We start from the raw sequence: 72,089 nt of genomic DNA, 5'->3' as shown, positions 1-72,089 counted from the left end.
CTAGAACACTGTTCCTTGTGAGAATTGATTTAGTTCGTGAAACGAATATTTCCTGCAAATCATCCTTTTCAAGATGAAGAAAGGCTCATTTTGTTCCAAATAGGTCTATACAGGTGAGTTGAAGAAACACATGTACCTTTCCAAAGAAAACCATCTATGGTAGATCTACCACTTTATTTCCCTGTGTGAATTGACATAGATTTCAAAGGAACATTTAATGGAAATGGGAACTTAGAAGGCAGAGAAAGGATCATTTTGTTCCAAATGGGCCAAATCACATGAGATGTCAAAAACCGTTTGTGTTTAAAGGAAAACTGTGATAGAAACAGGAGTTTCCTGCACATTCTTTCCATGTGAAAATTGAGTTAATTTTTAAAAGCATACTTCCTACATCTTAAGTGTTTCAATGTGAAGATAGGTTCTGTTTACTCCAGGAAGGCGTATTCAGGTTGGTTTGAGAAACGCATGTATCTCCCAAAGAAAGAGATCTATGTTAAATGCTTCACAATCCCGCCTGTTGTTTGCCTGTGAGAATTGAATGAGTTTTTGAATGCAATACTTCTGGAAATCCTCATTTTCAAGAAGAAGAAAGGCTCATTTTGTCCCAAGTATGCGTATTTTGCTGAGGTGAAGAAACACATTTAGCTCTCCACAGAAAGCCATCTGTGTCAGAAGTCAAAACATTAACAACATTGCTTCATTCCGTAAATGAGTTACTTTTGGAAAGGAATATTTCCTGAAAATCAGAACTTTCAAGGTGGAGAGATGTTCATTTTCTTCCAAATAAGCCTATTGACCTGAAAGTGGGAACACATTTCTCTCTCGAAAGAAAATGGTCAGAGTTAGAAAGAGAGAAGTGTCTAGACCATTGTTTCCGTGTGAGAATTGACTTAGTTTTGAAAGGAATACTTACTGCAAATCCTAATTTTCAAGGTGGAGAAAGGGTGATTTTCCTCAAATGGGCCTCTTTATCTGAGGGGAAGAAACACATGTATCCCTCCAAAGAAAACCATTTGTGCTAGAAGCTGCAGCATCTGACACATTGTTACCTGTGAGAATTGAGTTCACTTTTGAAAGGAATATTTCCTGTATATCGTAGTTATCATGGTAGGGGAAGGCTCATTTTGGTACAAAAATGCCTAATCAGCTGATTTGAAGAAACACATTTATTTCTCCAAATAACACCATCTAAGCTTGAAGCTACAGTTGCTAGCACATTGTTTCCCTGTGACAATTGGCTTAGTTTTTGAAAGGAAGACTTCCTCACAATCTGAATTTTCAGGGTATTATTAGGCTGAGTGTGTCCAAGTAGGCCCATTCAGCTAAGTTGTATAGAAACATGTATCTCTCAAAAAAAAATCTTTGTTAGAACCAGGAGCATCTAGGGCATTGTTTCCCGGTGAGAACTGAGTTGGTTATTGAAAGGAATACTTCCTGTGACTTAAGATGTTTCAAAGTGGAGAAAGGCTCATTTTGTTCCAAATGGGGCTGTTCATCATTGGGGAAGGAACACAAGTATCCCTCCGAAGAAACCCATTTATGGTAGAAGCTGCAGCATCTACCATATTGTTTTCCTGAGAGAATTGAGTTCGTTTTGGGAAGAATACTTCCTGCAAATCAGAAATTCCAACGTGAACAAAGGTTCATTTTGTTTCCCAAAGGCCTATTCACCTAAGATGAAGAAAGGCCTGTATGTCCAAAGAGAACAAGCTGGGTCCGAAACTCAAGCACGTAGAACGTTGTTTACCAGTGATACTTGAATTACTTTTTGAATGGAATGCTCCTGCAAATCAGAATTGTCGGGGTGGATGAAGATCATTTTGTTCTGAATAGGCCTATTCGCCTGAGTTGAAAAAACACATGTACCTCTCAAAAGAAAACCAGCAGTGTTAGAAGCAGGAGCATCCAGCACATTGTTTTACTGTGAGAATTCTGTGAGTTTTTGAAAGAAAGACTGCTGCAAATCTGCGTTTTCGAGGTGTAGAAAGCTTCATTTTGTTCCAAATAGGACAGTTTAGAACAGTTGAAGAAACAAATGTAAATCTCAAAAGAAAACTATGTGTGTTAGAAACAAGAGCCTCTATCACATTGTTTGCTGTGAGAATAGTGTTAGTTTTTGAAAGGAATATACCTGCAACTTAGGGTATCAACATGGAGATAGCCTCTTTCTGTTCCAAATTGGCCTATTCAGCTAAGTTGAAGAAACACATGTACCTCTCAAAAAAACCCATCTCGGTATGATGCTGGAATATCTAGAACATTGTTTCCCTGTGAGAACTGAGTGTGGTTTTGAAATGACTACTACAGGAAACCTTAGAGTTTCAAAGGGGCGATAGGGTCTGTTTGCTCGAAATAGGTCTTTTCAGCTGAGTTGAAGACACATGCATCTTTCCCAAGAATACCATCTATGTTAGAAAGTGCAGCAGCTACCACATGGTTTCTCTGTCACAATTGAGAGAGCTTTTGAAAGGAGTACTTTCTGCAATTCAGAACTTGCAAGGTCAACAAAGGTTCATTCTGTGAAAAATAGGCGTTTTCAACTGACATGTTGAAACACATGTTTCTCTCACAAGAAACTCTCTGTGTTAGACGGTCCATCCCATAGAACATTGTTTACCTGTGAGATTTGAGTTAGTTTTCATTGGAGAACTTTTGCAAATCAGAATTTCAAGGTGGAAAAGGCTACTTTGTTCCTAATAGCCCTATTGAGCTGCATTGAAAAAACACATGGATCTCGCGAGAGAAAACCATCTGTGTTAGAAGCAGGATCATCCGGCACATTGTTTCCCTGTGAGAATCGAGTGAATATCTGAAAGGAGTACTTCCAGCCAATCACAGATTTCAAGGTGTACAACAGCTCACTTTACTCCAAATAGGACTATTTAGCTGAGTGGAAGACACAACATGTATATCTCGCAAGAGAACTATATGTGTAAGAAGCCTGAGCATCTAGAACATTGATTCCCTGTGAGAACCGAGTTACGTTTGAAAGGAATGACTCCTGCAAATGCTAGATTTGAAGGTGGAGAAAGGCTGCTTTTGTTCAAAATAGGCCTATTGATTTGAGGGGAAGTAACAAATGGATACTTCCAAAGAAAACCATTTCTGGTAGAAGCTGAAGCATGTACATATTGCTTCCCTGGGAGAATTCAGTTCGTTTGGAAAAGAATATTCCTGCAAATCAGAACTTCCAAGGTGCACCAAGCTTCATTTCATTCTAAATAGGCCTATTCCACTGAGATGTTGAAACACATGTTTCTCTGGAAAGAAAACAATCCATGTTACAATCTCCACTGCCTTTAACCTTGATTCTCTGTGAGATTAGAGGTAGTTTTTGAGTGGAATACTTTTGCAAAGGAGAATTTTCAGGCTGGAAAAGCCTACTTTTGTTGGACTAAGCCTATTCAGCTGAGTTGAAGAAGCACATTTTTCTCTCAAAAGAAAATCATCTGTGTTAGAAGAAGGAGAATCTAGCACATTGTTTCCTATGAGAAGTGAGTTAGTGTTTGAAAAGAACGCTGCCTGCAACCTAGGTGTTTCAAGGTGGAGATTGGCTCTATTTCCTCCAATAAGCCTATTCACATGAGTTTGAGAAACTCATGTATCTCTCCAAGGAAAATGATATACGTTAGCAGCATCAAATCTACCACATTGTTTCCTTCTGAGTATTGAGTTAGGTTTTGAAAGCAACACGTTTAGCAAATCAGAATTTTCAAGCTAGAGAAAGGCTCATTTTGTCCAAAGAGGACGATTGGGCTCAATTGAAGACAGACATGTATCTCTCCTCACAATACCATCTATGCTTCAACCTGCAGCAATTACCACATTGTTTCCCTGCAAGAATTGACTTAGTTTTTGAAAGGACTACTACTGGCAACTTTTGAGTTTCACTGTGGAGATAGTCTCTGTTTGCTTCAAACAGGCCTTTTTAGCTGAGATGAAGAAGCACATGTGTATCTTGAAAAAGTACCATCTACGTTGGAAGCTGTAATTTCTATCACACTGTTTCCCTCTGACAATTTAGTTTGTTTTCGAAAGGAGTATTTCCTGCAAATCAGAATTTCCAACATGGATTGAAGTTGGCTTGCTCCAAACATGCCTAGGTTGAAGAAACACACATATTTCTTGAAAGAAAACCATCTGTGTTAGAAGAAAGTGCATCTAGCACATTGTTTCCCTGTGAGAACTGAGTTAGTTTTTAAAGGAACTCGTCCTGCAAATTAGCACTTTGAAGGGGGACATATGTTTCTTTGTTTCAAATTGGCCTATTCACCTGAATTGTCTAAACACGTGTTCCTCTTGAAACATCACAATATATTTAAGAAAGAGGAACAACTAGCCTATTGCTTCCTTGTGAGAAGACTTAGTCTTGGAAAGGAATGTACCTGCAACTGAGAGATTTCAATGTGGAGATATGCCCTGATTGCTGCAAATAGGCCTATACAGCTGAGTTGAAGAAACACATGTCTAACTCTAATGACAACCATCTATGTTAGAAACTGTAGCATCAAGCACATTGTTCCCCTGTGAAATTTGAATTAGTTATGGAAATGAATAACTTCTGAATAACAGATTTTCAAAGTGTAGGAAAGCTCATTTTGTCCAAATAGGCCATTTCAGCTATGTTGAAGAAACACATGCATCTCTCCAACGAAATCATGTAGGTTAGAATCAGCATCATCTAGAACACTGTTCCTTGTGAGAATTGATTTAGTTCGTGAAACGAATATTTCCTGCAAATCATCCTTTTCAAGATGAAGAAAGGCTCATTTTGTTCCAAATAGGTCTATACAGGTGAGTTGAAGAAACACATGTACCTTTCCAAAGAAAACCATCTATGGTAGATCTACCACTTTATTTCCCTGTGTGAATTGACATAGATTTCAAAGGAACATTTAATGGAAATGAGAACTTAGAAGGCAGAGAAAGGATCATTTTGTTCCAAATGGGCCAAATCACATGAGATGTCAAAAACCGTTTGTGTTTAAAGGAAAACTGTGATAGAAACAGGAGTTTCCTGCACATTCTTTCCATGTGAAAATTGAGTTAATTTTTAAAAGCATACTTCCTACATCTTAAGTGTTTCAATGTGGAGATAGGTTCTGTTTACTCCAGGAAGGCGTATTCAGGTTGGTTTGAGAAACGCATGTATCTCCCAAAGAAAGAGATCTATGTTAAATGCTTCACAATCTCGCCTGTTGTTTGCCTGTGAGAATTGAATGAGTTTTTGAATGCAATACTTCTGGAAATCCTCATTTTCAAGAAGAAGAAAGGCTCATTTTGTCCCAAGTATGCGTATTTTGCTGAGGTGAAGAAACACATTTATCTCTCCACAGAAAGCCATCTGTGCCAGAAGTCAAAACATTAACAACATTGCTTCATTCTGTAAATGAGTTACTTTTGGAAAGGAATATTTCCTGAAAATCAGAACTTTCAAGGTGGAGAGATGTTCATTTTCTTCCAAATAAGCCTATTGACCTGAAAGTGGGAACACATTTCTCTCTCGAAAGAAAATGGTCAGAGTTAGAAAGAGAGAAGTGTCTAGACCATTGTTTCCGTGTGAGAATTGACTTAGTTTTGAAAGGAATACTTACTGCAAATCCTAATTTTCAAGGTGGAGAAAGGGTGATTTTCCTCAAATGGGCCTCTTTATCTGAGGGGAAGAAACACATGTATCCCTCCAAAGAAAACCATTTGTGCTAGAAGCTGCAGCATCTGACACATTGTTACCTGTGAGAATTGAGTTCACTTTTGAAAGGAATATTTCCTGTATATCGTAGTTATCATGGTAGGGGAAGGCTCATTTTGGTACAAAAATGCCTAATCAGCTGATTTGAAGAAACACATTTATTTCTCCAAATAACACCATCTAAGCTTGAAGCTACAGTTGCTAGCACATTGTTTCCCTGTGACAATTGGCTTAGTTTTTGAAAGGAAGACTTCCTCACAATCTGAATTTTCAGGGTATTATTAGGCTGAGTGTGTCCAAGTAGGCCCATTCAGCTAAGTTGTATAGAAACATGTATCTCTCAAAAAAAAATCTTTGTTAGAACCAGGAGCATCTAGGGCATTGTTTCCCGGTGAGAACTGAGTTGGTTATTGAAAGGAATACTTCCTGTGACTTAAGATGTTTCAAAGTGGAGAAAGGCTCATTTTGTTCCAAATGGGGCTGTTCATCATTGGGGAAGGAACACAAGTATCCCTCCGAAGAAACCCATTTATGGTAGAAGCTGCAGCATCTACCATATTGTTTTCCTGAGAGAATTGAGTTCGTTTTGGGAAGAATACTTCCTGCAAATCAGAAATTCCAACGTGAACAAAGGTTCATTTTGTTTCCCAAAGGCCTATTCACCTAAGATGAAGAAAGGCCTGTATGTCCAAAGAGAACAAGCTGGGTCCGAAACTCAAGCACGTAGAACGTTGTTTACCAGTGATACTTGAATTACTTTTTGAATGGAATGCTCCTGCAAATCAGAATTGTCGGGGTGGATGAAGATCATTTTGTTCTGAATAGGCCTATTCGCCTGAGTTGAAAAAACACATGTACCTCTCAAAAGAAAACCAGCAGTGTTTGAAGCAGGAGCATCTAGCACATTGGTTTACTGTGAGAATTCTGTGAGTTTTTGAAAGAAAGACTGCTGCAAATCTGCGTTTTCGAGCTGTAGTAAGCTTCATTTTGTTCCAAATAGGACAGTTTAGAACAGTTGAAGAAACAAATGTAAATCTCAAAAGAAAACTATGTGTGTTAGAAACAAGAGCATCTATGACATTGTTTGCTGTGAGAATAGTGTTAGTTTTTGAAAGGAATATACCTGCAACTTAGGGTATCAACGTGGAGATAGCCTCTTTCTGTTCCAAATTGGCCTATTCAGCTAAGTTGAAGAAACACATGTACCTCTCAAAAAAAACCATCTCGGTATGATGCTGGAATATCTAGAACATTGTTTCCCTGTGAGAACTGAGTGTGGTTTTGAAATGACTACTACAGGAAACCTTAGAGTTTCAAAGGGGCGATAAGCTCTGTTTGCTCGAAATAGGTCTTTTCAGCTGAGTTGAAGACACATGCATCTTTCCCAAGAATACCATCTATGTTAGAAAGTGCAGCAGCTACCACATGGTTTCTCTGTCACAATTGAGAGAGCTTTTGAAAGGAGTACTTTCTGCAATTCAGAACTTGCAAGGTCAACAAAGGTTCATTCTGTGCCAAATAGGCGTTTTCAATTGACATGTTGAAACACATGTTTCTCTCACAAGAAACTCTCTGTGTTAGACGGTCCATCGCATAGAACATTGTTTACCTGTGAGATTTGAGTTCGTTTTCATTGGAGAACTTTTGCAAATCAGAATTTCAGGGTGGAAAAGGCTACTTTGTTCCTAATAGCCCTATTGAGCTGCATTGAAAAAACACATGGATCTCGCGAGAGAAAACCATCTGTGTTAGAAGCAGGATCATCCGGCACATTGTTTCCCTGTGAGAATCGAGTGAATATCTGAAAGGAGTACTTCCAGCCAATCACAGATTTCAAGGTGTACAACAGCTCACTTTACTCCAAACAGGACTATTTAGCTGAGTGGAAGACACAACATGTATATCTCGCAAGAGAACTATATGTGTAAGAAGCCTGAGCATCTAGAACATTGATTCCCTGTGAGAACCGAGTTACGTTTGAAAGGAATAACTCCTGCAAATGCTAGATTTGAAGGTGGAGAAAGGCTGCTTTTGTTCAAAATAGGCCTATTGATTTGAGGGGAAGTAACAAATGGATACTTCCAAAGAAAACCATTTCTGGTAGAAGCTGAAGCATGTACATATTGCTTCCCTGGGAGAATTCAGTTCGTTTGGAAAAGAATATTCCTGCAAATCAGAACTTCCAAGGTGCACCAAGCTTCATTTCATTCTAAATAGGCCTATTCCACTGAGATGTTGAAACACATGTTTCTCTGGAAAGAAAACAATCCATGTTACAATCTCCACTGCCTTTAACCTTGATTCTCTGTGAGATTAGAGGTAGTTTTTGAGTGGAATACTTCTGCAAAGGAGAATTTTCAGGCTGGTAAAGCCTACTTTTGTTGGACTAAGCCTATTCAGCTGAGTTGAAGAAGCACATTTTTCTCTCAAAAGAAAATCATCTGTGTTAGAAGAAGGAGAATCTAGCACATTGTTTCCTATGAGAAGTGAGTTAGTGTTTGAAAAGAACGCTGCCTGCAACCTAGGTGTTTCAAGGTGGAGATTGGCTCTATTTCCTCCAATAAGCCTATTCAGATGAGTTTGAGAAACTCATGTATCTCTCCAAGGAAAATGATATACGTTAGCAGCATCAAATCTACCACATTGTTTCCTTCTGAGTATTGAGTTAGGTTTTGAAAGCAACACGTTTAGCAAATCAGAATTTTCAAGCTAGAGAAAGGCTCATTTTGTCCAAAGAGGACGATTGGGCTCAATTGAAGACAGACATGTATCTCTCCTCACAATACCATCTATGCTTCAACCTGCAGCAATTACCACATTGTTTCCCTGCAAGAATTGACTTAGTTTTTGAAAGGACTACTACTGGCAACTTTTGAGTTTCACTGTGGAGATAGTCTCTGTTTGCTTCAAACAGGCCTTTTTAGCTGAGATGAAGAAGCACATGTGTATCTTGAAAAAGTACCATCTACGTTGGAAGCTGTAATTTCTATCACACTGTTTCCCTCTGACAATTTAGTTTGTTTTCGAAAGGAGTATTTCCTGCAAATCAGAATTTCCAACATGGATTGAAGTTGGCTTGCTCCAAACATGCCTAGGTTGAAGAAACACACATATTTCTTGAAAGAAAACCATCTGTGTTAGAAGAAAGTGCATCTAGCACATTGTTTCCCTGTGAGAACTGAGTTAGTTTTTAAAGGAACTCGTCCTGCAAATTAGCACTTTGAAGGGGGACATATGTTTCTTTGTTTCAAATTGGCCTATTCACCTGAATTGTCTAAACACGTGTTCCTCTTGAAACATCACAATATATTTAAGAAAGAGGAACAACTAGCCTATTGCTTCCTTGTGAGAAGACTTAGTCTTGGAAAGGAATGTACCTGCAACTGAGAGATTTCAATGTGGAGATATGCCCTGATTGCTGCAAATAGGCCTATACAGCTGAGTTGAAGAAACACATGTCTAACTCTAATGACAACCATCTATGTTAGAAACTGTAGCATCAAGCACATTGTTCCCCTGTGAAATTTGAATTAGTTATGGAAATGAATAACTTCTGAATAACAGATTTTCAAAGTGTAGGAAAGCTCATTTTGTCCAAATAGGCCATTTCAGCTATGTTGAAGAAACACATGCATCTCTCCAACGAAATCATGTAGGTTAGAATCAGCATCATCTAGAACACTGTTCCTTGTGAGAATTGATTTAGTTCGTGAAACGAATATTTCCTGCAAATCATCCTTTTCAAGATGAAGAAAGGCTCATTTTGTTCCAAATAGGTCTATACAGGTGAGTTGAAGAAACACATGTACCTTTCCAAAGAAAACCATCTATGGTAGATCTACCACTTTATTTCCCTGTGTGAATTGACATAGATTTCAAAGGAACATTTAATGGAAATGAGAACTTAGAAGGCAGAGAAAGGATCATTTTGTTCCAAATGGGCCAAATCACATGAGATGTCAAAAACCGTTTGTGTTTAAAGGAAAACTGTGATAGAAACAGGAGTTTCCTGCACATTCTTTCCATGTGAAAATTGAGTTAATTTTTAAAAGCATACTTCCTACATCTTAAGTGTTTCAATGTGGAGATAGGTTCTGTTTACTCCAGGAAGGCGTATTCAGGTTGGTTTGAGAAACGCATGTATCTCCCAAAGAAAGAGATCTATGTTAAATGCTTCACAATCTCGCCTGTTGTTTGCCTGTGAGAATTGAATGAGTTTTTGAATGCAATACTTCTGGAAATCCTCATTTTCAAGAAGAAGAAAGGCTCATTTTGTCCCAAGTATGCGTATTTTGCTGAGGTGAAGAAACACATTTATCTCTCCACAGAAAGCCATCTGTGCCAGAAGTCAAAACATTAACAACATTGCTTCATTCTGTAAATGAGTTACTTTTGGAAAGGAATATTTCCTGAAAATCAGAACTTTCAAGGTGGAGAGATGTTCATTTTCTTCCAAATAAGCCTATTGACCTGAAAGTGGGAACACATTTCTCTCTCGAAAGAAAATGGTCAGAGTTAGAAAGAGAGAAGTGTCTAGACCATTGTTTCCGTGTGAGAATTGACTTAGTTTTGAAAGGAATACTTACTGCAAATCCTAATTTTCAAGGTGGAGAAAGGGTGATTTTCCTCAAATGGGCCTCTTTATCTGAGGGGAAGAAACACATGTATCCCTCCAAAGAAAACCATTTGTGCTAGAAGCTGCAGCATCTGACACATTGTTACCTGTGAGAATTGAGTTCACTTTTGAAAGGAATATTTCCTGTATATCGTAGTTATCATGGTAGGGGAAGGCTCATTTTGGTACAAAAATGCCTAATCAGCTGATTTGAAGAAACACATTTATTTCTCCAAATAACACCATCTAAGCTTGAAGCTACAGTTGCTAGCACATTGTTTCCCTGTGACAATTGGCTTAGTTTTTGAAAGGAAGACTTCCTCACAATCTGAATTTTCAGGGTATTATTAGGCTGAGTGTGTCCAAGTAGGCCCATTCAGCTAAGTTGTATAGAAACATGTATCTCTCAAAAAAAAATCTTTGTTAGAACCAGGAGCATCTAGGGCATTGTTTCCCGGTGAGAACTGAGTTGGTTATTGAAAGGAATACTTCCTGTGACTTAAGATGTTTCAAAGTGGAGAAAGGCTCATTTTGTTCCAAATGGGGCTGTTCATCATTGGGGAAGGAACACAAGTATCCCTCCGAAGAAACCCATTTATGGTAGAAGCTGCAGCATCTACCATATTGTTTTCCTGAGAGAATTGAGTTCGTTTTGGGAAGAATACTTCCTGCAAATCAGAAATTCCAACGTGAACAAAGGTTCATTTTGTTTCCCAAAGGCCTATTCACCTAAGATGAAGAAAGGCCTGTATGTCCAAAGAGAACAAGCTGGGTCCGAAACTCAAGCACGTAGAACGTTGTTTACCAGTGATACTTGAATTACTTTTTGAATGGAATGCTCCTGCAAATCAGAATTGTCGGGGTGGATGAAGATCATTTTGTTCTGAATAGGCCTATTCGCCTGAGTTGAAAAAACACATGTACCTCTCAAAAGAAAACCAGCAGTGTTTGAAGCAGGAGCATCTAGCACATTGGTTTACTGTGAGAATTCTGTGAGTTTTTGAAAGAAAGACTGCTGCAAATCTGCGTTTTCGAGCTGTAGTAAGCTTCATTTTGTTCCACATAGGACAGTTTAGAACAGTTGAAGAAACAAATGTAAATCTCAAAAGAAAACTATGTGTGTTAGAAACAAGAGCATCTATGACATTGTTTGCTGTGAGAATAGTGTTAGTTTTTGAAAGGAATATACCTGCAACTTAGGGTATCAACGTGGAGATAGCCTCTTTCTGTTCCAAATTGGCCTATTCAGCTAAGTTGAAGAAACACATGTACCTCTCATAAAAAACCATCTCGGTATGATGCTGGAATATCTAGAACATTGTTTCCCTGTGAGAACTGAGTGTGGTTTTGAAATGACTACTACAGGAAACCTTAGAGTTTCAAAGGGGCGATAGGGTCTGTTTGCTCGAAATAGGTCTTTTCAGCTGAGTTGAAGACACATGCATCTTTCCCAAGAATACCATCTATGTTAGAAAGTGCAGCAGCTACCACATGGTTTCTCTGTCACAATTGAGAGAGCTTTTGAAAGGAGTACTTTCTGCAATTCAGAACTTGCAAGGTCAACAAAGGTTCATTCTGTGAAAAATAGGCGTTTTCAACTGACATGTTGAAACACATGTTTCTCTCACAAGAAACTCTCTGTGTTAGACGGTCCATCGCATAGAACATTGTTTACCTGTGAGATTTGAGTTCGTTTTAATTGGAGAACTTTTGCAAATCAGAATTTCAGGGTGGAAAAGGCTACTTTGTTCCTAATAGCCCTATTGAGCTGCATTGAAAAAACACATGGATCTCGCGAGAGAAAACCATCTGTGTTAGAAGCAGGATCATCCGGCACATTGTTTCCCTGTGAGAATCGAGTGAATATCTGAAAGGAGTACTTCCAGCCAATCACAGATTTCAAGGTGTACAACAGCTCACTTTACTCCAAATAGGACTATTTAGCTGAGTGGAAGACACAACATGTATATCTCGCAAGAGAACTATATGTGTAAGAAGCCTGAGCATCTAGAACATTGATTCCCTGTGAGAACCGAGTTACGTTTGAAAGGAATGACTCCTGCAAATGCTAGATTTGAAGGTGGAGAAAGGCTGCTTTTGTTCAAAATAGGCCTATTGATTTGAGGGGAAGTAACAAATGGATACTTCCAAAGAAAACCATTTCTGGTAGAAGCTGAAGCATGTACATATTGCTTCCCTGGGAGAATTCAGTTCGTTTGGAAAAGAATATTCCTGCAAATCAGAACTTCCAAGGTGCACCAAGCTTCATTTCATTCTAAATAGGCCTATTCCACTGAGATGTTGAAACACATGTTTCTCTGGAAAGAAAACAATCCATGTTACAATCTCCACTGCCTTTAACCTTGATTCTCTGTGAGATTAGAGGTAGTTTTTGAGTGGAATACTTCTGCAAAGGAGAATTTTCAAGCTGGTAAAGCCTACTTTTGTTGGACTAAGCCTATTCAGCTGAGTTGAAGAAGCACATTTTTCTCTCCAAAGAAAATCATCTGTGTTAGAAGAAGGAGAATCTAGCACATTGTTTCCTATGAGAAGTGAGTTAGTGTTTGAAAAGAACGCTGCCTGCAACCTAGGTGTTTCAAGGTGGAGATTGGCTCTATTTCCTCCAATAAGCCTATTCAGATGAGTTTGAGAAACTCATGTATCTCTCCAAGGAAAATGATATACGTTAGCAGCATCAAATCTACCACATTGTTTCCTTCTGAGTATTGAGTTAATTTTTGAAAGCAACACGTTTAGCAAATCAGAATTTTCAAGCTAGAGAAAGGCTCATTTTGTCCAAAGAGGACGATTCGGCTCAATTGAAGACAGACATGTATCTCTCCTCACAATACCATCTATGCTTCAACCTGCAGCAATTACCACATTGTTTCCCTGCCAGAATTGACTTAGTTTTTGAAAGGACTACTACTGGCAACTTTTGAGTTACACTGTGGAGATAGTCTCTGTTTGCTTCAAACAGGCCTTTTTAGCTGAGATGAAGAAGCACATGTGTATCTTGAAAAAGTACCATCTACGTTGGAAGCTGTAATTTCTATCACACTGTTTCCCTCTGACAATTTAGTTTGTTTTAGAAAGGAGTATTTCCTGCAAATCAGAATTTCCAACATGGATTGAAGTTGGCTTGCTCCAAACATGCCTAGGTTGAAGAAACACACATATTTCTTGAAAGAAAACCATCTGTGTTAGAAGAAAGTGCATCTAGCACATTGTTTCCCTGTGAGAACTGAGTTAGTTTTTAAAGGAACTCGTCCTGCAAATTAGCACTTTGAAGGGGGACATTTGTTTCTTTGTTTCAAATTGGCCTATTCACCTGAATTGTCTAAACACGTGTTACTCTTGAAACATCACAATATGTTTAAGAAAGAGGAACAACTAGCCTATTGCTTCCTTGTGAGAAGACTTAGTCTTGGAAAGGAATGTACCTGCAACTGACAGATTTCAATGTGGAGATATGCCCTGATTGCTGCAAATAGGCCTATACAGCTGAGTTGAAGAAACACATGTCTAACTCTAATGACAACCATCTATGTTAGAAACTGTAGCATCAAGCACATTGTTCCCCTGTGAAATTTGAATTAGTTATGGAAATGAATAACTTCTGAATAACAGATTTTCAAAGTGTAGGAAAGCTCATTTTGTCCAAATAGGCCATTTCAGCTATGTTGAAGAAACACATGCATCTCTGCAACGAAATCATGTAGGTTAGAATCAGCATCATCTAGAACACTGTTCCTTGTGAGAATTGATTTAGTTCGTGAAACGAATATTTCCTGCAAATCATCCTTTTCAAGATGAAGAAAGGCTCATTTTGTTCCAAATAGGTCTATACAGGTGAGTTGAAGAAACACATGTACCTTTCCAAAGAAAACCATCTATGGTAGATCTACCACTTTATTTCCCTGTGTGAATTGACATAGATTTCAAAGGAACATTTAATGGAAATGAGAACTTAGAAGGCAGAGAAAGGATCATTTTGTTCCAAATGGGCCAAATCACATGAGATGTCAAAAACCGTTTGTGTTTAAAGGAAAACTGTGATAGAAACAGGAGTTTCCTGCACATTCTTTCCATGTGAAAATTGAGTTAATTTTTAAAAGCATACTTCCTACATCTTAAGTGTTTCAATGTGGAGATAGGTTCTGTTTACTCCAGGAAGGCGTATTCAGGTTGGTTTGAGAAACGCATGTATCTCCCAAAGAAAGAGATCTATGTTAAATGCTTCACAATCCCGCCTGTTGTTTGCCTGTGAGAATTGAATGAGTTTTTGAATGCAATACTTCTGGAAATCCTCATTTTCAAGAAGAAGAAAGGCTCATTTTGTCCCAAGTATGCGTATTTTGCTGAGGTGAAGAAACACATTTATCTCTCCACAGAAAGCCATCTGTGCCAGAAGTCAAAACATTAACAACATTGCTTCATTCTGTAAATGAGTTACTTTTGGAAAGGAATATTTCCTGAAAATCAGAACTTTCAAGGTGGAGAGATGTTCATTTTCTTCCAAATAAGCCTATTGACCTGAAAGTGGGAACACATTTCTCTCTCGAAAGAAAATGGTCAGAGTTAGAAAGAGAGAAGTGTCTAGACCATTGTTTCCATGTGAGAATTGACTTAGTTTTGAAAGGAATACTTACTGCAAATCCTAATTTTCAAGGTGGAGAAAGGGTGATTTTCCTCAAATGGGCCTCTTTATCTGAGGGGAAGAAACACATGTATCCCTCCAAAGAAAACCATTTGTGCTAGAAGCTGCAGCATCTGACACATTGTTACCTGTGAGAATTGAGTTCACTTTTGAAAGGAATATTTCCTGTATATCGTAGTTATCATGGTAGGGGAAGGCTCATTTTGGTACAAAAATGCCTAATCAGCTGATTTGAAGAAACACATTTATTTCTCCAAATAACACCATCTAAGCTTGAAGCTACAGTTGCTAGCACATTGTTTCCCTGTGACAATTGGCTTAGTTTTTGAAAGGAAGACTTCCTCACAATCTGAATTTTCAGGGTATTATTAGGCTGAGTGTGTCCATGTAGGCCCATTCAGCTAAGTTGTATAGAAACATGTATCTCTCAAAAAAAAATCTTTGTTAGAACCAGGAGCATCTAGGGCATTGTTTCCCGGTGAGAACTGAGTTGGTTATTGAAAGGAATACTTCCTGTGACTTAAGATGTTTCAAAGTGGAGAAAGGCTCATTTTGTTCCAAATGGGGCTGTTCATCATTGGGGAAGGAACACAAGTATCCCTCCGAAGAAACCCATTTATGGTAGAAGCTGCAGCATCTACCATATTGTTTTCCTGAGAGAATTGAGTTCGTTTTGGGAAGAATACTTCCTGCAAATCAGAAATTCCAACGTGAACAAAGGTTCATTTTGTTTCCCAAAGGCCTATTCACCTAAGATGAAGAAAGGCCTGTATGTCCAAAGAGAACAAGCTGGGTCCGAAACTCAAGCACGTAGAACGTTGTTTACCAGTGATACTTGAATTACTTTTTGAATGGAATGCTCCTGCAAATCAGAATTGTCGGGGTGGATGAAGATCATTTTGTTCTGAATAGGCCTATTCGCCTGAGTTGAAAAAACACATGTACCTCTCAAAAGAAAACCAGCAGTGTTAGAAGCAGGAGCATCTAGCACATTGTTTTACTGTGAGAATTCTGTGAGTTTTTGAAAGAAAGACTGCTGCAAATCTGCGTTTTCGAGGTGTAGAAAGCTTCATTTTGTTCCAAATAGGACAGTTTAGAACAGTTGAAGAAACAAATGTAAATCTCAAAAGAAAACTATGTGTGTTAGAAACAAGAGCATCTATGACATTGTTTGCTGTGAGAATAGTGTTAGTTTTTGAAAGGAATATACCTGCAACTTAGGGTATCAACGTGGAGATAGCCTCTTTCTGTTCCAAATTGGCCTATTCAGCTAAGTTGAAGAAACACATGTACCTCTCAAAAAAAACCATCTCGGTATGATGCTGGAATATCTAGAACATTGTTTCCCTGTGAGAACTGAGTGTGGTTTTGAAATGACTACTACAGGAAACCTTAGAGTTTCAAAGGGGCGATAGGGTCTGTTTGCTCGAAATAGGTCTTTTCAGCTGAGTTGAAGACACATGCATCTTTCCCAAGAATACCATCTATGTTAGAAAGTGCAGCAGCTACCACATGGTTTCTCTGTCACAATTGGGAGAGCTTTTGAAAGGAGTACTTTCTGCAATTCAGAACTTGCAAGGTCAACAAAGGTTCATTCTGTGAAAAATAGGCGTTTTCAACTGACATGTTGAAACACATGTTTCTTTCACAAGAAACTCTCTGTGTTAGACGGTCCATCCCATAGAACATTGTTTACCTGTGAGATTTGAGTTAGTTTTCATTGGAGAACTTTTGCAAATCAGAATTTCAGGGTGGAAAAGGCTACTTTGTTCCTAATAGCCCTATTGAGCTGCATTGAAAAAACACATGGATCTCGCGAGAGAAAACCATCTGTGTTAGAAGCAGGATCATCCGGCACATTGTTTCCCTGTGAAAATCGAGTGAATATCTGAAAGGAGTACTTCCAGCCAATCACAGATTTCAAGGTGTACAACAGCTCACTTTACTCCAAATAGGACTATTTAGCTGAGTGGAAGACACAACATGTATATCTCGCAAGAGAACTATATGTGTAAGAAGCCTGAGCATCTAGAACATTGATTCCCTGTGAGAACCGAGTTACGTTTGAAAGGAATGACTCCTGCAAATGCTAGATTTGAAGGTGGAGAAAGGCTGCTTTTGTTCAAAATAGGCCTATTGATTTGAGGGGAAGTAACAAATGGATACTTCCAAAGAAAACCATTTCTGGTAGAAGCTGAAGCATGTACATATTGCTTCCCTGGGAGAATTCAGTTCGTTTGGAAAAGAATATTCCTGGAAATCAGAACTTCCAAGGTGCACCAAGCTTCATTTCATTCTAAATAGGCCTATTCCACTGAGATGTTGAAACACATGTTTCTCTGGAAAGAAAACAATCCATGTTACAATCTCCACTGCCTTTAACCTTGATTCTCTGTGAGATTAGAGGTAGTTTTTGAGTGGAATACTTTTGCAAAGGAGAATTTTCAGGCTGGAAAAGCCTCCTTTTGTTGGACTAAGCCTATTCAGCTGAGTTGAAGAAGCACATTTTTCTCTCAAAATAAAATCATCTGTGTTAGAAGAAGGAGAATCTAGCACATTGTTTCCTATGAGAAGTGAGTTAGTGTTTGAAAAGAACGCTGCCTGCAACCTAGGTGTTTCAAGGTGGAGATTGGCTCTATTTCCTCCAATAAGCCTATTCAGATGAGTTTGAGAAACTCATGTATCTCTCCAAGGAAAATGATATACGTTAGCAGCATCAAATCTACCACATTGTTTCCTTCTGAGTATTGAGTTAGGTTTTGAAAGCAACACGTTTAGCAAATCAGAATTTTCAAGCTAGAGAAAGGCTCATTTTGTCCAAAGAGGACGATTCGGCTCAATTGAAGACAGACATGTATCTCTCCTCACAATACCATCTATGCTTCAACCTGCAGCAATTACCACATTGTTTCCCTGCAAGAATTGACTTAGTTTTTGAAAGGACTACTACTGGCAACTTTTGAGTTTCACTGTGGAGATAGTCTCTGTTTGCTTCAAACAGGCCTTTTTAGCTGAGATGAAGAAGCACATGTGTATCTTGAAAAAGTACCATCTACGTTGGAAGCTGTAATTTCTATCACACTGTTTCCCTCTGACAATTTAGTTTGTTTTCGAAAGGAGTATTTCCTGCAAATCAGAATTTCCAACATGGATTGAAGTTGGCTTGCTCCAAACATGCCTAGGTTGAAGAAACACACATATTTCTTGAAAGAAAACCATCTGTGTTAGAAGAAAGTGCATCTAGCACATTGTTTCCCTGTGAGAACTGAGTTAGTTTTTAAAGGAACTCGTCCTGCAAATTAGCACTTTGAAGGGGGACATATGTTTCTTTGTTTCAAATTGGCCTATTCACCTGAATTGTCTAAACACGTGTTACTCTTGAAACATCACAATATGTTTTAGAAAGAGGAACAACTAGCCTATTGCTTCCTTGTGAGAAGACTTAGTCTTGGAAAGGAATGTACCTGCAACTGAGAGATTTCAATGTGGAGATATGCCCTGATTGCTGCAAATAGGCCTATACAGCTGAGTTGAAGAAACACATGTCTAACTCTAATGACAACCATCTATGTTAGAAACTGTAGCATCAAGCACATTGTTCCCCTGTGAAATTTGAATTAGTTATGGAAATGAATAACTTCTGAATAACAGATTTTCAAAGTGTAGGAAAGCTCATTTTGTCCAAATAGGCCATTTCAGCTATGTTGAAGAAACACATGCATCTCTCCAACGAAATCATGTAGGTTAGAATCAGCATCATCTAGAACACTGTTCCTTGTGAGAATTGATTTAGTTCGTGAAACGAATATTTCCTGCAAATCATCCTTTTCAAGATGAAGAAAGGCTCATTTTGTTCCAAATAGGTCTATACAGGTGAGTTGAAGAAACACATGTACCTTTCCAAAGAAAACCATCTATGGTAGATCTACCACTTTATTTCCCTGTGTGAATTGACATAGATTTCAAAGGAACATTTAATGGAAATGAGAACTTAGAAGGCAGAGAAAGGATCATTTTGTTCCAAATGGGCCAAATCACATGAGATGTCAAAAACCGTTTGTGTTTAAAGGAAAACTGTGATAGAAACAGGAGTTTCCTGCACATTCTTTCCATGTGAAAATTGAGTTAATTTTTAAAAGCATACTTCCTACATCTTAAGTGTTTCAATGTGGAGATAGGTTCTGTTTACTCCAGGAAGGCGTATTCAGGTTGGTTTGAGAAACGCATGTATCTCCCAAAGAAAGAGATCTATGTTAAATGCTTCACAATCCCGCCTGTTGTTTGCCTGTGAGAATTGAATGAGTTTTTGAATGCAATACTTCTGGAAATCCTCATTTTCAAGAAGAAGAAAGGCTCATTTTGTCCCAAGTATGCGTATTTTGCTGAGGTGAAGAAACACATTTATCTCTCCACAGAAAGCCATCTGTGCCAGAAGTCAAAACATTAACAACATTGCTTCATTCTGTAAATGAGTTACTTTTGGAAAGGAATATTTCCTGAAAATCAGAACTTTCAAGGTGGAGAGATGTTCATTTTCTTCCAAATAAGCCTATTGACCTGAAAGTGGGAACACATTTCTCTCTCGAAAGAAAATGGTCAGAGTTAGAAAGAGAGAAGTGTCTAGACCATTGTTTCCGTGTGAGAATTGACTTAGTTTTGAAAGGAATACTTACTGCAAATCCTAATTTTCAAGGTGGAGAAAGGGTGATTTTCCTCAAATGGGCCTCTTTATCTGAGGGGAAGAAACACATGTATCCCTCCAAAGAAAACCATTTGTGCTAGAAGCTGCAGCATCTGACACATTGTTACCTGTGAGAATTGAGTTCACTTTTGAAAGGAATATTTCCTGTATATCGTAGTTATCATGGTAGGGGAAGGCTCATTTTGGTACAAAAATGCCTAATCAGCTGATTTGAAGAAACACATTTATTTCTCCAAATAACACCATCTAAGCTTGAAGCTACAGTTGCTAGCACATTGTTTCCCTGTGACAATTGGCTTAGTTTTTGAAAGGAAGACTTCCTCACAATCTGAATTTTCAGGGTATTATTAGGCTGAGTGTGTCCAAGTAGGCCCATTCAGCTAAGTTGTATAGAAACATGTATCTCTCAAAAAAAAATCTTTGTTAGAACCAGGAGCATCTAGGGCATTGTTTCCCGGTGAGAACTGAGTTGGTTATTGAAAGGAATACTTCCTGTGACTTAAGATGTTTCAAAGTGGAGAAAGGCTCATTTTGTTCCAAATGTGGCTGTTCATCATTGGGGAAGGAACACAAGTATCCCTCCGAAGAAACCCATTAATGGTAGAAGCTGCAGCATCTACCATATTGTTTTCCTGTGAGAATTGAGTTCGTTTTGGGAAGAATACTTCCTGCAAATCAGAAATTCCAACGTGAACAAAGGTTCATTTTGTTTCCCAAATGCCTATTCACCTAAGATGAAGAAAGGCCTGTATGTCCAAAGAGAACAAGCTGGGTCCGAAACTCAACCACGTAGAACGTTGTTTACCAGTGATACTTGAATTACTTTTTGAATGGAATGCTCCTGCAAATCAGAATTGTCGGGGTGGATGAAGATCATTTTGTTCTGAATAGGCCTATTCGCCTGAGTTGAAAAAACACATGTACCTCTCAAAAGAAAACCAGCAGTGTTAGAAGCAGGAGCATCTAGCACATTGTTTTACTGTGAGAATTCTGTGAGTTTTTGAAAGAAAGACTGCTGCAAATCAGCGTTTTCGAGGTGTAGAAAGCTTCATTTTGTTCCACATAGGACAGTTTAGAACAGTTGAAGAAACAAATGTAAATCTCAAAAGAAAGCTATGTGTGTTAGAAACAAGAGCATCTATCACATTGTTTGCTGTGAGAATAGTGTTACTTTTTGAAAGGAATATACCTGCAACTTAGGGGATCAACGTGGAGATAGCCTCTTTCTGTTCCAAATTGGCCTATTCAGCTAAGTTGAAGAAACACATGTACCTCTCAAAAAAAACCATCTCGGTATGAGCCTGGAATATCTAGAACATTGTTTCCCTGTGAGAACTGAGTGTGGTTTTGAAATGACTACTACAGGAAACCTTAGAGTTTCAAAGGGGCGATAAGCTCTGTTTGCTCGAAATAGGTCTTTTCAGCTGAGTTGAAGACACATGCATCTTTCCCAAGAAAACATCTATGTTAGAAAGTGCAGCAGCTACCACATGGTTTCTCTGTCACAATTGAGAGAGCTTTTGAAAGGAGTACTTCCTGCAATTCAGAACTTGCAAGGTCAACAAAGGTTCATTCTGTGCCAAATAGGCGTTTTCACCTGACATGTTGAAACACATGTTTCTCTCACAAGAAACTCTCTGTGTTAGACGGTCCATCGCATAGAACATTATTTACCTGTGAGATTTGAGTTAGTTTTCATTGGAGAACTTTTGCAAATCAGAATTTCAGGGTGGAAAAGGCTACTTTGTTCCTAATAGCCCTATTGAGCTGCATTGAAAAAACACATGGATCTCGCGAGAGAAAACCATCTGTGTTAGAAGCAGGATCATCCGGCACATTGTTTCCCTGTGAGAATCGAGTGAATATTTGAAAGGAGTACTTCCAGCCAATCATAGATTTGAGGTGTACAAAAGCTCACTTTACTCCATATAGGACTATTTAGCTGAGTGGAAGAAACAACATGTATATCTCGCAAGAGAACTATATGTGTAAGAAGCCTGAGCATCTAGAACATTGATTCCCTGTGAGAACCGAGTTACGTTTGAAAGGAATACCTCCTGCAAATCCTAGATTTGAAGGTGGAGAAAGGCTGCTTTTGTTCAAAATAGGCCTATTGATCTGAGGGGAAGTAACGAATGGATACTTCCAAAGAAAACCATTTCTGGTAGAAGCTGAAGCATGTACATATTGCTTCCCTGGGAGAAATCAGTTAGTTTGGAAAGGAATATTCCTGCAAATCAGAACTTCCAAGGTGCACCAAGCTTCATTTCATTCTAAATAGGCCTATTCCACTGAGATGTTGAAACACATGTTTCTCTGGAAAGAAAACAATCCGTGTTACAATCTCCCCTGCCTTTAACCTTGATTCCCTGTGAGATTAGAGGTAGTTTTTGAGTGGAATACGTCTGCGAAGGAGAATTTTCAGGCTGGAAAAGCCTCCTTTTGTTGGACTAAGCCTATTCAGCTGAGTTGAAGAAGCACATTTTTCTCTCAAAATAAAATCATCTGTGTTAGAAGAAGGAGAATCTAGCACATTGTTTCCTATGAGAAGTGAGTTAGTGTTTGAAAAGAACGCTGACTGCAACCTAGGTGTTTCAAGGTGGAGATTGGCTCTATTTCCTCCAATAAGCCTATTCAGATGAGTTTGAGAAACTCATGTATCTCTCCAAGGAAAATGATATACGTTAGCAGCATCAAATCTACCACATTGTTTCCTTCTGAGTATTGAGTTAGTTTTTGAAAGCAACACGTTTAGCAAATCAGAATTTTCAAGCTACAGAAAGGCTCATTTTGTCCAAAGAGGAGGATTCGGCTCAATTGAAGACAGACATGTATCTCTCCTCACAATACCATCTATGCTTCAAACTGCAGCAATTACCACATTGTTTCCCTGCAAGAATTGACTTAGTTTTTGAAAGGACTACTACTGGCAACTTTTGAGTTTCACTGTGGAGATAGTCTCTGTTTGCTTCAAACAGGCCTTTTTAGCTGAGATGAAGAAGCACATGTGTATCTTGAAAAAGTACCATCTACGTTGGAAGCTGTAATTTCTATCACACTGTTTCCCTCTGACAATTTAGTTTGTTTTCGAAAGGAGTATTTCCTGCAAATCAGAATTTCCAACATGGATTGAAGTTCACTTGCTCCAAACAAGCCTAGGTTGAAGAAACACACCTATTTCTTGAAAGAAAACCATCTGTGTTAGAAGAAAGTGCATCTAGCACATTGTTTCCCTGTGAGAACTGAGTTAGTTTTTAAATGAACTTGTCCTCCACATTAGCACTTTGAAGGGGGACATATGTTTCTTTGTTTCAAATTGGCCTATTCACCTGAATGGTCTAAACACGTGTTCCTCTTGAAACATCACAATATGTTTTAGAAAGAGGAACAACTAGCCTATTGCTTCCTTGTGAGAAGACTTAGTCTTGGAAAGGAATGTACCTGCAACTGAGAGATTTCAATGTGGAGATATGCCCTGATTGCTGAAAATAGGCCTATACAGCTGAGTTGAAGAAACACATGACTAACTCTAAGGACAACCATCTATGTTAGAAACTGTAGCATCAAGCACATTGATCCCCTGTGAAATTTGAATTAGTTATGGAAATGAATAACTTCTGAAGAACAGATTTTCAAAGTGTAGGAAGCCTCATTTTGTCCAAATAGGCCATTTCAGCTATGTTGAAGAAACACATGCATCTCTCCAACGAAATCATGTAGGTTAGAATCAGCATCATCTAGAACACTGTTCCTTGTGAGAATTGATTTAGCTCGTGAAAGGAGTATTTCCTGCAAAGCATCCTTTTCAAGATGAAGAAAGGCTCATTTTGTTCCAAATAGGTCTATACAGCTGAGTTGAAGAAACACATGTACCTTTCCAAAGAAAACCATCTATGGTAGATCTACCACTTTATTTCCCTGTGTGAATTGACATAGATTTCAAAGGAAAATTTAATGGAAATGAGAACTTAGAAGGCAGAGAAAGGATCATTTTGTTCCAAATGGGCCAAATCACATGAGATGTCAAAAACCGTTTGTGTGGAAAGGAAAACTGTGATAGAAACAGGTGTTTCCTGCACATTCTTTCCCTGTGAAAATTGAGTTAATTTTTAGAAGCATACTTCCTACATCTTAAGTGTTTCAATGCGGAGATAGTTTCTGTTTACTCCAGGGAGGCGTATTCAGCGTGGTTTGAGAAACGCATGTATCTCCCAAAGAAAGAGATCTATGTTAAATGCTTCACAATCCCGCCTGTTGTTTGCCTGTGAGAATTGAATGAATTTTTGAATGCAATACTTCTGGAAATCCTCATTTTCAAGAAGAAGAAAGGCTCATTTTGTCCCAAGTATGCGTATTTTGCTGAGGTGAAGAAACACATTTATCTCTCCACAGAAAGCCATCTGTGTCAGAAGTCAAAACATTAACAACATTGCTTCATTCTGTAAATGAGTTACTTTTGGAAAGGAATATTTCCTGAAAATCAGAACTTTCAAGGTGGAGAGATGTTCACTTTCTTCCAAATAAGCCTATTGACCTGAAAGTGGGAACACATTTGTCTCTCGAAAGAAAATGGTCAGTGTAGAAAGAGAGAAGTGTCTAGACCATTGTTTCCGTGTGAGAATTGACTTAGTTTTGAAAGGAATACTTACTGCAAATCCTAATTTTCAAGGTGGAGAAAGGGTGATTTTCCTCAAATGGGCCTCTTTATCTGAGGGGAAGAAACACATGTATCCCTCCAAAGAAAACCATTTGTGCTAGAAGCTGCAGCATCTGACACATTGTTACCTGTGAGAATTGAGTTCACTTTTGAAAGGAATATTTCCTGTATATCGTAGTTATCATGGTAGGGGAAGGCTCATTTTGGTACAAAAATGCCTAATCAGCTGATTTGAAGAAACACATTTATTTCTCCAAATAACACCATCTAAGCTTGAAGCTACAGTTGCTAGCACATTGTTTCCCTGTGACAATTGGCTTAGTTTTTGAAAGGAAGACTTCCTCACAATCTGAGTTTTCAGGGTATTATTAGGCTGAGTGTGTCCAAGTAGGCCCATTCAGCTAAGTTCTATAGAAACATGTGTCTCTCAAAAAAAAATCTTTGTTAGAACCAGGAGCATCTAGGGCATTGTTTCCCGGTGAGAACTGAGTTAGTTATTGAAAGGAATACTTCCTGCGACTTAAGATGTTTCAAAGTGGAGAAAGGCTCATTTTGTTCCAAATGGGGCCGTTCATCATTGGGGAAGAAACACAAGTATCCCTCCGAAGAAACCCATTTATGGTAGAAGCTGCAGCATCTACCATATTGTTTTCCTGTGAGAATTGAGTTCGTTTTGGGAAGAATACTTCCTGCAAATCAGAAATTCCAATGTGAACAAAGGTTCATTTTGTTTCCCAAAGGCCTATTCACCTAAGATGAAGAAAGGCCTGTATGTCCAAAAGAGAACAAGCTGGGTCCAAAGCTCAAGCATGTAGAACGTTGTTTACCAGTGATACTTGAATTACTTTTTGAATGGAATGCTCCTGCAAATCAGAATTGTCGGGGTGGATGAAGATCATTTTGTTCTGAATAGGCCTATTCGCCTGAGTTGAAAAAACACATGTACCTCTCAAAGGAAAACCAGCAGTGTTAGAAGCAGGAGCATCAAGCACATTGTTTTACTGTGAGAATTCAGTGAGTTTTTGAAAGGAAGACTGCTGCAAATCAGCGTTGTTGAGGTGTAGAAAGCTTCATTTTGTTCCACATAGGACAGTTTAGAACAGTTGAAGAAACAAATGTAAATCTCAAAAGAAAGCTATGTGTGTTAGAAACAAGAGCATCTATCACATTGTTTGCTGTGAGAATAGTGTTACTTTTTGAAAGGAATATACCTGCAACTTAGGGGATCAACGTGGAGATAGCCTCTTTCTGTTCCAAATTGGCCTATTCAGCTAAGTTGAAGAAACACATGTACCTCTCAAAAAAAACCATCTCGGTATGAGGCTGGAATATCTAGAACATTGTTTCCCTGTGAGAACTGAGTGTGGTTTTGAAATGACTACTACAGGAAACCTTAGAGTTTCAAAGGGGCGATAAGCTCTGTTTGCTCGAAATAGGTCTTTTCAGCTGAGTTGAAGACACATGCATCTTTCCCAAGAAAACATCTATGTTAGAAAGTGCAGCAGCTACCACATGGTTTCTCTGTCACAATTGAGAGAGCTTTTGAAAGGAGTACTTCCTGCAATTCAGAACTTGCAAGGTCAACAAAGGTTCATTCTGTGCCAAATAGGCGTTTTCACCTGACATGTTGAAACACATGTTTCTCTCACAAGAAACTCTCTGTGTTAGACGGTCCATCGCATAGAACATTATTTACCTGTGAGATTTGAGTTAGTTTTCATTGGAGAACTTTTGCAAATCAGAATTTCAGGGTGGAAAAGGCTACTTTGTTCCTAATAGCCCTATTGAGCTGCATTGAAAAAACACATGGATCTCGCGAGAGAAAACCATCTGTGTTAGAAGCAGGATCATCCGGCACATTGTTTCCCTGTGAGAATCGAGTGAATATTTGAAAGGAGTACTTCCAGCCAATCATAGATTTGAGGTGTACAAAAGCTCACTTTACTCCATATAGGACTATTTAGCTGAGTGGAAGAAACAACATGTATATCTCGCAAGAGAACTATATGTGTAAGAAGCCTGAGCATCTAGAACATGGATTCCCTGTGAGAACCGAGTTACGTTTGAAAGGAATACCTCCTGCAAATCCTAGATTTGAAGGTGGAGAAAGGCTGCTTTTGTTCAAAATAGGCCTATTGATCTGAGGGGAAGTAACGAATGGATACTTCCAAAGAAAACCATTTCTGGTAGAAGCTGAAGCATGTACATATTGCTTCCCTGGGAGAAATCAGTTAGTTTGGAAAGGAATATTCCTGCAAATCAGAACTTCCAAGGTGCACCAAGCTTCATTTCATTCTAAATAGGCCTATTCCACTGAGATGTTGAAACACATGTTTCTCTGGAAAGAAAACAATCCGTGTTACAATCTCCCCTGCCTTTAAGCTTGATTCCCTGTGAGATTAGAGGTAGTTTTTGAGTGGAATACGTCTGCAAAGGAGAATTTTCAGGCTGGAAAAGCCTCCTTTTGTTGGACTAAGCCTATTCAGCTGAGTTGAAGAAGCACATTTTTCTCTCTAAAGAAAATCATCTGTGTTAGAAGAAGGAGAATCTAGCACATTGTTTCCTATGAGAAGTGAGTTAGTGTTTGAAAAGAACGCTGACTGCAACCTAGGTGTTTCAAGGTGGAGATTGGCTCTATTTCCTCCAATAAGCCTATTCAGATGAGTTTGAGAAACTCATGTATCTCTCCAAGGAAAATGATATACGTTAGCAGCATCAAATCTACCACATTGTTTCCTTCTGAGTATTGAGTTAGTTTTTGAAAGCAACACGTTTAGCAAATCAGAATTTTCAAGCTACAGAAAGGCTCATTTTGTCCAAAGAGGAGGATTCGGCTCAATTGAAGACAGACATGTATCTCTCCTCACAATACCATCTATGCTTCAAACTGCAGCAATTACCACATTGTTTCCCTGCAAGAATTGACTTAGTTTTTGAAAGGACTACTACTGGCAACTTTTGAGTTTCACTGTGGAGATAGTCTCTGTTTGCTTCAAACAGGCCTTTTTAGCTGAGATGAAGAAGCACATGTGTATCTTGAAAAAGTACCATCTACGTTGGAAGCTGTAATTTCTATCACACTGTTTCCCTCTGACAATTTAGTTTGTTTTCGAAAGGAGTATTTCCTGCAAATCAGAATTTCCAACATGGATTGAAGTTCACTTGCTCCAAACAAGCCTAGGTTGAAGAAACACACCTATTTCTTGAAAGAAAACCATCTGTGTTAGAAGAAAGTGCATCTAGCACATTGTTTCCCTGTGAGAACTGAGTTAGTTTTTAAAGGAACTTGTCCTCCACATTAGCACTTTGAATTGGGACATATGTTTCTTTGTTTCAAATTGGCCTATTCACCTGAATGGTCTAAACACGTGTTCCTCTTGAAACATCACAATATGTTTTAGAAAGAGGAACAACTAGCCTATTGCTTCCTTGTGAGAAGACTTAGTCTTGGAAAGGAATGTACCTGCAACTGAGAGATTTCAATGTGGAGATATGCCCTGATTGCTGAAAATAGGCCTATACAGCTGAGTTGAAGAAACACATGACTAACTCTAAGGACAACCATCTATGTTAGAAACTGTAGCATCAAGCACATTGATCCCCTGTGAAATTTGAATTAGTTATGGAAATGAATAACTTCTGAAGAACAGATTTTCAAAGTGTAGGAAGCCTCATTTTGTCCAAATAGGCCATTTCAGCTATGTTGAAGAAACACATGCATCTCTCCAACGAAATCATGTAGGTTAGAATCAGCATCATCTAGAACACTGTTCCTTGTGAGAATTGATTTAGCTCGTGAAAGGAGTATTTCCTGCAAAGCATCCTTTTCAAGATGAAGAAAGGCTCATTTTGTTCCAAATAGGTCTATACAGCTGAGTTGAAGAAACACATGTACCTTTCCAAAGAAAACCATCTATGGTAGATCTACCACTTTATTTCCCTGTGTGAATTGACATAGATTTCAAAGGAAAATTTAATGGAAATGAGAACTTAGAAGGCAGAGAAAGGATCATTTTGTTCCAAATGGGCCAAATCACATGAGATGTCAAAAACCGTTTGTGTGGAAAGGAAAACTGTGATAGAAACAGGTGTTTCCTGCACATTCTTTCCCTGTGAAAATTGAGTTAATTTTTAGAAGCATACTTCCTACATCTTAAGTGTTTCAATGCGGAGATAGTTTCTGTTTACTCCAGGGAGGCGTATTCAGCGTGGTTTGAGAAACGCATGTATCTCCCAAAGAAAGAGATCTATGTTAAATGCTTCACAATCCCGCCTGTTGTTTGCCTGTGAGAATTGAATGAATTTTTGAATGCAATACTTCTGGAAATCCTCATTTTCAAGAAGAAGAAAGGCTCATTTTGTCCCAAGTATGCGTATTTTGCTGAGGTGAAGAAACACATTTATCTCTCCACAGAAAGCCATCTGTGTCAGAAGTCAAAACATTAACAACATTGCTTCATTCTGTAAATGAGTTACTTTTGGAAAGGAATATTTCCTGAAAATCAGAACTTTCAAGGTGGAGAGATGTTCACTTTCTTCCAAATAAGCCTATTGACCTGAAAGTGGGAACACATTTGTCTCTCGAAAGAAAATGGTCAGTGTAGAAAGAGAGAAGTGTCTAGACCATTGTTTCCGTGTGAGAATTGACTTAGTTTTGAAAGGAATACTTACTGCAAATCCTAATTTTCAAGGTGGAGAAAGGGTGATTTTCCTCAAATGGGCCTCTTTATCTGAGGGGAAGAAACACATGTATCCCTCCAAAGAAAACCATTTGTGCTAGAAGCTGCAGCATCTGACACATTGTTACCTGTGAGAATTGAGTTCACTTTTGAAAGGAATATTTCCTGTATATCGTAGTTATCATGGTAGGGGAAGGCTCATTTTGGTACAAAAATGCCTAATCAGCTGATTTGAAGAAACACATTTATTTCTCCAAATAACACCATCTAAGCTTGAAGCTACAGTTGCTAGCACATTGTTTCCCTGTGACAATTGGCTTAGTTTTTGAAAGGAAGACTTCCTCACAATCTGAGTTTTCAGGGTATTATTAGGCTGAGTGTGTCCAAGTAGGCCCATTCAGCTAAGTTCTATAGAAACATGTGTCTCTCAAAAAAAAATCTTTCTTAGAACCAGGAGCATCTAGGGCATTGTTTCCCTGTGAGAACTGAGTTAGTTATTGAAAGGAATACTTCCTGCGACTTAAGATGTTTCAAAGTGGAGAAAGGCTCATTTTGTTCCAAATGGGGCCGTTCATCATTGGGGAAGAAACACAAGTATCCCTCCGAAGAAACCCATTTATGGTAGAAGCTGCAGCATCTACCATATTGTTTTCCTGTGAGAATTGAGTTCGTTTTGGGAAGAATACTTCCTGCAAATCAGAAATTCCAATGTGAACAAAGGTTCATTTTGTTTCCCAAAGGCCTATTCACCTAAGATGAAGAAAGGCCTGTATGTCCAAAAGAGAACAAGCTGGGTCCAAAGCTCAAGCATGTAGAACGTTGTTTACCAGTGATACTTGAATTACTTTTTGAATGGAATGCTCCTGCAAATCAGAATTGTCGGGGTGGATGAAGATCATTTTGTTCTGAATAGGCCTATTCGCCTGAGTTGAAAAAACACATGTACCTCTCAAAAGAAAACCAGCAGTGTTAGAAGCAGGAGCATCAAGCACATTGTTTTACTGTGAGAATTCAGTGAGTTTTTGAAAGGAAGACTGCTGCAAATCAGTGTTGTTGAGGTGTAGAAAGCTTCATTTTGTTCCACATAGGACAGTTTAGAACAGTTGAAGAAACAAATGTAAATCTCAAAAGAAAGCTATGTGTGTTAGAAACAAGAGCATCTATCACATTGTTTGCTGTGAGAATAGTGTTACTTTTTGAAAGGAATATACCTGCAACTTAGGGGATCAACGTGGAGATAGCCTCTTTCTGTTCCAAATTGGCCTATTCAGCTAAGTTGAAGAAACACATGTACCTCTCAAAAAAAACCATCTCGGTATGAGCCTGGAATATCTAGAACATTGTTTCCCTGTGAGAACTGAGTGTGGTTTTGAAATGACTACTACAGGAAACCTTAGAGTTTCAAAGGGGCGATAAGCTCTGTTTGCTCGAAATAGGTCTTTTCAGCTGAGTTGAAGACACATGCATCTTTCCCAAGAAAACATCTATGTTAGAAAGTGCAGCAGCTACCACATGGTTTCTCTGTCACAATTGAGAGAGCTTTTGAAAGGAGTACTTCCTGCAATTCAGAACTTGCAAGGTCAACAAAGGTTCATTCTGTGCCAAATAGGCGTTTTCACCTGACATGTTGAAACACATGTTTCTCTCACAAGAAACTCTCTGTGTTAGACGGTCCATCGCATAGAACATTATTTACCTGTGAGATTTGAGTTAGTTTTCATTGGAGAACTTTTGCAAATCAGAATTTCAGGGTGGAAAAGGCTACTTTGTTCCTAATAGCCCTATTGAGCTGCATTGAAAAAACACATGGATCTCGCGAGAGAAAACCATCTGTGTTAGAAGCAGGATCATCCGGCACATTGTTTCCCTGTGAGAATCGAGTGAATATTTGAAAGGAGTACTTCCAGCCAATCATAGATTTGAGGTGTACAAAAGCTCACTTTAGTCCATATAGGACTGTTTAGCTGAGTGGAAGAAACAACATGTATATCTCGCAAGAGAACTATATGTGTAAGAAGCCTGAGCATCTAGAACATTGATTCCCTGTGAGAACCGAGTTACGTTTGAAAGGAATACCTCCTGCAAATCCTAGATTTGAAGGTGGAGAAAGGCTGCTTTTGTTCAAAATAGGCCTATTGATCTGAGGGGAAGTAACGAATGGATACTTCCAAAGAAAACCATTTCTGGTAGAAGCTGAAGCATGTACATATTGCTTCCCTGGGAGAAATCAGTTAGTTTGGAAAGGAATATTCCTGCAAATCAGAACTTCCAAGGTGCACCAAGCTTCATTTCATTCTAAATAGGCCTATTCCACTGAGATGTTGAAACACATGTTTCTCTGGAAAGAAAACAATCCGTGTTACAATCTCCCCTGCCTTTAACCTTGATTCCCTGTGAGATTAGAGGTAGTTTTTGAGTGGAATACGTCTGCGAAGGAGAATTTTCAGGCTGGAAAAGCCTCCTTTTGTTGGACTAAGCCTATTCAGCTGAGTTGAAGAAGCACATTTTTCTCTCAAAAGAAAATCATCTGTGTTAGAAGAAGGAGAATCTAGCACATTGTTTCCTATGAGAAGTGAGTTAGTGTTTGAAATGAACGCTGACTGCAACCTAGGTGTTTCAAGGTGGAGATTGGCTCTATTTCCTCCAATAAGCCTATTCAGATGAGTTTGAGAAACTCATGTATCTCTCCAAGGAAAATGATATACGTTAGCAGCATCAAATCTACCACATTGTTTCCTTCTGAGTATTGAGTTAGTTTTTGAAAGCAACACGTTTAGCAAATCAGAATTTTCAAGCTACAGAAAGGCTCATTTTGTCCAAAGAGGAGGATTCGGCTCAATTGAAGACAGACATGTATCTCTCCTCACAATACCATCTATGCTTCAACCTGCAGCAATTACCACATTGTTTCCCTGCAGAATTGACTTAGTTTTTGAAAGGACTACTACTGGCAACTTTTGAGTTTCACTGTGGAGATAGTCTCTGTTTGCTTCAAACAGGCCTTTTTAGCTGAGATGAAGAAGCACATGTGTATCTTGAAAAAGTACCATCTACGTTGGAAGCTGTAATTTCTATCACACTGTTTCCCTCTGACAATTTAGTTTGTTTTCGAAAGGAGTATTTCCTGCAAATCAGAATTTCCAACATGGATTGAAGTTCACTTGCTCCAAACAAGCCTAATTTGAAGAAACACACCTATTTCTTGAAAGAAAACCATCTGTGTTAGAAGAAAGTGCATCTAGCACATTGTTTCCCTGTGAGAACTGAGTTAGTTTTTAAAGGAACTTGTCCTCCACATTAGCAATTTGAATTGGGACATATGTTTCTTTGTTTCAAATTGGCCTATTCACCTGAATGGTCTAAACACGTGTTCCTCTTGAAACATCACAATATGTTTTAGAAAGAGGAACAACTAGCCTATTGCTTCCTTGTGAGAAGACTTAGTCTTGGAAAGGAATGTACCTGCAACTGAGAGATTTCAATGTGGAGATATGCCCTGATTGCTGAAAATAGGCCTATACAGCTGAGTTGAAGAAACACATGACTAACTCTAAGGACAACCATCTATGTTAGAAACTGTAGCATCAAGCACATTGATCCCCTGTGAAATTTGAATTAGTTATGGAAATGAATAACTTCTGAAGAACAGATTTTCAAAGTGTAGGAAGCCTCATTTTGTCCAAATAGGCCATTTCAGCTATGTTGAAGAAACACATGCATCTCTCCAACGAAATCATGTAGGTTAGAATCAGCATCATCTAGAACACTGTTCCTTGTGAGAATTGATTTAGCTCGTGAAAGGAGTATTTCCTGCAAAGCATCCTTTTCAAGATGAAGAAAGGCTCATTTTGTTCCAAATAGGTCTATACAGCTGAGTTGAAGAAACACATGTACCTTTCCAAAGAAAACCATCTATGGTAGATCTACCACTTTATTTCCCTGTGTGAATTGACATAGATTTCAAAGGAAAATTTAATGGAAATGAGAACTTAGAAGGCAGAGAAAGGATCATTTTGTTCCAAATGGGCCAAATCACATGAGATGTCAAAAACCGTTTGTGTGGAAAGGAAAACTGTGATAGAAACAGGTGTTTCCTGCACATTCTTTCCCTGTGAAAATTGAGTTAATTTTTAAAAGCATACTTCCTACATCTTAAGTGTTTCAATGCGGAGATGGTTTCTGTTTACTCCAGGGAGGCGTATTCAGCTTGGTTTGAGAAACACATGTATCTCCCAAAGAAAGAGATCTATGTTAAATGCTTCACAATCCCGCCTGTTGTTTGCCTGTGAGAATTGAATGAGTTTTTGAATGCAATACTTCTGGAAATCCTCATTTTCAAGAAGAAGAAAGGCTCATTTTGTCCCAAGTATGCGTATTTTGCTGAGGTGAAGAAACACATTTATCTCTCCACAGAAAGCCATCTGTGTCAGAAGTCAAAACATTAACAACATTGCTTCATTCTGTAAATGAGTTACTTTTGGAAAGGAATATTTCCTGAAAATCAGAACTTTCAAGGTGGAGAGATGTTCACTTTCTTCCAAATAAGCCTATTGACCTGAAAGTGGGAACACATTTGTCTCTCGAAAGAAAATGGTCAGTGTAGAAAGAGAGAAGTGTCTAGACCATTGTTTCCGTGTGAGAATTGACTTAGTTTTGAAAGGAATACTTACTGCAAATCCTAATTTTCAAGGTGGAGAAAGGGTGATTTTCCTCAAATGGGCCTCTTTATCTGAGGGGAAGAAACACATGTATCCCTCCAAAGAAAACCATTTGTGCTAGAAGCTGCAGCATCTGACACATTGTTACCTGTGAGAATTGAGTTCACTTTTGAAAGGAATATTTCCTGTATATCGTAGTTATCATGGTAGGGGAAGGCTCATTTTGGTACAAAAATGCCTAATCAGCTGATTTGAAGAAACACATTTATTTCTCCAAATAACACCATCTAAGCTTGAAGCTACAGTTGCTAGCACATTGTTTCCCTGTGACAATTGGCTTAGTTTTTGAAAGGAAGACTTCCTCACAATCTGAGTTTTCAGGGTATTATTAGGCTGAGTGTGTCCAAGTAGGCCCATTCAGCTAAGTTCTATAGAAACATGTGTCTCTCAAAAAAAAATCTTTCTTAGAACCAGGAGCATCTAGGGCATTGTTTCCCTGTGAGAACTGAGTTAGTTATTGAAAGGAATACTTCCTGCGACTTAAGATGTTTCAAAGTGGAGAAAGGCTCATTTTGTTCCAAATGGGGCCGTTCATCATTGGGGAAGAAACACAAGTATCCCTCCGAAGAAACCCATTTATGGTAGAAGCTGCAGCATCTACCATATTGTTTTCCTGTGAGAATTGAGTTCGTTTTGGGAAGAATACTTCCTGCAAATCAGAAATTCCAATGTGAACAAAGGTTCATTTTGTTTCCCAAAGGCCTATTCACCTAAGATGAAGAAAGGCCTGTATGTCCAAAAGAGAACAAGCTGGGTCCAAAGCTCAAGCATGTAGAACGTTGTTTACCAGTGATACTTGAATTACTTTTTGAATGGAATGCTCCTGCAAATCAGAATTGTCGGGGTGGATGAAGATCATTTTGTTCTGAATAGGCCTATTCGCCTGAGTTGAAAAAACACATGTACCTCTCAAAAGAAAACCAGCAGTGTTAGAAGCAGGAGCATCAAGCACATTGTTTTACTGTGAGAATTCAGTGAGTTTTTGAAAGGAAGACTGCTGCAAATCAGCGTTTTCGAGGTGTAGAAAGCTTCATTTTGTTCCACATAGGACAGTTTAGAACAGTTGAAGAAACAAATGTAAATCTCAAAAGAAAGCTATGTGTGTTAGAAACAAGAGCATCTATCACATTGTTTGCTGTGAGAATAGTGTTACTTTTTGAAAGGAATATACCTGCAACTTAGGGGATCAACGTGGAGATAGCCTCTTTCTGTTCCAAATTGGCCTATTCAGCTAAGTTGAAGAAACACATGTACCTCTCAAAAAAAACCATCTCGGTATGAGCCTGGAATATCTAGAACATTGTTTCCCTGTGAGAACTGAGTGTGGTTTTGAAATGACTACTACAGGAAACCTTAGAGTTTCAAAGGGGCGATAAGCTCTGTTTGCTCGAAATAGGTCTTTTCAGCTGAGTTGAAGACACATGCATCTTTCCCAAGAAAACATCTATGTTAGAAAGTGCAGCAGCTACCACATGGTTTCTCTGTCACAATTGAGAGAGCTTTTGAAAGGAGTACTTCCTGCAATTCAGAACTTGCAAGGTCAACAAAGGTTCATTCTGTGCCAAATAGGCGTTTTCACCTGACATGTTGAAACACATGTTTCTCTCACAAGAAACTCTGTGTTAGACGGTCCATCGCATAGAACATTATTTACCTGTGAGATTTGAGTTAGTTTTCATTGGAGAACTTTTGCAAATCAGAATTTCAGGGTGGAAAAGGCTACTTTGTTCCTAATAGCCCTATTGAGCTGCATTGAAAAAACACATGGATCTCGCGAGAGAAAACCATCTGTGTTAGAAGCAGGATCATCCGGCACATTGTTTCCCTGTGAGAATCGAGTGAATATTTGAAAGGAGTACTTCCAGCCAATCATAGATTTGAGGTGTACAAAAGCTCACTTTACTCCATATAGGACTATTTAGCTGAGTGGAAGAAACAACATGTATATCTCGCAAGAGAACTATATGTGTAAGAAGCCTGAGCATCTAGAACATTGATTCCCTGTGAGAACCGAGTTACGTTTGAAAGGAATACCTCCTGCAAATCCTAGATTTGAAGGTGGAGAAAGGCTGCTTTTGTTCAAAATAGGCCTATTGATCTGAGGGGAAGTAACGAATGGATACTTCCAAAGAAAACCATTTCTGGTAGAAGCTGAAGCATGTACATATTGCTTCCCTGGGAGAAATCAGTTAGTTTGGAAAGGAATATTCCTGCAAATCAGAACTTCCAAGGTGCACCAAGCTTCATTTCATTCTAAATAGGCCTATTCCACTGAGATGTTGAAACACATGTTTCTCTGGAAAGAAAACCATCCGTGTTACAATCTCCCCTGCCTTTAACCTTGATTCCCTGTGAGATTAGAGGTAGTTTTTGAGTGGAATACGTCTGCAAAGGAGAATTTTCAGGCTGGAAAAGCCTCCTTTTGTTGGACTAAGCCTATTCAGCTGAGTTGAAGAAGCACATTTTTCTCTCAAAATAAAATCATCTGTGTTAGAAGAAGGAGAATCTAGCACATTGTTTCCTATGAGAAGTGAGTTAGTGTTTGAAAAGAACGCTGACTGCAACCTAGGTGTTTCAAGGTGGAGATTGGCTCTATTTCCTCCAATAAGCCTATTCAGATGAGTTTGAGAAACTCATGTATCTCTCCAAGGAAAATGATATACGTTAGCAGCATCAAATCTACCACATTGTTTCCTTCTGAGTATTGAGTTAGTTTTTGAAAGCAACACGTTTAGCAAATCAGAATTTTCAAGCTACAGAAAGGCTCATTTTGTCCAAAGAGGAGGATTCGGCTCAATTGAAGACAGACATGTATCTCTCCTCACAATACCATCTATGCTTCAACCTGCAGCAATTACCACATTGTTTCCCTGCAGAATTGACTTAGTTTTTGAAAGGACTACTACTGGCAACTTTTGAGTTTCACTGTGGAGATAGTCTCTGTTTGCTTCAAACAGGCCTTTTTAGCTGAGATGAAGAAGCACATGTGTATCTTGAAAAAGTACCATCTACGTTGGAAGCTGTAATTTCTATCACACTGTTTCCCTCTGACAATTTAGTTTGTTTTCGAAAGGAGTATTTCCTGCAAATCAGAATTTCCAACATGGATTGAAGTTCACTTGCTCCAAACAAGCCTAATTTGAAGAAACACACCTATTTCTTGAAAGAAAACCATCTGTGTTAGAAGAAAGTGCATCTAGCACATTGTTTCCCTGTGAGAACTGAGTTAGTTTTTAAAGGAACTTGTCCTCCACATTAGCACTTTGAATTGGGACATATGTTTCTTTGTTTCAAATTGGCCTATTCACCTGAATGGTCTAAACACGTGTTCCTCTTGAAACATCACAATATGTTTTAGAAAGAGGAACAACTAGCCTATTGCTTCCTTGTGAGAAGACTTAGTCTTGGAAAGGAATGTACCTGCAACTGAGAGATTTCAATGTGGAGATATGCCCTGATTGCTGAAAATAGGCCTATACAGCTGAGTTGAAGAAACACATGACTAACTCTAAGGACAACCATCTATGTTAGAAACTGTAGCATCAAGCACATTGATCCCCTGTGAAATTTGAATTAGTTATGGAAATGAATAACTTCTGAAGAACAGATTTTCAAAGTGTAGGAAGCCTCATTTTGTCCAAATAGGCCATTTCAGCTATGTTGAAGAAACACATGCATCTCTCCAACGAAATCATGTAGGTTAGAATCAGCATCATCTAGAACACTGTTCCTTGTGAGAATTGATTTAGCTCGTGAAAGGAGTATTTCCTGCAAAGCATCCTTTTCAAGATGAAGAAAGGCTCATTTTGTTCCAAATAGGTCTATACAGCTGAGTTGAAGAAACACATGTACCTTTCCAAAGAAAACCATCTATGGTAGATCTACCACTTTATTTCCCTGTGTGAATTGACATAGATTTCAAAGGAAAATTTAATGGAAATGAGAACTTAGAAGGCAGAGAAAGGATCATTTTGTTCCAAATGGGCCAAATCACATGAGATGTCAAAAACCGTTTGTGTGGAAAGGAAAACTGTGATAGAAACAGGTGTTTCCTGCACATTCTTTCCCTGTGAAAATTGAGTTAATTTTTAAAAGCATACTTCCTACATCTTAAGTGTTTCAATGCGGAGATGGTTTCTGTTTACTCCAGGGAGGCGTATTCAGCTTGGTTTGAGAAACACATGTATCTCCCAAAGAAAGAGATCTATGTTAAATGCTTCACAATCCCGCCTGTTGTTTGCCTGTGAGAATTGAATGAGTTTTTGAATGCAATACTTCTGGAAATCCTCATTTTCAAGAAGAAGAAAGGCTCATTTTGTCCCAAGTATGCGTATTTTGCTGAGGTGAAGAAACACATTTATCTCTCCACAGAAAGCCATCTGTGTCAGAAGTCAAAACATTAACAACATTGCTTCATTCTGTAAATGAGTTACTTTTGGAAAGGAATATTTCCTGAAAATCAGAACTTTCAAGGTGGAGAGATGTTCACTTTCTTCCAAATAAGCCTATTGACCTGAAAGTGGGAACACATTTGTCTCTCGAAAGAAAATGGTCAGTGTAGAAAGAGAGAAGTGTCTAGACCATTGTTTCCGTGTGAGAATTGACTTAGTTTTGAAAGGAATACTTACTGCAAATCCTAATTTTCAAGGTGGAGAAAGGGTGATTTTCCTCAAATGGGCCTCTTTATCTGAGGGGAAGAAACACATGTATCCCTCCAAAGAAAACCATTTGTGCTAGAAGCTGCAGCATCTGACACATTGTTACCTGTGAGAATTGAGTTCACTTTTGAAAGGAATATTTCCTGTATATCGTAGTTATCATGGTAGGGGAAGGCTCATTTTGGTACAAAAATGCCTAATCAGCTGATTTGAAGAAACACATTTATTTCTCCAAATAACACCATCTAAGCTTGAAGCTACAGTTGCTAGCACATTGTTTCCCTGTGACAATTGGCTTAGTTTTTGAAAGGAAGACTTCCTCACAATCTGAGTTTTCAGGGTATTATTAGGCTGAGTGTGTCCAAGTAGGCCCATTCAGCTAAGTTCTATAGAAACATGTGTCTCTCAAAAAAAAATCTTTCTTAGAACCAGGAGCATCTAGGGCATTGTTTCCCTGTGAGAACTGAGTTAGTTATTGAAAGGAATACTTCCTGCGACTTAAGATGTTTCAAAGTGGAGAAAGGCTCATTTTGTTCCAAATGGGGCCGTTCATCATTGGGGAAGAAACACAAGTATCCCTCCGAAGAAACCCATTTATGGTAGAAGCTGCAGCATCTACCATATTGTTTTCCTGTGAGAATTGAGTTCGTTTTGGGAAGAATACTTCCTGCAAATCAGAAATTCCAATGTGAACAAAGGTTCATTTTGTTTCCCAAAGGCCTATTCACCTAAGATGAAGAAAGGCCTGTATGTCCAAAAGAGAACAAGCTGGGTCCAAAGCTCAAGCATGTAGAACGTTGTTTACCAGTGATACTTGAATTACTTTTTGAATGGAATGCTCCTGCAAATCAGAATTGTCGGGGTGGATGAAGATCATTTTGTTCTGAATAGGCCTATTCGCCTGAGTTGAAAAAACACATGTACCTCTCAAAAGAAAACCAGCAGTGTTAGAAGCAGGAGCATCAAGCACATTGTTTTACTGTGAGAATTCAGTGAGTTTTTGAAAGGAAGACTGCTGCAAATCAGTGTTGTTGAGGTGTAGAAAGCTTCATTTTGTTCCACATAGGACAGTTTAGAACAGTTGAAGAAACAAATGTAAATCTCAAAAGAAAGCTATGTGTGTTAGAAACAAGAGCATCTATCACATTGTTTGCTGTGAGAATAGTGTTACTTTTTGAAAGGAATATACCTGCAACTTAGGGGATCAACGTGGAGATAGCCTCTTTCTGTTCCAAATTGGCCTATTCAGCTAAGTTGAAGAAACACATGTACCTCTCAAAAAAAACCATCTCGGTATGAGCCTGGAATATCTAGAACATTGTTTCCCTGTGAGAACTGAGTGTGGTTTTGAAATGACTACTACAGGAAACCTTAGAGTTTCAAAGGGGCGATAAGCTCTGTTTGCTCGAAATAGGTCTTTTCAGCTGAGTTGAAGACACATGCATCTTTCCCAAGAAAACATCTATGTTAGAAAGTGCAGCAGCTACCACATGGTTTCTCTGTCACAATTGAGAGAGCTTTTGAAAGGAGTACTTCCTGCAATTCAGAACTTGCAAGGTCAACAAAGGTTCATTCTGTGCCAAATAGGCGTTTTCACCTGACATGTTGAAACACATGTTTCTCTCACAAGAAACTCTCTGTGTTAGACGGTCCATCGCATAGAACATTATTTACCTGTGAGATTTGAGTTAGTTTTCATTGGAGAACTTTTGCAAATCAGAATTTCAGGGTGGAAAAGGCTACTTTGTTCCTAATAGCCCTATTGAGCTGCATTGAAAAAACACATGGATCTCGCGAGAGAAAACCATCTGTGTTAGAAGCAGGATCATCCGGCACATTGTTTCCCTGTGAGAATCGAGTGAATATTTGAAAGGAGTACTTCCAGCCAATCATAGATTTGAGGTGTACAAAAGCTCACTTTACTCCATATAGGACTATTTAGCTGAGTGGAAGAAACAACATGTATATCTCGCAAGAGAACTATATGTGTAAGAAGCCTGAGCATCTAGAACATTGATTCCCTGTGAGAACCGAGTTACGTTTGAAAGGAATACCTCCTGCAAATCCTAGATTTGAAGGTGGAGAAAGGCTGCTTTTGTTCAAAATAGGCCTATTGATCTGAGGGGAAGTAACGAATGGATACTTCCAAAGAAAACCATTTCTGGTAGAAGCTGAAGCATGTACATATTGCTTCCCTGGGAGAAATCAGTTAGTTTGGAAAGGAATATTCCTGCAAATCAGAACTTCCAAGGTGCACCAAGCTTCATTTCATTCTAAATAGGCCTATTCCACTGAGATGTTGAAACACATGTTTCTCTGGAAAGAAAACCATCCGTGTTACAATCTCCCCTGCCTTTAACCTTGATTCCCTGTGAGATTAGAGGTAGTTTTTGAGTGGAATACGTCTGCAAAGGAGAATTTTCAGGCTGGAAAAGCCTCCTTTTGTTGGACTAAGCCTATTCAGCTGAGTTGAAGAAGCACATTTTTCTCTCAAAATAAAATCATCTGTGTTAGAAGAAGGAGAATCTAGCACATTGTTTCCTATGAGAAGTGAGTTAGTGTTTGAAAAGAACGCTGACTGCAACCTAGGTGTTTCAAGGTGGAGATTGGCTCTATTTCCTCCAATAAGCCTATTCAGATGAGTTTGAGAAACTCATGTATCTCTCCAAGGAAAATGATATACGTTAGCAGCATCAAATATACCACATTGTTTCCTTCTGAGTATTGAGTTAGTTTTTGAAAGCAACACGTTTAGCAAATCAGAATTTTCAAGCTACAGAAAGGCTCATTTTGTCCAAAGAGGAGGATTCGGCTCAATTGAAGACAGACATGTATCTCTCCTCACAATACCATCTATGCTTCAACCTGCAGCAATTACCACATTGTTTCCCTGCAGAATTGACTTAGTTTTTGAAAGGACTACTACTGGCAACTTTTGAGTTTCACTGTGGAGATAGTCTCTGTTTGCTTCAAACAGGCCTTTTTAGCTGAGATGAAGAAGCACATGTGTATCTTGAAAAAGTACCATCTACGTTGGAAGCTGTAATTTCTATCACACTGTTTCCCTCTGACAATTTAGTTTGTTTTAGAAAGGAGTATTTCCTGCAAATCAGAATTTCCAACATGGATTGAAGTTCACTTGCTCCAAACAAGCCTAATTTGAAGAAACACACCTATTTCTTGAAAGAAAACCATCTGTGTTAGAAGAAAGTGCATCTAGCACATTGTTTCCCTGTGAGAACTGAGTTAGTTTTTAAAGGAACTTGTCCTCCACATTAGCACTTTGAATTGGGACATATGTTTCTTTGTTTCAAATTGGCCTATTCACCTGAATGGTCTAAACACGTGTTCCTCTTGAAACATCACAATATGTTTTAGAAAGAGGAACAACTAGCCTATTGCTTCCTTGTGAGAAGACTTAGTCTTGGAAAGGAATGTACCTGCAACTGAGAGATTTCAATGTGGAGATATGCCCTGATTGCTGAAAATAGGCCTATACAGCTGAGTTGAAGAAACACATGACTAACTCTAAGGACAACCATCTATGTTAGAAACTGTAGCATCAAGCACATTGATCCCCTGTGAAATTTGAATTAGTTATGGAAATGAATAACTTCTGAAGAACAGATTTTCAAAGTGTAGGAAGCCTCATTTTGTCCAAATAGGCCATTTCAGCTATGTTGAAGAAACACATGCATCTCTCCAACGAAATCATGTAGGTTAGAATCAGCATCATCTAGAACACTGTTCCTTGTGAGAATTGATTTAGCTCGTGAAAGGAGTATTTCCTGCAAAGCATCCTTTTCAAGATGAAGAAAGGCTCATTTTGTTCCAAATAGGTCTATACAGCTGAGTTGAAGAAACACATGTACCTTTCCAAAGAAAACCATCTATGGTAGATCTACCACTTTATTTCCCTGTGTGAATTGACATAGATTTCAAAGGAAAATTTAATGGAAATGAGAACTTAGAAGGCAGAGAAAGGATCATTTTGTTCCAAATGGGCCAAATCACATGAGATGTCAAAAACCGTTTGTGTGGAAAGGAAAACTGTGATAGAAACAGGTGTTTCCTGCACATTCTTTCCCTGTGAAAATTGAGTTAATTTTTAAAAGCATACTTCCTACATCTTAAGTGTTTCAATGCGGAGATGGTTTCTGTTTACTCCAGGGAGGCGTATTCAGCTTGGTTTGAGAAACACATGTATCTCCCAAAGAAAGAGATCTATGTTAAATGCTTCACAATCCCGCCTGTTGTTTGCCTGTGAGAATTGAATGAGTTTTTGAATGCAATACTTCTGGAAATCCTCATTTTCAAGAAGAAGAAAGGCTCATTTTGTCCCAAGTATGCGTATTTTGCTGAGGTGAAGAAACACATTTATCTCTCCACAGAAAGCCATCTGTGTCAGAAGTCAAAACATTAACAACATTGCTTCATTCTGTAAATGAGTTACTTTTGGAAAGGAATATTTCCTGAAAATCAGAACTTTCAAGGTGGAGAGATGTTCACTTTCTTCCAAATAAGCCTATTGACCTGAAAGTGGGAACACATTTGTCTCTCGAAAGAAAATGGTCAGTGTAGAAAGAGAGAAGTGTCTAGACCATTGTTTCCGTGTGAGAATTGACTTAGTTTTGAAAGGAATACTTACTGCAAATCCTAATTTTCAAGGTGGAGAAAGGGTGATTTTCCTCAAATGGGCCTCTTTATCTGAGGGGAAGAAACACATGTATCCCTCCAAAGAAAACCATTTGTGCTAGAAGCTGCAGCATCTGACACATTGTTACCTGTGAGAATTGAGTTCACTTTTGAAAGGAATATTTCCTGTATATCGTAGTTATCATGGTAGGGGAAGGCTCATTTTGGTACAAAAATGCCTAATCAGCTGATTTGAAGAAACACATTTATTTCTCCAAATAACACCATCTAAGCTTGAAGCTACAGTTGCTAGCACATTGTTTCCCTGTGACAATTGGCTTAGTTTTTGAAAGGAAGACTTCCTCACAATCTGAGTTTTCAGGGTATTATTAGGCTGAGTGTGTCCAAGTAGGCCCATTCAGCTAAGTTCTATAGAAACATGTGTCTCTCAAAAAAAAATCTTTCTTAGAACCAGGAGCATCTAGGGCATTGTTTCCCTGTGAGAACTGAGTTAGTTATTGAAAGGAATACTTCCTGCGACTTAAGATGTTTCAAAGTGGAGAAAGGCTCATTTTGTTCCAAATGGGGCCGTTCATCATTGGGGAAGAAACACAAGTATCCCTCCGAAGAAACCCATTTATGGTAGAAGCTGCAGCATCTACCATATTGTTTTCCTGTGAGAATTGAGTTCGTTTTGGGAAGAATACTTCCTGCAAATCAGAAATTCCAATGTGAACAAAGGTTCATTTTGTTTCCCAAAGGCCTATTCACCTAAGATGAAGAAAGGCCTGTATGTCCAAAAGAGAACAAGCTGGGTCCAAAGCTCAAGCATGTAGAACGTTGTTTACCAGTGATACTTGAATTACTTTTTGAATGGAATGCTCCTGCAAATCAGAATTGTCGGGGTGGATGAAGATCATTTTGTTCTGAATAGGCCTATTCGCCTGAGTTGAAAAAACACATGTACCTCTCAAAAGAAAACCAGCAGTGTTAGAAGCAGGAGCATCAAGCACATTGTTTTACTGTGAGAATTCAGTGAGTTTTTGAAAGGAAGACTGCTGCAAATCAGTGTTGTTGAGGTGTAGAAAGCTTCATTTTGTTCCACATAGGACAGTTTAGAACAGTTGAAGAAACAAATGTAAATCTCAAAAGAAAGCTATGTGTGTTAGAAACAAGAGCATCTATCACATTGTTTGCTGTGAGAATAGTGTTACTTTTTGAAAGGAATATACCTGCAACTTAGGGGATCAACGTGGAGATAGCCTCTTTCTGTTCCAAATTGGCCTATTCAGCTAAGTTGAAGAAACACATGTACCTCTCAAAAAAAACCATCTCGGTATGAGCCTGGAATATCTAGAACATTGTTTCCCTGTGAGAACTGAGTGTGGTTTTGAAATGACTACTACAGGAAACCTTAGAGTTTCAAAGGGGCGATAAGCTCTGTTTGCTCGAAATAGGTCTTTTCAGCTGAGTTGAAGACACATGCATCTTTCCCAAGAAAACATCTATGTTAGAAAGTGCAGCAGCTACCACATGGTTTCTCTGTCACAATTGAGAGAGCTTTTGAAAGGAGTACTTCCTGCAATTCAGAACTTGCAAGGTCAACAAAGGTTCATTCTGTGCCAAATAGGCGTTTTCACCTGACATGTTGAAACACATGTTTCTCTCACAAGAAACTCTCTGTGTTAGACGGTCCATCGCATAGAACATTATTTACCTGTGAGATTTGAGTTAGTTTTCATTGGAGAACTTTTGCAAATCAGAATTTCAGGGTGGAAAAGGCTACTTTGTTCCTAATAGCCCTATTGAGCTGCATTGAAAAAACACATGGATCTCGCGAGAGAAAACCATCTGTGTTAGAAGCAGGATCATCCGGCACATTGTTTCCCTGTGAGAATCGAGTGAATATTTGAAAGGAGTACTTCCAGCCAATCATAGATTTGAGGTGTACAAAAGCTCACTTTACTCCATATAGGACTATTTAGCTGAGTGGAAGAAACAACATGTATATCTCGCAAGAGAACTATATGTGTAAGAAGCCTGAGCATCTAGAACATTGATTCCCTGTGAGAACCGAGTTACGTTTGAAAGGAATACCTCCTGCAAATCCTAGATTTGAAGGTGGAGAAAGGCTGCTTTTGTTCAAAATAGGCCTATTGATCTGAGGGGAAGTAACGAATGGATACTTCCAAAGAAAACCATTTCTGGTAGAAGCTGAAGCATGTACATATTGCTTCCCTGGGAGAAATCAGTTAGTTTGGAAAGGAATATTCCTGCAAATCAGAACTTCCAAGGTGCACCAAGCTTCATTTCATTCTAAATAGGCCTATTCCACTGAGATGTTGAAACACATGTTTCTCTGGAAAGAAAACAATCCGTGTTACAATCTCCCCTGCCTTTAACCTTGATTCCCTGTGAGATTAGAGGTAGTTTTTGAGTGGAATACGTCTGCAAAGGAGAATTTTCAGGCTGGAAAAGCCTACTTTTGTTGGACTAAGCCTATTCAGCTGAGTTGAAGAAGCACATTTTTCTCTCAAAAGAAAATCATCTGTGTTAGAAGAAGGAGAATCTAGCACATTGTTTCCTATGAGAAGTGAGTTAGTGTTTGAAAAGAACGCTGACTGCAACCTAGGTGTTTCAAGGTGGAGATTGGCTCTATTTCCTCCAATAAGCCTATTCAGATGAGTTTGAGAAACTCATGTATCTCTCCAAGGAAAATGATATACGTTAGCAGCATCAAATCTACCACATTGTTTCCTTCTGAGTATTGAGTTAGTTTTTGAAAGCAACACGTTTAGCAAATCAGTATTTTCAAGCTACAGAAAGGCTCATTTTGTCCAAAGAGGAGGATTCGGCTCAATTGAAGACAGACATGTATCTCTCCTCACAATACCATCTATGCTTCAAACTGCAGCAATTACCACATTGTTTCCCTGCAAGAATTGACTTAGTTTTTGAAAGGACTACTACTGGCAACTTTTGAGTTTCACTGTGGAGATAGTCTCTGTTTGCTTCAAACAGGCCTTTTTAGCTGAGATGAAGAAGCACATGTGTATCTTGAAAAAGTACCATCTACGTTGGAAGCTGTAATTTCTATCACACTGTTTCCCTCTGACAATTTAGTTTGTTTTCGAAAGGAGTATTTCCTGCAAATCAGAATTTCCAACATGGATTGAAGTTCACTTGCTCCAAACAAGCCTAATTTGAAGAAACACACCTATTTCTTGAAAGAAAACCATCTGTGTTAGAAGAAAGTGCATCTAGCACATTGTTTCCCTGTGAGAACTGAGTTAGTTTTTAAAGGAACTTGTCCTCCACATTAGCACTTTGAATTGGGACATATGTTTCTTTGTTTCAAATTGGCCTATTCACCTGAATGGTCTAAACACGTGTTCCTCTTGAAACATCACAATATGTTTTAGAAAGAGGAACAACTAGCCTATTGCTTCCTTGTGAGAAGACTTAGTCTTGGAAAGGAATGTACCTGCAACTGAGAGATTTCAATGTGGAGATATGCCCTGATTGCTGCAAATAGGCCTATACAGCTGAGTTGAAGAAACACATGACTAACTCTAAGGACAACCATCTATGTTAGAAACTGTAGCATCAAGCACATTGATCCCCTGTGAAATTTGAATTAGTTATGGAAATGAATAACTTCTGAAGAACAGATTTTCAAAGTGTAGGAAGCCTCATTTTGTCCAAATAGGCCATTTCAGCTATGTTGAAGAAACACATGCATCTCTCCAACGAAATCATGTAGGTTAGAATCAGCATCATCTAGAACACTGTTCCTTGTGAGAATTGATTTAGCTCGTGAAAGGAGTATTTCCTGCAAAGCATCCTTTTCAAGATGAAGAAAGGCTCATTTTGTTCCAAATAGGTCTATACAGCTGAGTTGAAGAAACACATGTACCTTTCCAAAGAAAACCATCTATGGTAGATCTACCACTTTATTTCCCTGTGTGAATTGACATAGATTTCAAAGGAAAATTTAATGGAAATGAGAACTTAGAAGGCAGAGAAAGGATCATTTTGTTCCAAATGGGCCAAATCACATGAGATGTCAAAAACCGTTTGTGTGGAAAGGAAAACTGTGATAGAAACAGGTGTTTCCTGCACATTCTTTCCCTGTGAAAATTGAGTTAATTTTTAAAAGCATACTTCCTACATCTTAAGTGTTTCAATGCGGAGATGGTTTCTGTTTACTCCAGGGAGGCGTATTCAGCTTGGTTTGAGAAACACATGTATCTCCCAAAGAAAGAGATCTATGTTAAATGCTTCACAATCCCGCCTGTTGTTTGCCTGTGAGAATTGAATGAGTTTTTGAATGCAATACTTCTGGAAATCCTCATTTTCAAGAAGAAGAAAGGCTCATTTTGTCCCAAGTATGCGTATTTTGCTGAGGTGAAGAAACACATTTATCTCTCCACAGAAAGCCATCTGTGTCAGAAGTCAAAACATTAACAACATTGCTTCATTCTGTAAATGAGTTACTTTTGGAAAGGAATATTTCCTGAAAATCAGAACTTTCAAGGTGGAGAGATGTTCACTTTCTTCCAAATAAGCCTATTGACCTGAAAGTGGGAACACATTTGTCTCTCGAAAGAAAATGGTCAGTGTAGAAAGAGAGAAGTGTCTAGACCATTGTTTCCGTGTGAGAATTGACTTAGTTTTGAAAGGAATACTTACTGCAAATCCTAATTTTCAAGGTGGAGAAAGGGTGATTTTCCTCAAATGGGCCTCTTTATCTGAGGGGAAGAAACACATGTATCCCTCCAAAGAAAACCATTTCTGCTAGAAGCTGCAGCATCTGACACATTGTTACCTGTGAGAATTGAGTTCACTTTTGAAAGGAATATTTCCTGTATATCGTAGTTATCATGGTAGGGGAAGGCTCATTTTGGTACAAAAATGCCTAATCAGCTGATTTGAAGAAACACATTTATTTCTCCAAATAACACCATCTAAGCTTGAAGCTACAGTTGCTAGCACATTGTTTCCCTGTGACAATTGGCTTAGTTTTTGAAAGGAAGACTTCCTCACAATCTGAGTTTTCAGGGTATTATTAGGCTGAGTGTGTCCAAGTAGGCCCATTCAGCTAAGTTCTATAGAAACATGTGTCTCTCAAAAAAAAATCTTTCTTAGAACCAGGAGCATCTAGGGCATTGTTTCCCTGTGAGAACTGAGTTAGTTATTGAAAGGAATACTTCCTGCGACTTAAGATGTTTCAAAGTGGAGAAAGGCTCATTTTGTTCCAAATGGGGCCGTTCATCATTGGGGAAGAAACACAAGTATCCCTCCGAAGAAACCCATTTATGGTAGAAGCTGTAGCATCTACCATATTGTTTTCCTGTGAGAATTGAGTTCGTTTTGGGAAGAATACTTCCTGCAAATCAGAAATTCCAATGTGAACAAAGGTTCATTTTGTTTCCCAAAGGCCTATTCACCTAAGATGAAGAAAGGCCTGTATGTCCAAAAGAGAACAAGCTGGGTCCAAAGCTCAAGCATGTAGAACGTTGTTTACCAGTGATACTTGAATTACTTTTTGAATGGAATGCTCCTGCAAATCAGAATTGTCGGGGTGGATGAAGATCATTTTGTTCTGAATAGGCCTATTCGCCTGAGTTGAAAAAACACATGTACCTCTCAAAAGAAAACCAGCAGTGTTAGAAGCAGGAGCATCAAGCACATTGTTTTACTGTGAGAATTCAGTGAGTTTTTGAAAGGAAGACTGCTGCAAATCAGCGTTTTCGAGGTGTAGAAAGCTTCATTTTGTTCCACATAGGACAGTTTAGAACAGTTGAAGAAACAAATGTAAATCTCAAAAGAAAGCTATGTGTGTTAGAAACAAGAGCATCTATCACATTGTTTGCTGTGAGAATAGTGTTACTTTTTGAAAGGAATATACCTGCAACTTAGGGGATCAACGTGGAGATAGCCTCTTTCTGTTCCAAATTGGCCTATTCAGCTAAGTTGAAGAAACACATGTACCTCTCAAAAAAAAACCATCTCGGTATGAGCCTGGAATATCTAGAACATTGTTTCCCTGTGAGAACTGAGTGTGGTTTTGAAATGACTACTACAGGAAACCTTAGAGTTTCAAAGGGGCGATAAGCTCTGTTTGCTCGAAATAGGTCTTTTCAGCTGAGTTGAAGACACATGCATCTTTCCCAAGAAAACATCTATGTTAGAAAGTGCAGCAGCTACCACATGGTTTCTCTGTCACAATTGAGAGAGCTTTTGAAAGGAGTACTTCCTGCAATTCAGAACTTGCAAGGTCAACAAAGGTTCATTCTGTGCCAAATAGGCGTTTTCACCTGACATGTTGAAACACATGTTTCTCTCACAAGAAACTCTCTGTGTTAGACGGTCCATCGCATAGAACATTATTTACCTGTGAGATTTGAGTTAGTTTTCATTGGAGAACTTTTGCAAATCAGAATTTCAGGGTGGAAAAGGCTACTTTGTTCCTAATAGCCCTATTGAGCTGCATTGAAAAAACACATGGATCTCGCGAGAGAAAACCATCTGTGTTAGAAGCAGGATCATCCGGCACATTGTTTCCCTGTGAGAATCGAGTGAATATTTGAAAGGAGTACTTCCAGCCAATCATAGATTTGAGGTGTACAAAAGCTCACTTTACTCCATATAGGACTATTTAGCTGAGTGGAAGAAACAACATGTATATCTCGCAAGAGAACTATATGTGTAAGAAGCCTGAGCATCTAGAACATTGATTCCCTGTGAGAACCGAGTTACGTTTGAAAGGAATACCTCCTGCAAATCCTAGATTTGAAGGTGGAGAAAGGCTGCTTTTGTTCAAAATAGGCCTATTGATCTGAGGGGAAGTAACGAATGGATACTTCCAAAGAAAACCATTTCTGGTAGAAGCTGAAGCATGTACATATTGCTTCCCTGGGAGAAATCAGTTAGTTTGGAAAGGAATATTCCTGCAAATCAGAACTTCCAAGGTGCACCAAGCTTCATTTCATTCTAAATAGGCCTATTCCACTGAGATGTTGAAACACATGTTTCTCTGGAAAGAAAACAATCCGTGTTACAATCTCCCCTGCCTTTAACCTTGATTCCCTGTGAGATTAGAGGTAGTTTTTGAGTGGAATACGTCTGCAAAGGAGAATTTTCAGGCTGGAAAAGCCTACTTTTGTTGGACTAAGCCTATTCAGCTGAGTTGAAGAAGCACATTTTTCTCTCAAAAGAAAATCATCTGTGTTAGAAGAAGGAGAATCTAGCACATTGTTTCCTATGAGAAGTGAGTTAGTGTTTGAAAAGAACGCTGACTGCAACCTAGGTGTTTCAAGGTGGAGATTGGCTCTATTTCCTCCAATAAGCCTATTCAGATGAGTTTGAGAAACTCATGTATCTCTCCAAGGAAAATGATATACGTTAGAAGCATCAAATCTACCACATTGTTTCCTTCTGAGTATTGAGTTAGTTTTTGAAAGCAACACGTTTAGCAAATCAGTATTTTCAAGCTACAGAAAGGCTCATTTTGTCCAAAGAGGAGGATTCGGCTCAATTGAAGACAGACATGTATCTCTCCTCACAATACCATCTATGCTTCAAACTGCAGCAATTACCACATTGTTTCCCTGCAAGAATTGACTTAGTTTTTGAAAGGACTACTACTGGCAACTTTTGAGTTTCACTGTGGAGATAGTCTCTGTTTGCTTCAAACAGGCCTTTTTAGCTGAGATGAAGAAGCACATGTGTATCTTGAAAAAGTACCATCTACGTTGGAAGCTGTAATTTCTATCACACTGTTTCCCTCTGACAATTTAGTTTGTTTTCGAAAGGAGTATTTCCTGCAAATCAGAATTTCCAACATGGATTGAAGTTCACTTGCTCCAAACAAGCCTAATTTGAAGAAACACACCTATTTCTTGAAAGAAAACCATCTGTGTTAGAAGAAAGTGCATCTAGCACATTGTTTCCCTGTGAGAACTGAGTTAGTTTTTAAAGGAACTTGTCCTCCACATTAGCACTTTGAATTGGGACATATGTTTCTTTGTTTCAAATTGGCCTATTCACCTGAATGGTCTAAACACGTGTTCCTCTTGAAACATCACAATATGTTTTAGAAAGAGGAACAACTAGCCTATTGCTTCCTTGTGAGAAGACTTAGTCTTGGAAAGGAATGTACCTGCAACTGAGAGATTTCAATGTGGAGATATGCCCTGATTGCTGCAAATAGGCCTATACAGCTGAGTTGAAGAAACACATGACTAACTCTAAGGACAACCATCTATGTTAGAAACTGTAGCATCAAGCACATTGATCCCCTGTGAAATTTGAATTAGTTATGGAAATGAATAACTTCTGAAGAACAGATTTTCAAAGTGTAGGAAGCCTCATTTTGTCCAAATAGGCCATTTCAGCTATGTTGAAGAAACACATGCATCTCTCCAACGAAATCATGTAGGTTAGAATCAGCATCATCTAGAACACTGTTCCTTGTGAGAATTGATTTAGCTCGTGAAAGGAGTATTTCCTGCAAAGCATCCTTTTCAAGATGAAGAAAGGCTCATTTTGTTCCAAATAGGTCTATACAGCTGAGTTGAAGAAACACATGTACCTTTCCAAAGAAAACCATCTATGGTAGATCTACCACTTTATTTCCCTGTGTGAATTGACATAGATTTCAAAGGAAAATTTAATGGAAATGAGAACTTAGAAGGCAGAGAAAGGATCATTTTGTTCCAAATGGGCCAAATCACATGAGATGTCAAAAACCGTTTGTGTGGAAAGGAAAACTGTGATAGAAACAGGTGTTTCCTGCACATTCTTTCCCTGTGAAAATTGAGTTAATTTTTAAAAGCATACTTCCTACATCTTAAGTGTTTCAATGCGGAGATGGTTTCTGTTTACTCCAGGGAGGCGTATTCAGCTTGGTTTGAGAAACACATGTATCTCCCAAAGAAAGAGATCTATGTTAAATGCTTCACAATCCCGCCTGTTGTTTGCCTGTGAGAATTGAATGAGTTTTTGAATGCAATACTTCTGGAAATCCTCATTTTCAAGAAGAAGAAAGGCTCATTTTGTCCCAAGTATGCGTATTTTGCTGAGGTGAAGAAACACATTTATCTCTCCACAGAAAGCCATCTGTGTCAGAAGTCAAAACATTAACAACATTGCTTCATTCTGTAAATGAGTTACTTTTGGAAAGGAATATTTCCTGAAAATCAGAACTTTCAAGGTGGAGAGATGTTCACTTTCTTCCAAATAAGCCTATTGACCTGAAAGTGGGAACACATTTGTCTCTCGAAAGAAAATGGTCAGTGTAGAAAGAGAGAAGTGTCTAGACCATTGTTTCCGTGTGAGAATTGACTTAGTTTTGAAAGGAATACTTACTGCAAATCCTAATTTTCAAGGTGGAGAAAGGGTGATTTTCCTCAAATGGGCCTCTTTATCTGAGGGGAAGAAACACATGTATCCCTCCAAAGAAAACCATTTCTGCTAGAAGCTGCAGCATCTGACACATTGTTACCTGTGAGAATTGAGTTCACTTTTGAAAGGAATATTTCCTGTATATCGTAGTTATCATGGTAGGGGAAGGCTCATTTTGGTACAAAAATGCCTAATCAGCTGATTTGAAGAAACACATTTATTTCTCCAAATAACACCATCTAAGCTTGAAGCTACAGTTGCTAGCACATTGTTTCCCTGTGACAATTGGCTTAGTTTTTGAAAGGAAGACTTCCTCACAATCTGAGTTTTCAGGGTATTATTAGGCTGAGTGTGTCCAAGTAGGCCCATTCAGCTAAGTTCTATAGAAACATGTGTCTCTCAAAAAAAAATCTTTCTTAGAACCAGGAGCATCTAGGGCATTGTTTCCCTGTGAGAACTGAGTTAGTTATTGAAAGGAATACTTCCTGCGACTTAAGATGTTTCAAAGTGGAGAAAGGCTCATTTTGTTCCAAATGGGGCCGTTCATCATTGGGGAAGAAACACAAGTATCCCTCCGAAGAAACCCATTTATGGTAGAAGCTGCAGCATCTACCATATTGTTTTCCTGTGAGAATTGAGTTCGTTTTGGGAAGAATACTTCCTGCAAATCAGAAATTCCAATGTGAACAAAGGTTCATTTTGTTTCCCAAAGGCCTATTCACCTAAGATGAAGAAAGGCCTGTATGTCCAAAAGAGAACAAGCTGGGTCCAAAGCTCAAGCATGTAGAACGTTGTTTACCAGTGATACTTGAATTACTTTTTGAATGGAATGCTCCTGCAAATCAGAATTGTCGGGGTGGATGAAGATCATTTTGTTCTGAATAGGCCTATTCGCCTGAGTTGAAAAAACACATGTACCTCTCAAAAGAAAACCAGCAGTGTTAGAAGCAGGAGCATCAAGCACATTGTTTTACTGTGAGAATTCAGTGAGTTTTTGAAAGGAAGACTGCTGCAAATCAGCGTTTTCGAGGTGTAGAAAGCTTCATTTTGTTCCACATAGGACAGTTTAGAACAGTTGAAGAAACAAATGTAAATCTCAAAAGAAAGCTATGTGTGTTAGAAACAAGAGCATCTATCACATTGTTTGCTGTGAGAATAGTGTTACTTTTTGAAAGGAATATACCTGCAACTTAGGGGATCAACGTGGAGATAGCCTCTTTCTGTTCCAAATTGGCCTATTCAGCTAAGTTGAAGAAACACATGTACCTCTCAAAAAAAACCATCTCGGTATGAGCCTGGAATATCTAGAACATTGTTTCCCTGTGAGAACTGAGTGTGGTTTTGAAATGACTACTACAGGAAACCTTAGAGTTTCAAAGGGGCGATAAGCTCTGTTTGCTCGAAATAGGTCTTTTCAGCTGAGTTGAAGACACATGCATCTTTCCCAAGAAAACATCTATGTTAGAAAGTGCAGCAGCTACCACATGGTTTCTCTGTCACAATTGAGAGAGCTTTTGAAAGGAGTACTTCCTGCAATTCAGAACTTGCAAGGTCAACAAAGGTTCATTCTGTGCCAAATAGGCGTTTTCACCTGACATGTTGAAACACATGTTTCTCTCACAAGAAACTCTCTGTGTTAGACGGTCCATCGCATAGAACATTATTTACCTGTGAGATTTGAGTTAGTTTTCATTGGAGAACTTTTGCAAATCAGAATTTCAGGGTGGAAAAGGCTACTTTGTTCCTAATAGCCCTATTGAGCTGCATTGAAAAAACACATGGATCTCGCGAGAGAAAACCATCTGTGTTAGAAGCAGGATCATCCGGCACATTGTTTCCCTGTGAGAATCGAGTGAATATTTGAAAGGAGTACTTCCAGCCAATCATAGATTTGAGGTGTACAAAAGCTCACTTTACTCCATATAGGACTATTTAGCTGAGTGGAAGAAACAACATGTATATCTCGCAAGAGAACTATATGTGTAAGAAGCCTGAGCATCTAGAACATTGATTCCCTGTGAGAACCGAGTTACGTTTGAAAGGAATACCTCCTGCAAATCCTAGATTTGAAGGTGGAGAAAGGCTGCTTTTGTTCAAAATAGGCCTATTGATCTGAGGGGAAGTAACGAATGGATACTTCCAAAGAAAACCATTTCTGGTAGAAGCTGAAGCATGTACATATTGCTTCCCTGGGAGAAATCAGTTAGTTTGGAAAGGAATATTCCTGCAAATCAGAACTTCCAAGGTGCACCAAGCTTCATTTCATTCTAAATAGGCCTATTCCACTGAGATGTTGAAACACATGTTTCTCTGGAAAGAAAACAATCCGTGTTACAATCTCCCCTGCCTTTAACCTTGATTCCCTGTGAGATTAGAGGTAGTTTTTGAGTGGAATACGTCTGCAAAGGAGAATTTTCAGGCTGGAAAAGCCTCCTTTTGTTGGACTAAGCCTATTCAGCTGAGTTGAAGAAGCACATTTTTCTCTCAAAAGAAAATCATCTGTGTTAGAAGAAGGAGAATCTAGCACATTGTTTCCTATGAGAAGTGAGTTAGTGTTTGAAAAGAACGCTGACTGCAACCTAGGTGTTTCAAGGTGGAGATTGGTTCTATTTCCTCCAATAAGCCTATTCAGATGAGTTTGAGAAACTCATGTATCTCTCCAAGGAAAATGATATACGTTAGCAGCATCAAATCTACCACATTGTTTCCTTCTGAGTATTGAGTTAGTTTTTGAAAGCAACACGTTTAGCAAATCAGAATTTTCAAGCTACAGAAAGGCTCATTTTGTCCAAAGAGGAGGATTCGGCTCAATTGAAGACAGACATGTATCTCTCCTCACAATACCATCTATGCTTCAAACTGCAGCAATTACCACATTGTTTCCCTGCAAGAATTGACTTAGTTTTTGAAAGGACTACTACTGGCAACTTTTGAGTTTCACTGTGGAGATAGTCTCTGTTTGCTTCAAACAGGCCTTTTTAGCTGAGATGAAGAAGCACATGTGTATCTTGAAAAAGTACCATCTACGTTGGAAGCTGTAATTTCTATCACACTGTTTCCCTCTGACAATTTAGTTTGTTTTCGAAAGGAGTATTTCCTGCAAATCAGAATTTCCAACATGGATTGAAGTTCACTTTCTCCAAACAAGCCTAATTTGAAGAAACACACCTATTTCTTGAAAGAAAACCATCTGTGTTAGAAGAAAGTGCATCTAGCACATTGTTTCCCTGTGAGAACTGAGTTAGTTTTTAAAGGAACTTGTCCTCCACATTAGCACTTTGAATTGGGACATATGTTTCTTTGTTTCAAATTGGCCTATTCACCTGAATGGTCTAAACACGTGTTCCTCTTGAAACATCACAATATGTTTTAGAAAGAGGAACAACTAGCCTATTGCTTCCTTGTGAGAAGACTTAGTCTTGGAAAGGAATGTACCTGCAACTGAGAGATTTCAATGTGGAGATATGCCCTGATTGCTGCAAATAGGCCTATACAGCTGAGTTGAAGAAACACATGACTAACTCTAAGGACAACCATCTATGTTAGAAACTGTAGCATCAAGCACATTGATCCCCTGTGAAATTTGAATTAGTTATGGAAATGAATAACTTCTGAAGAACAGATTTTCAAAGTGTAGGAAGCCTCATTTTGTCCAAATAGGCCATTTCAGCTATGTTGAAGAAACACATGCATCTCTCCAACGAAATCATGTAGGTTAGAATCAGCATCATCTAGAACACTGTTCCTTGTGAGAATTGATTTAGCTCGTGAAAGGAGTATTTCCTGCAAAGCATCCTTTTCAAGATGAAGAAAGGCTCATTTTGTTCCAAATAGGTCTATACAGCTGAGTTGAAGAAACACATGTACCTTTCCAAAGAAAACCATCTATGGTAGATCTACCACTTTATTTCCCTGTGTGAATTGACATAGATTTCAAAGGAAAATTTAATGGAAATGAGAACTTAGAAGGCAGAGAAAGGATCATTTTGTTCCAAATGGGCCAAATCACATGAGATGTCAAAAACCGTTTGTGTGGAAAGGAAAACTGTGATAGAAACAGGTGTTTCCTGCACATTCTTTCCCTGTGAAAATTGAGTTAATTTTTAAAAGCATACTTCCTACATCTTAAGTGTTTCAATGCGGAGATGGTTTCTGTTTACTCCAGGGAGGCGTATTCAGCTTGGTTTGAGAAACACATGTATCTCCCAAAGAAAGAGATCTATGTTAAATGCTTCACAATCCCGCCTGTTGTTTGCCTGTGAGAATTGAATGAGTTTTTGAATGCAATACTTCTGGAAATCCTCATTTTCAAGAAGAAGAAAGGCTCATTTTGTCCCAAGTATGCGTATTTTGCTGAGGTGAAGAAACACATTTATCTCTCCACAGAAAGCCATCTGTGTCAGAAGTCAAAACATTAACAACATTGCTTCATTCTGTAAATGAGTTACTTTTGGAAAGGAATATTTCCTGAAAATCAGAACTTTCAAGGTGGAGAGATGTTCACTTTCTTCCAAATAAGCCTATTGACCTGAAAGTGGGAACACATTTGTCTCTCGAAAGAAAATGGTCAGTGTAGAAAGAGAGAAGTGTCTAGACCATTGTTTCCGTGTGAGAATTGACTTAGTTTTGAAAGGAATACTTACTGCAAATCCTAATTTTCAAGGTGGAGAAAGGGTGATTTTCCTCAAATGGGCCTCTTTATCTGAGGGGAAGAAACACATGTATCCCTCCAAAGAAAACCATTTGTGCTAGAAGCTGCAGCATCTGACACATTGTTACCTGTGAGAATTGAGTTCACTTTTGAAAGGAATATTTCCTGTATATCGTAGTTATCATGGTAGGGGAAGGCTCATTTTGGTACAAAAATGCCTAATCAGCTGATTTGAAGAAACACATTTATTTCTCCAAATAACACCATCTAAGCTTGAAGCTACAGTTGCTAGCACATTGTTTCCCTGTGACAATTGGCTTAGTTTTTGAAAGGAAGACTTCCTCACAATCTGAGTTTTCAGGGTATTATTAGGCTGAGTGTGTCCAAGTAGGCCCATTCAGCTAAGTTCTATAGAAACATGTGTCTCTCAAAAAAAAATCTTTCTTAGAACCAGGAGCATCTAGGGCATTGTTTCCCTGTGAGAACTGAGTTAGTTATTGAAAGGAATACTTCCTGCGACTTAAGATGTTTCAAAGTGGAGAAAGGCTCATTTTGTTCCAAATGGGGCCGTTCATCATTGGGGAAGAAACACAAGTATCCCTCCGAAGAAACCCATTTATGGTAGAAGCTGCAGCATCTACCATATTGTTTTCCTGTGAGAATTGAGTTCGTTTTGGGAAGAATACTTCCTGCAAATCAGAAATTCCAATGTGAACAAAGGTTCATTTTGTTTCCCAAAGGCCTATTCACCTAAGATGAAGAAAGGCCTGTATGTCCAAAAGAGAACAAGCTGGGTCCAAAGCTCAAGCATGTAGAACGTTGTTTACCAGTGATACTTGAATTACTTTTTGAATGGAATGCTCCTGCAAATCAGAATTGTCGGGGTGGATGAAGATCATTTTGTTCTGAATAGGCCTATTCGCCTGAGTTGAAAAAACACATGTACCTCTCAAAAGAAAACCAGCAGTGTTAGAAGCAGGAGCATCAAGCACATTGTTTTACTGTGAGAATTCAGTGAGTTTTTGAAAGGAAGACTGCTGCAAATCAGCGTTTTCGAGGTGTAGAAAGCTTCATTTTGTTCCACATAGGACAGTTTAGAACAGTTGAAGAAACAAATGTAAATCTCAAAAGAAAGCTATGTGTGTTAGAAACAAGAGCATCTATCACATTGTTTGCTGTGAGAATAGTGTTACTTTTTGAAAGGAATATACCTGCAACTTAGGGGATCAACGTGGAGATAGCCTCTTTCTGTTCCAAATTGGCCTATTCAGCTAAGTTGAAGAAACACATGTACCTCTCAAAAAAAACCATCTCGGTATGAGCCTGGAATATCTAGAACATTGTTTCCCTGTGAGAACTGAGTGTGGTTTTGAAATGACTACTACAGGAAACCTTAGAGTTTCAAAGGGGCGATAAGCTCTGTTTGCTCGAAATAGGTCTTTTCAGCTGAGTTGAAGACACATGCATCTTTCCCAAGAAAACATCTATGTTAGAAAGTGCAGCAGCTACCACATGGTTTCTCTGTCACAATTGAGAGAGCTTTTGAAAGGAGTACTTCCTGCAATTCAGAACTTGCAAGGTCAACAAAGGTTCATTCTGTGCCAAATAGGCGTTTTCACCTGACATGTTGAAACACATGTTTCTCTCACAAGAAACTCTCTGTGTTAGATGGTCCATCGCATAGAACATTATTTACCTGTGAGATTTGAGTTAGTTTTCATTGGAGAACTTTTGCAAATCAGAATTTCAGGGTGGAAAAGGCTACTTTGTTCCTAATAGCCCTATTGAGCTGCATTGAAAAAACACATGGATCTCGCGAGAGAAAACCATCTGTGTTAGAAGCAGGATCATCCGGCACATTGTTTCCCTGTGAGAATCGAGTGAATATTTGAAAGGAGTACTTCCAGCCAATCATAGATTTGAGGTGTACAAAAGCTCACTTTACTCCATATAGGACTATTTAGCTGAGTGGAAGAAACAACATGTATATCTCGCAAGAGAACTATATGTGTAAGAAGCCTGAGCATCTAGAACATTGATTCCCTGTGAGAACCGAGTTACGTTTGAAAGGAATACCTCCTGCAAATCCTAGATTTGAAGGTGGAGAAAGGCTGCTTTTGTTCAAAATAGGCCTATTGATCTGAGGGGAAGTAACGAATGGATACTTCCAAAGAAAACCATTTCTGGTAGAAGCTGAAGCATGTACATATTGCTTCCCTGGGAGAAATCAGTTAGTTTGGAAAGGAATATTCCTGCAAATCAGAACTGCCAAGGTGCACCAAGCTTCATTTCATTCTAAATAGGCCTATTCCACTGAGATGTTGAAACACATGTTTCTCTGGAAAGAAAACAATCCGTGTTACAATCTCCATTGCCTTTAACCTTGATTCCCTGTGAGATTAGAGGTAGTTTTTGAGTGGAATACGTCTGCAAAGGAGAATTTTCAGGCTGGAAAAGCCTCCTTTTGTTGGACTAAGCCTATTCAGCTGAGTTGAAGAAGCACATTTTTCTCTCAAAAGAAAATCATCTGTGTTAGAAGAAGGAGAATCTAGCACATTGTTTCCTATGAGAAGTGAGTTAGTGTTTGAAAAGAACGCTGACTGCAACCTAGGTGTTTCAAGGTGGAGATTGGCTCTATTTCCTCCAATAAGCCTATTCAGATGAGTTTGAGAAACTCATGTATCTCTCCAAGGAAAATGATATACGTTAGCAGCATCAAATCTACCACATTGTTTCCTTCTGAGTATTGAGTTAGTTTTTGAAAGCAACACGTTTAGCAAATCAGAATTTTCAAGCTACAGAAAGGCTCATTTTGTCCAAAGAGGAGGATTCGGCTCAATTGAAGACAGACATGTATCTCTCCTCACAATACCATCTATGCTTCAAACTGCAGCAATTACCACATTGTTTCCCTGCAAGAATTGACTTAGTTTTTGAAAGGACTACTACTGGCAACTTTTGAGTTTCACTGTGGAGATAGTCTCTGTTTGCTTCAAACAGGCCTTTTTAGCTGAGATGAAGAAGCACATGTGTATCTTGAAAAAGTACCATCTACGTTGGAAGCTGTAATTTCTATCACACTGTTTCCCTCTGACAATTTAGTTTGTTTTAGAAAGGAGTATTTCCTGCAAATCAGAATTTCCAACATGGATTGAAGTTCACTTGCTCCAAACAAGCCTAGGTTGAAGAAACACACCTATTTCTTGAAAGAAAACCATCTGTGTTAGAAGAAAGTGCATCTAGCACATTGTTTCCCTGTGAGAACTGAGTTAGTTTTTAAAGGAACTTGTCCTCCACATTAGCACTTTGAATTGGGACATATGTTTCTTTGTTTCAAATTGGCCTATTCACCTGAATGGTCTAAACACGTGTTCCTCTTGAAACATCACAATATGTTTTAGAAAGAGGAACAACTAGCCTATTGCTTCCTTGTGAGAAGACTTAGTCTTGGAAAGGAATGTACCTGCAACTGAGAGATTTCAATGTGGAGATATGCCCTGATTGCTGAAAATAGGCCTATACAGCTGAGTTGAAGAAACACATGACTAACTCTAAGGACAACCATCTATGTTAGAAACTGTAGCATCAAGCACATTGATCCCCTGTGAAATTTGAATTAGTTATGGAAATGAATAACTTCTGAAGAACAGATTTTCAAAGTGTAGGAAGCCTCATTTTGTCCAAATAGGCCATTTCAGCTATGTTGAAGAAACACATGCATCTCTCCAACGAAATCATGTAGGTTAGAATCAGCATCATCTAGAACACTGTTCCTTGTGAGAATTGATTTAGCTCGTGAAAGGAGTATTTCCTGCAAAGCATCCTTTTCAAGATGAAGAAAGGCTCATTTTGTTCCAAATAGGTCTATACAGCTGAGTTGAAGAAACACATGTACCTTTCCAAAGAAAACCATCTATGGTAGATCTACCACTTTATTTCCCTGTGTGAATTGACATAGATTTCAAAGGAAAATTTAATGGAAATGAGAACTTAGAAGGCAGAGAAAGGATCATTTTGTTCCAAATGGGCCAAATCACATGAGATGTCAAAAACCGTTTGTGTGGAAAGGAAAACTGTGATAGAAACAGGTGTTTCCTGCACATTCTTTCCCTGTGAAAATTGAGTTAATTTTTAAAAGCATACTTCCTACATCTTAAGTGTTTCAATGCGGAGATGGTTTCTGTTTACTCCAGGGAGGCGTATTCAGCTTGGTTTGAGAAACGCATGTATCTCCCAAAGAAAGAGATCTATGTTAAATGCTTCACAATCCCGCCTGTTGTTTGCCTGTGAGAATTGAATGAGTTTTTGAATGCAATACTTCTGGAAATCCTCATTTTCAAGAAGAAGAAAGGCTCATTTTGTCCCAAGTATGCGTATTTTGCTGAGGTGAAGAAACACATTTATCTCTCCACAGAAAGCCATCTGTGTCAGAAGTCAAAACATTAACAACATTGCTTCATTCTGTAAATGAGTTACTTTTGGAAAGGAATATTTCCTGAAAATCAGAACTTTCAAGGTGGAGAGATGTTCACTTTCTTCCAAATAAGCCTATTGACCTGAAAGTGGGAACACATTTGTCTCTCGAAAGAAAATGGTCAGTGTAGAAAGAGAGAAGTGTCTAGACCATTGGTTCCGTGTGAGAATTGACTTAGTTTTGAAAGGAATACTTACTGCAAATCCTAATTTTCAAGGTGGAGAAAGGGTGATTTTCCTCAAATGGGCCTCTTTATCTGAGGGGAAGAAACACATGTATCCCTCCAAAGAAAACCATTTGTGCTAGAAGCTGCAGCATCTGACACATTGTTACCTGTGAGAATTGAGTTCACTTTTGAAAGGAATATTTCCTGTATATCGTAGTTATCATGGTAGGGGAAGGCTCATTTTGGTACAAAAATGCCTAATCAGCTGATTTGAAGAAACACATTTATTTCTCCAAATAACACCATCTAAGCTTGAAGCTACAGTTGCTAGCACATTGTTTCCCTGTGACAATTGGCTTAGTTTTTGAAAGGAAGACTTCCTCACAATCTGAGTTTTCAGGGTATTATTAGGCTGAGTGTGTCCAAGTAGGCCCATTCAGCTAAGTTCTATAGAAACATGTGTCTCTCAAAAAAAAATCTTTCTTAGAACCAGGAGCATCTAGGGCATTGTTTCCCTGTGAGAACTGAGTTAGTTATTGAAAGGAATACTTCCTGCGACTTAAGATGTTTCAAAGTGGAGAAAGGCTCATTTTGTTCCAAATGGGGCCGTTCATCATTGGGGAAGAAACACAAGTATCCCTCCGAAGAAACCCATTTATGGTAGAAGCTGCAGCATCTACCATATTGTTTTCCTGTGAGAATTGAGTTCGTTTTGGGAAGAATACTTCCTGCAAATCAGAAATTCCAATGTGAACAAAGGTTCATTTTGTTTCCCAAAGGCCTATTCACCTAAGATGAAGAAAGGCCTGTATGTCCAAAAGAGAACAAGCTGGGTCCAAAGCTCAAGCATGTAGAACGTTGTTTACCAGTGATACTTGAATTACTTTTTGAATGGAATGCTCCTGCAAATCAGAATTGTCGGGGTGGATGAAGATCATTTTGTTCTGAATAGGCCTATTCGCCTGAGTTGAAAAAACACATGTACCTCTCAAAAGAAAACCAGCAGTGTTAGAAGCAGGAGCATCAAGCACATTGTTTTACTGTGAGAATTCAGTGAGTTTTTGAAAGGAAGACTGCTGCAAATCAGCGTTTTCGAGGTGTAGAAAGCTTCATTTTGTTCCACATAGGACAGTTTAGAACAGTTGAAGAAACAAATGTAAATCTCAAAAGAAAGCTATGTGTGTTAGAAACAAGAGCATCTATCACATTGTTTGCTGTGAGAATAGTGTTACTTTTTGAAAGGAATATACCTGCAACTTAGGGGATCAACGTGGAGATAGCCTCTTTCTGTTCCAAATTGGCCTATTCAGCTAAGTTGAAGAAACACATGTACCTCTCAAAAAAAACCATCTCGGTATGAGCCTGGAATATCTAGAACATTGTTTCCCTGTGAGAACTGAGTGTGGTTTTGAAATGACTACTACAGGAAACCTTAGAGTTTCAAAGGGGCGATAAGCTCTGTTTGCTCGAAATAGGTCTTTTCAGCTGAGTTGAAGACACATGCATCTTTCCCAAGAAAACATCTATGTTAGAAAGTGCAGCAGCTACCACATGGTTTCTCTGTCACAATTGAGAGAGCTTTTGAAAGGAGTACTTCCTGCAATTCAGAACTTGCAAGGTCAACAAAGGTTCATTCTGTGCCAAATAGGCGTTTTCACCTGACATGTTGAAACACATGTTTCTCTCACAAGAAACTCTCTGTGTTAGATGGTCCATCGCATAGAACATTATTTACCTGTGAGATTTGAGTTAGTTTTCATTGGAGAACTTTTGCAAATCAGAATTTCAGGGTGGAAAAGGCTACTTTGTTCCTAATAGCCCTATTGAGCTGCATTGAAAAAACACATGGATCTCGCGAGAGAAAACCATCTGTGTTAGAAGCAGGATCATCCGGCACATTGTTTCCCTGTGAGAATCGAGTGAATATTTGAAAGGAGTACTTCCAGCCAATCATAGATTTGAGGTGTACAAAAGCTCACTTTACTCCATATAGGACTATTTAGCTGAGTGGAAGAAACAACATGTATATCTCGCAAGAGAACTATATGTGTAAGAAGCCTGAGCATCTAGAACATTGATTCCCTGTGAGAACCGAGTTACGTTTGAAAGGAATACCTCCTGCAAATCCTAGATTTGAAGGTGGAGAAAGGCTGCTTTTGTTCAAAATAGGCCTATTGATCTGAGGGGAAGTAACGAATGGATACTTCCAAAGAAAACCATTTCTGGTAGAAGCTGAAGCATGTACATATTGCTTCCCTGGGAGAAATCAGTTAGTTTGGAAAGGAATATTCCTGCAAATCAGAACTGCCAAGGTGCACCAAGCTTCATTTCATTCTAAATAGGCCTATTCCACTGAGATGTTGAAACACATGTTTCTCTGGAAAGAAAACAATCCGTGTTACAATCTCCATTGCCTTTAACCTTGATTCCCTGTGAGATTAGAGGTAGTTTTTGAGTGGAATACGTCTGCAAAGGAGAATTTTCAGGCTGGAAAAGCCTCCTTTTGTTGGACTAAGCCTATTCAGCTGAGTTGAAGAAGCACATTTTTCTCTCAAAAGAAAATCATCTGTGTTAGAAGAAGGAGAATCTAGCACATTGTTTCCTATGAGAAGTGAGTTAGTGTTTGAAAAGAACGCTGACTGCAACCTAGGTGTTTCAAGGTGGAGATTGGCTCTATTTCCTCCAATAAGCCTATTCAGATGAGTTTGAGAAACTCATGTATCTCTCCAAGGAAAATGATATACGTTAGCAGCATCAAATCTACCACATTGTTTCCTTCTGAGTATTGAGTTAGTTTTTGAAAGCAACACGTTTAGCAAATCAGAATTTTCAAGCTACAGAAAGGCTCATTTTGTCCAAAGAGGAGGATTCGGCTCAATTGAAGACAGACATGTATCTCTCCTCACAATACCATCTATGCTTCAAACTGCAGCAATTACCACATTGTTTCCCTGCAAGAATTGACTTAGTTTTTGAAAGGACTACTACTGGCAACTTTTGAGTTTCACTGTGGAGATAGTCTCTGTTTGCTTCAAACAGGCCTTTTTAGCTGAGATGAAGAAGCACATGTGTATCTTGAAAAAGTACCATCTACGTTGGAAGCTGTAATTTCTATCACACTGTTTCCCTCTGACAATTTAGTTTGTTTTAGAAAGGAGTATTTCCTGCAAATCAGAATTTCCAACATGGATTGAAGTTCACTTGCTCCAAACAAGCCTAGGTTGAAGAAACACACCTATTTCTTGAAAGAAAACCATCTGTGTTAGAAGAAAGTGCATCTAGCACATTGTTTCCCTGTGAGAACTGAGTTAGTTTTTAAATGAACTTGTCCTCCACATTAGCACTTTGAAGGGGGACATATGTTTCTTTGTTTCAAATTGGCCTATTCACCTGAATGGTCTAAACACGTGTTCCTCTTGAAACATCACAATATGTTTTAGAAAGAGGAACAACTAGCCTATTGCTTCCTTGTGAGAAGACTTAGTCTTGGAAAGGAATGTACCTGCAACTGAGAGATTTCAATGTGGAGATATGCCCTGATTGCTGCAAATAGGCCTATACAGCTGAGTTGAAGAAACACATGACTAACTCTAAGGACAACCATCTATGTTAGAAACTGTAGCATCAAGCACATTGATCCCCTGTGAAATTTGAATTAGTTATGGAAATGAATAACTTCTGAAGAACAGATTTTCAAAGTGTAGGAAGCCTCATTTTGTCCAAATAGGCCATTTCAGCTATGTTGAAGAAACACATGCATCTCTCCAACGAAATCATGTAGGTTAGAATCAGCATCATCTAGAACACTGTTCCTTGTGAGAATTGATTTAGCTCGTGAAAGGAGTATTTCCTGCAAAGCATCCTTTTCAAGATGAAGAAAGGCTCATTTTGTTCCAAATAGGTCTATACAGCTGAGTTGAAGAAACACATGTACCTTTCCAAAGAAAACCATCTATGGTAGATCTACCACTTTATTTCCCTGTGTGAATTGACATAGATTTCAAAGGAAAATTTAATGGAAATGAGAACTTAGAAGGCAGAGAAAGGATCATTTTGTTATAAATGGGCCAAATCACATGAGATGTCAAAAACCGTTTGTGTGGAAAGGAAAACTGTGATAGAAACAGGTGTTTCCTGCACATTCTTTCCCTGTGAAAATTGAGTTAATTTTTAAAAGCATACTTCCTACATCTTAAGTGTTTCAATGCGGAGATAGTTTCTGTTTACTCCAGGGAGGCGTATTCAGCGTGGTTTGAGAAACGCATGTATCTCCCAAAGAAAGAGATCTATGTTAAATGCTTCACAATCCCGCCTGTTGTTTGCCTGTGAGAATTGAATGAATTTTTGAATGCAATACTTCTGGAAATCCTCATTTTCAAGAAGAAGAAAGGCTCATTTTGTCCCAAGTATGCGTATTTTGCTGAGGTGAAGAAACACATTTATCTCTCCACAGAAAGCCATCTGTGTCAGAAGTCAAAACATTAACAACATTGCTTCATTCTGTAAATGAGTTACTTTTGGAAAGGAATATTTCCTGAAAATCAGAACTTTCAAGGTGGAGAGATGTTCACTTTCTTCCAAATAAGCCTATTGACCTGAAAGTGGGAACACATTTGTCTCTCGAAAGAAAATGGTCAGTGTAGAAAGAGAGAAGTGTCTAGACCATTGTTTCCGTGTGAGAATTGACTTAGTTTTGAAAGGAATACTTACTGCAAATCCTAATTTTCAAGGTGGAGAAAGGGTGATTTTCCTCAAATGGGCCTCTTTATCTGAGGGGAAGAAACACATGTATCCCTCCAAAGAAAACCATTTGTGCTAGAAGCTGCAGCATCTGACACATTGTTACCTGTGAGAATTGAGTTCACTTTTGAAAGGAATATTTCCTGTATATCGTAGTTATCATGGTAGGGGAAGGCTCATTTTGGTACAAAAATGCCTAATCAGCTGATTTGAAGAAACACATTTATTTCTCCAAATAACACCATCTAAGCTTGAAGCTACAGTTGCTAGCACATTGTTTCCCTGTGACAATTGGCTTAGTTTTTGAAAGGAAGACTTCCTCACAATCTGAGTTTTCAGGGTATTATTAGGCTGAGTGTGTCCAAGTAGGCCCATTCAGCTAAGTTCTATAGAAACATGTGTCTCTCAAAAAAAAATCTTTCTTAGAACCAGGAGCATCTAGGGCATTGTTTCCCTGTGAGAACTGAGTTAGTTATTGAAAGGAATACTTCCTGCGACTTAAGATGTTTCAAAGTGGAGAAAGGCTCATTTTGTTCCAAATGGGGCCGTTCATCATTGGGGAAGAAACACAAGTATCCCTCCGAAGAAACCCATTTATGGTAGAAGCTGCAGCATCTACCATATTGTTTTCCTGTGAGAATTGAGTTCGTTTTGGGAAGAATACTTCCTGCAAATCAGAAATTCCAATGTGAACAAAGGTTCATTTTGTTTCCCAAAGGCCTATTCACCTAAGATGAAGAAAGGCCTGTATGTCCAAAAGAGAACAAGCTGGGTCCAAAGCTCAAGCATGTAGAACGTTGTTTACCAGTGATACTTGAATTACTTTTTGAATGGAATGCTCCTGCAAATCAGAATTGTCGGGGTGGATGAAGATCATTTTGTTCTGAATAGGCCTATTCGCCTGAGTTGAAAAAACACATGTACCTCTCAAAAGAAAACCAGCAGTGTTAGAAGCAGGAGCATCAAGCACATTGTTTTACTGTGAGAATTCAGTGAGTTTTTGAAAGGAAGACTGCTGCAAATCAGCGTTTTCGAGGTGTAGAAAGCTTCATTTTGTTCCACATAGGACAGTTTAGAACAGTTGAAGAAACAAATGTAAATCTCAAAAGAAAGCTATGTGTGTTAGAAACAAGAGCATCTATCACATTGTTTGCTGTGAGAATAGTGTTACTTTTTGAAAGGAATATACCTGCAACTTAGGGGATCAACGTGGAGATAGCCTCTTTCTGTTCCAAATTGGCCTATTCAGCTAAGTTGAAGAAACACATGTACCTCTCAAAAAAAACCATCTCGGTATGAGCCTGGAATATCTAGAACATTGTTTCCCTGTGAGAACTGAGTGTGGTTTTGAAATGACTACTACAGGAAACCTTAGAGTTTCAAAGGGGCGATAAGCTCTGTTTGCTCGAAATAGGTCTTTTCAGCTGAGTTGAAGACACATGCATCTTTCCCAAGAAAACATCTATGTTAGAAAGTGCAGCAGCTACCACATGGTTTCTCTGTCACAATTGAGAGAGCTTTTGAAAGGAGTACTTCCTGCAATTCAGAACTTGCAAGGTCAACAAAGGTTCATTCTGTGCCAAATAGGCGTTTTCACCTGACATGTTGAAACACATGTTTCTCTCACAAGAAACTCTCTGTGTTAGATGGTCCATCGCATAGAACATTATTTACCTGTGAGATTTGAGTTAGTTTTCATTGGAGAACTTTTGCAAATCAGAATTTCAGGGTGGAAAAGGCTACTTTGTTCCTAATAGCCCTATTGAGCTGCATTGAAAAAACACATGGATCTCGCGAGAGAAAACCATCTGTGTTAGAAGCAGGATCATCCGGCACATTGTTTCCCTGTGAGAATCGAGTGAATATTTGAAAGGAGTACTTCCAGCCAATCATAGATTTGAGGTGTACAAAAGCTCACTTTACTCCATATAGGACTATTTAGCTGAGTGGAAGAAACAACATGTATATCTCGCAAGAGAACTATATGTGTAAGAAGCCTGAGCATCTAGAACATTGATTCCCTGTGAGAACCGAGTTACGTTTGAAAGGAATACCTCCTGCAAATCCTAGATTTGAAGGTGGAGAAAGGCTGCTTTTGTTCAAAATAGGCCTATTGATCTGAGGGGAAGTAACGAATGGATACTTCCAAAGAAAACCATTTCTGGTAGAAGCTGAAGCATGTACATATTGCTTCCCTGGGAGAAATCAGTTAGTTTGGAAAGGAATATTCCTGCAAATCAGAACTGCCAAGGTGCACCAAGCTTCATTTCATTCTAAATAGGCCTATTCCACTGAGATGTTGAAACACATGTTTCTCTGGAAAGAAAACAATCCGTGTTACAATCTCCATTGCCTTTAACCTTGATTCCCTGTGAGATTAGAGGTAGTTTTTGAGTGGAATACGTCTGCAAAGGAGAATTTTCAGGCTGGAAAAGCCTCCTTTTGTTGGACTAAGCCTATTCAGCTGAGTTGAAGAAGCACATTTTTCTCTCAAAAGAAAATCATCTGTGTTAGAAGAAGGAGAATCTAGCACATTGTTTCCTATGAGAAGTGAGTTAGTGTTTGAAAAGAACGCTGACTGCAACCTAGGTGTTTCAAGGTGGAGATTGGCTCTATTTCCTCCAATAAGCCTATTCAGATGAGTTTGAGAAACTCATGTATCTCTCCAAGGAAAATGATATACGTTAGCAGCATCAAATCTACCACATTGTTTCCTTCTGAGTATTGAGTTAGTTTTTGAAAGCAACACGTTTAGCAAATCAGAATTTTCAAGCTACAGAAAGGCTCATTTTGTCCAAAGAGGAGGATTCGGCTCAATTGAAGACAGACATGTATCTCTCCTCACAATACCATCTATGCTTCAAACTGCAGCAATTACCACATTGTTTCCCTGCAAGAATTGACTTAGTTTTTGAAAGGACTACTTCTGGCAACTTTTCAGTTTCACTGTGGAGATAGTCTCTGTTTGCTTCAAACAGGCCTTTTTAGCTGAGATGAAGAAGCACATGTGTATCTTGAAAAAGTACCATCTACGTTGGAAGCTGTAATTTCTATCACACTGTTTCCCTCTGACAATTTAGTTTGTTTTAGAAAGGAGTATTTCCTGCAAATCAGAATTTCCAACATGGATTGAAGTTCACTTGCTCCAAACAAGCCTAGGTTGAAGAAACACACCTATTTCTTGAAAGAAAACCATCTGTGTTAGAAGAAAGTGCATCTAGCACATTGTTTCCCTGTGAGAACTGAGTTAGTTTTTAAATGAACTTGTCCTCCACATTAGCACTTTGAAGGGGGACATATGTTTCTTTGTTTCAAATTGGCCTATTCACCTGAATGGTCTAAACACGTGTTCCTCTTGAAACATCACAATATGTTTTAGAAAGAGGAACAACTAGCCTATTGCTTCCTTGTGAGAAGACTTAGTCTTGGAAAGGAATGTACCTGCAACTGAGAGATTTCAATGTGGAGATATGCCCTGATTGCTGAAAATAGGCCTATACAGCTGAGTTGAAGAAACACATGACTAACTCTAATGACAACCATCTATGTTAGAAACTGTAGCATCAAGCACATTGATCCCCTGTGAAATTTGAATTAGTTATGGAAATGAATAACTTCTGAAGAACAGATTTTCAAAGTGTAGGAAGCCTCATTTTGTCCAAATAGGCCATTTCAGCTATGTTGAAGAAACACATGCATCTCTCCAACGAAATCATGTAGGTTAGAATCAGCATCATCTAGAACACTGTTCCTTGTGAGAATTGATTTAGCTCGTGAAAGGAGTATTTCCTGCAAAGCATCCTTTTCAAGATGAAGAAAGGCTCATTTTGTTCCAAATAGGTCTATACAGCTGAGTTGAAGAAACACATGTACCTTTCCAAAGAAAACCATCTATGGTAGATCTACCACTTTATTTCCCTGTTTGAATTGACATAGATTTCAAAGGAAAATTTAATGGAAATGAGAACTTAGAAGGCAGAGAAAGGATCATTTTGTTCCAAATGGGCCAAATCACATGAGATGTCAAAAACCGTTTGTGTGGAAAGGAAAACTGTGATAGAAACAGGTGTTTCCTGCACATTCTTTCCCTGTGAAAATTGAGTTAATTTTTAAAAGCATACTTCCTACATCTTAAGTGTTTCAATGCGGAGATAGTTTCTGTTTACTCCAGGGAGGCGTATTCAGCGTGGTTTGAGAAACGCATGTATCTCCCAAAGAAAGAGATCTATGTTAAATGCTTCACAATCCCGCCTGTTGTTTGCCTGTGAGAATTGAATGAATTTTTGAATGCAATACTTCTGGAAATCCTCATTTTCAAGAAGAAGAAAGGCTCATTTTGTCCCAAGTATGCGTATTTTGCTGAGGTGAAGAAACACATTTATCTCTCCACAGAAAGCCATCTGTGTCAGAAGTCAAAACATTAACAACATTGCTTCATTCTGTAAATGAGTTACTTTTGGAAAGGAATATTTCCTGAAAATCAGAACTTTCAAGGTGGAGAGATGTTCACTTTCTTCCAAATAAGCCTATTGACCTGAAAGTGGGAACACATTTGTCTCTCGAAAGAAAATGGTCAGTGTAGAAAGAGAGAAGTGTCTAGACCATTGTTTCCGTGTGAGAATTGACTTAGTTTTGAAAGGAATACTTACTGCAAATCCTAATTTTCAAGGTGGAGAAAGGGTGATTTTCCTCAAATGGGCCTCTTTATCTGAGGGGAAGAAACACATGTATCCCTCCAAAGAAAACCATTTGTGCTAGAAGCTGCAGCATCTGACACATTGTTACCTGTGAGAATTGAGTTCACTTTTGAAAGGAATATTTCCTGTATATCGTAGTTATCATGGTAGGGGAAGGCTCATTTTGGTACAAAAATGCCTAATCAGCTGATTTGAAGAAACACATTTATTTCTCCAAATAACACCATCTAAGCTTGAAGCTACAGTTGCTAGCACATTGTTTCCCTGTGACAATTGGCTTAGTTTTTGAAAGGAAGACTTCCTCACAATCTGAGTTTTCAGGGTATTATTAGGCTGAGTGTGTCCAAGTAGGCCCATTCAGCTAAGTTCTATAGAAACATGTGTCTCTCAAAAAAAAATCTTTCTTAGAACCAGGAGCATCTAGGGCATTGTTTCCCTGTGAGAACTGAGTTAGTTATTGAAAGGAATACTTCCTGCGACTTAAGATGTTTCAAAGTGGAGAAAGGCTCATTTTGTTCCAAATGGGGCCGTTCATCATTGGGGAAGAAACACAAGTATCCCTCCGAAGAAACCCATTTATGGTAGAAGCTGCAGCATCTACCATATTGTTTTCCTGTGAGAATTGAGTTCGTTTTGGGAAGAATACTTCCTGCAAATCAGAAATTCCAATGTGAACAAAGGTTCATTTTGTTTCCCAAAGGCCTATTCACCTAAGATGAAGAAAGGCCTGTATGTCCAAAAGAGAACAAGCTGGGTCCAAAGCTCAAACATGTAGAACGTTGTTTACCAGTGATACTTGAATTACTTTTTGAATGGAATGCTCCTGCAAATCAGAATTGTCGGGGTGGATGAAGATCATTTTGTTCTGAATAGGCCTATTCGCCTGAGTTGAAAAAACACATGTACCTCTCAAAAGAAAACCAGCAGTGTTAGAAGCAGG

Source organism: Castor canadensis, chromosome 8 (genome assembly GCF_047511655.1).
Source record: "Castor canadensis chromosome 8, mCasCan1.hap1v2, whole genome shotgun sequence".
NCBI lineage: Eukaryota > Metazoa > Chordata > Mammalia > Rodentia > Castoridae > Castor > Castor canadensis.
The sequence above is the reverse complement of the archived record's forward strand: the minus strand, read 5'-3'. Positions refer to the sequence as shown.